This window comes from Molothrus aeneus, chromosome 3 (genome assembly GCF_037042795.1).
Source record: "Molothrus aeneus isolate 106 chromosome 3, BPBGC_Maene_1.0, whole genome shotgun sequence".
Taxonomy (NCBI): domain Eukaryota; kingdom Metazoa; phylum Chordata; class Aves; order Passeriformes; family Icteridae; genus Molothrus; species Molothrus aeneus.
The window spans coordinates 21,331,927-21,392,026 of record NC_089648.1 but is presented as its reverse complement, the minus strand read 5'-3'; the positions used below and the strand labels follow the sequence as shown (position 1 = coordinate 21,392,026).

Below are 60,100 nucleotides of genomic sequence, written 5' to 3'. Positions count from 1 at the left end.
CTGATCTTTTCAGACTGCAGGGACCTGTAACAAGCATCCCCGCTGGTGTCAGCTGAATGCTGCTGGAGGGAGGGAATCTCCCCTCTGTGCTTGTGCAGGGGGTCTTCTGATTTTCCTTGATTAACAGCACTCTGGGAGCATCTCGAGGCGCAGCAGGCTTTAACCAAACGTTTTCAACACTTCATATTTAAAAGGAAAAATGAAGAGCTCCTATTGTTGGCACTTCTTGAATTGCTTTGCCTATTGTTAGCTTGGCTGTGCCTTCCCGGTGCCAGCCAAGAACAACTTTCCTCATAACTTCCGTTTTATAAATACGGGATGGCTGAAAGGAGTGCAGTGATGTGCTAAAAATAGCTGGGTGTATTCAGGTCAGGCACATCTCCAGGCTGGCAGCAGAAACAGTTGTATTTTTAAACTCCCCTGCTGATTGCACACAGAGCATGCGGGTTTAGTGATGAGGGTAAAATTGGGGTGATCTGGAATGCCGTTGTGCATGAGCCTGGGCATGGCTGGTTTTTCACATCATCTTCTTTTCTCTGAGGACTGTGTTGTATTATTGCTTTAGAGCTAAGCATGAGGTTTGGTGGTGATGTGTTGCGCTCAGCCTAAAACAACCCATGACAACTTCCTTTGCTGTTAGCTTTGATTATTTTATTTCTGTTGTGCAGAGAAGTGTTTGCTGTGGTTGAGGACCTCTCTGTGTGAGCAGAAGGCTGAACTGCAGCCCTTGGCTGAAGGGAGTTCATAGATTCAAGTCAGGAGGGAGGGACCTGCCTGCGTGCAGGAGCAACAGGAGACAGTGGGACCCTCTGGATCACCTTGATAGTCAGAAGCTGGTTGTTCCCAGCTGCTTGGCAAAGGAGATCTTGGAGAAGAGATTTGAAGTAGAACAGCCTGCTAACATCTCTCAAAAAAAAAAAAATCTGACCTCCCAGCACACACTTGCTCAAATACATGACAAGGAGGCAGTGGAGCCTGTTATCATTGCTTGAACAGAGATGAAACCTTTATATCATTGAAGGTGATGCAGAAGCAAGTGGAGGGAGACCAGAACAGGCTTTGAAAGTGAAGAGATTTTGGTGCAGTGGGAAAGTGGAGGGATGGTGAGAAGTGATGTGGTTGTAGCTGTGGCTTAGAAAAATTATCCCTGTGGCAGCACACAGGGTGGATAAATGAGTAAAATATTACATTTCAAGAGAAAGAAGTGTTTGGAAATTAGTGTCTTCCTCATTCCTGGAAGTGTTTTTCCCATTCCTGGAAGTGTTCAGGGCCAGGCTGGATGGGGCTTTGAACAACCTGGTTTAGTGGAAGGTGTCCCTGGCCATGGCCAGGTGGTTGGAACAAGATGATCTTTAAGGTCCCCAAACCCTTGATTCGATGAAAACCAGAGGATGATGGTGATGGATGGCAGCTTTATTTGTGTTAGCAGACAAGAAATACTGTGTCACACAGAGATACGAAGCAGGAGAAGTTGGTGAGGTATTGTGAGGATCTAACACTTAAAGCCTGAGAGGGAGATGAAGGTTACAGAGCTGAGTGGAACAGGGTCTGGTTGTGCCAGGCTGGAACTGGGCTGTGCAGAAGGGCTGCAGGGCAAGCTTGGGGTCATCGTGCTGCCTCTGGGCTGGCCACCATCCACAGCCCAGACATCAGAGGAGAGGCTGAGAGTTCAGCCTGTGCAGGAAGATGGTCTGCAGCGATAGGGCACATCTGTGAGTACCTCCCAGGAAACTTTAGGGTTAGAAACTGAAGAGTTGTAAGCTGGTGAAAGATAAGATTCATAGTAACACCGTGAAGGAAGAAAGAAAAGCTTGTGGTGCTCACAGGGTACTTAATGGAGTTTTGAGAGGGTAAGGAATCACAACCAGGAGGGGGCAAGATTTTGAAGCTAGAAAGCTGCTCTTGTAGACTTGGACAAAAGGAATTCAGGTAAGTGCAGAGGGCAGAAACCAGACAGTTCTTTATTTAACCACACAGGCTCCCTAAGTGAAGAGCAATTCTTACACAGCTGTCAAAGCTGTGGGACAGGTCAGGAGCTCTTCATTCTGTGCCTCATATTGCTTGGGTCACTTTGCAAGATCCCTTCAGTGGGCAGGTGCACACTTGGAGGTGCTTCATCTCCTGGGGGTGCTTCATCTCCTTTATTTTCCCCACCTTTAAGTTACCCTATAGCCCTCTGTCTTCTTCAGCTCTTTTTCTGACCCTTTGATTTTGCATAAATAGACATAATTCATCATCAGGAATCATCTGGCTAGGGAGAGATATTCCTTTCTCTGGTTTTTCAGGGAGTCTGTGTGAGTTGTAGTTCTCTTGGTCTCCTGATCCTCAGGAGGCAGCTGCTGGGGGCTCAGGGATTCAGGTGGTTTCTGCTGTCTCGCAGACATTCTGTTCTTGGGAGCATTCCCTGCCCAGAGCAGCTCTTGGGAGCATTCCCTGCCCAGAGCAGTGTGGCAGCCTGAGGGTGCTGCTGCAGGACCCAGCCAGCCTGGGGTCACCTGGTCACACTGGCTGGGACACCTTACAGCCAGCGTGCCCTTGGGACTGCACCCCAGGGGGAGGATTTCAGAACCTCTTCTTTTGCTTTCTGGGGCTTTTCTGTCCAGGTTTCTCGGCAACAACTGTGAAGGGTTAATGACCACACTGTTAGTCATCAGTGCCTTATCAGTAGCAGTTTGGGCTGCAAGTGTGTGGTTGTTCCACTGTCTTCCTTCAGCCCAGGAAAGAAGTTCACCTCTTTACCCTGGTGTGTGGCTGGGCTCGGGAAAGTGAGGAAACTTGAGTCATGCTGTATTGTTAATAAAAATGTTGCAAAAATTTCCAGTTTCCCCTGCTCGATACTGCAACAAATACACAAGTGTGTGAGAAACTGTATGCACTTAAACCACAGTGATTTTGAGATGGGGTTGGCCAGAGTGCCCTGTAGTTAAGCATGTTTGTCTCTGGGAATGGGACTATAAAGCAAGTTTCTGTGTGTAATATACTGATGTTTGCATACAGGGATTCTGTATGCAAAGTATGTTGCTGTGAATTTACTTTGCAGACGGTTATATCAAAATACAAAAATTACTTACTATTATTATGCAAATCACCTAGTGATTAACCAAACCTCAAGGTTAGGAACCATCTGCAAAGGAGTTTTTCCCAAAGTAGATGCTGTGGGATATGAAATTATCTGACCTGTGCTAAGACCATATAGTTCACAATCTTGTCTGCTATATCCATGTGTTTGAAACTGGAATGTGGCCCTATGAAAGAAACAAAAAAATGCTGTGGCTGCCTGGCTGTGGCAGCACACTCAGGCAGAGCAGCACAGCTTTCCATTGCCCAATGCATTTGGAGAAGGGGCCATGGGAGAGCACTGCTCCTGGTTCTTACATCTGTACATCTCCAGCCTGTCCTCATGGCAAGGACTTTTTAAGAACACATCCTTTTTCCAGTTGATTTTTTTTTTTTCTTTTTAAGAAAAAAGAAAATTTTCCCATCAGCAAGTTCATGGGGTCCCTGAGAGCACTGTTTTTTTATATTAGCAGTTGCATTTTCAGTGACAGCTATGGCTAGAAAGATGTGTCTACATGTCATCAGACACATGTATGTGTTTAAAAAAATTTTTTGAGCTCATCCTACTAATTCAGATGAATAACCCTTGAGTTGATTCATAGATTTCTGTAGAGATGCTGGTAAAGTTCTCTATAAAAGACTGAGTCAAAGGGTCTGGGCGTGGCAAATTAAACCAAGGATCTCTTGTACCTTAAACAGATATTCATGGCCAAACCAACAGAGTGGTCAAATCAGCTGAAGTCCTGAATAGTGTGTCCCTATAGGGCAGAGAAAGAGATGTGAATTTGGAAGCCCCAAAGAGCTAGTTCTGCAAAATTTGTAATGGCCAATTATTTGTTAGGAAAAGTGATGACTCACTTTGCCTTCAGTACACTAAAAGATAAAAAAAATTAAAGCCTGTTAGTTGTCTTGCTTTCTGTCCCTTACTGGTTTTTTTTTCAGTAACTTTTTTAAATTTCATTTTTCTGTCTCTTCCTACATTCTTCTTTCCTAAATGCTGTTGCTGTCTGCCTTTTCACTTGAGTTCATCCCCTTGAATTTGTTTGACACTTGGTCAGGGTTTCAGCACTGTGCATGCTGCTGGAGGAGGTCAAGGGCTGCTCACGAGCAGTAACACTGCCCTGCTGCTCTCTACTCATCTGCAGAGTCAAACTGTTTAAAATTAAGATCCTGCTCCCACTCAACTTCTCCATTTGGGGTTTTCCCCAAAGCTTCCCAGAAGCAGATGGTGCTTCCTGGAGCTGTGCTTGCAGAGCACTACAATTTCTGCAGCACTGCCTCCTCCTGAGGAATCCAGCTGGATGTGCCCTTCCCTCAGAGCTGGCAGGCTCAAGGGCAGTCTGTGCACAAGCTGTTGTGCTGTTCTGGTGTCAGGTGCTGATGGCAGGGATGAAAGGACACCTTCTGGGTTAAAAAGCTTGACTGTAGAAGGGAGCTTAGGCTGTGCTGAGAAATGCAACTCAAATCAATTTAATTGATACCATAAAGAAGCAGAAAGTTTGCAAATTGGTGTCTTTCCCTTGGCCACTGACTTTATGATGCACTGATTTGTCTGTTCCAGAGCTTCATGGAAGGTTCAGGAAAACGTGCCGTAGGCTGAGATACCTCCTGGGAGGGGAGATGGAAATTGAAATAGTTTAGAAATGCTTTGGGAAAAGGTGAAAGAGACTATATGTTGCATTTAAGTACAAAAGAGAATAGACACTTTCTTTGGAAAATTAGTATTTTAAATAACAGGAGACTTAAAAATTACTGCTTTCAGAGAAAATATAATAGGTTACTTTAGGAAAGGAAGAAAAACAAAAAGAAAACAAGAGACCAGAAAGCAAAGGAAGAGGGCAGAGGAGGATAAAGAAAGAGTGGGGGTAGAGATAGAGCCTAAGGCACTGCCTCGAGGGCAGCACATTTTGGACTGGGGAGAGAGGCTGATGCAGAAAGAGGGAGACAAGGCTGCCAAGAATCCTGAGTGTACAATTAAGTTGAGACTACAAAACCATTAGGGTTTATGGCCACTTAAGTTATTACAAAACCAAATAAAATGTTTATTTTCTTAAAATGGATTTTATTTCTGTTTGGGAGTTCTGTTTGAGTGTCTCATGCCTGTGCAGCCTGTGGCATGAGCTGATGTGACCGAGCCAGTGCTGCTTCCTCTGTGAGCTGCCACTTCACTTCCTGCAATGGGTGGGTTCACACAGCTTTGTGAGGCTACTGCAAAGAGCTTCACAGGATTGGACCTGGCTGTTTCTTATGTCCTTGTGTGCTTCCTGCTGCCCTTGTGCTTTTTCTTTGATCACATCACTCACCAGTTTTGTGGAAGGTGAAATCTACTCTGTATCTTGGATTCCGACTGTGAGAAATGTCTTTGGTAACCTTGTGTTGCTCCAGATGGTAAATCTGCAGTCCCTACATCATTGCAGTAAGGCAAAATACTTTTCAGTGGCTTGCCTTGTATCCTAACACTTCTAAAACATTTTTATGCATGATCTTTTCAAAGCTACTCTGGGGGATTTCCACTCCCTTGCTGTTTTAAAATGCTTGTACTGCTATGCTAACCACAAAGCTCACGCTGGTAGACTGTCTCTCTGTCTCTGTCTCGCTCTCATTTTCTCCCCACTGAGGACCAGCTACAGCTTCCAGGTATGGCTTTACCAAAATGTGTCTTGTTAATGCTGGCAGGAGCTTAATTTTGCCAGAATTATTTCTCATTTCTGAAGGGCTATTCAGGGGCTTGGCACACAGGGGTTGGGGGAAGGCTGCAGATCCAGAAACATCTCAGGGAACAAGTTCACCCCCTGAACCGGCAAAGTGGTGTCATGATCTTGTAAGGGTGAGAGGCAGAACCTTCTTACAGAGATTTCTGTGGTGCTTGGGCAGGTGATAAAGCATTCAGGGATTGCCACAGGAGTGGTGGCAACAGGTTTATTTTCCAGCTGTGGATGAGGTTATTTTAAGGCATAACAATATTGTGTTGATTAGAAATAGATTTCTTGACAGTGCAAAATCAATTAATTAATTATTTTTAGAACATCCAGGGGAAAGAGGAGATGTAGGAGATAATAAGCTGGCTGTAAAGCAAAGCTACTTTAGCACCAGACACACTTCATTAATTGTAAAAGTGTATTTTTAAATTTTTTTTTAAATGCAGTGTTGTAACCGGTGTCTTAAAACCCTGATGCAGTCTAGTCTTATGGGAATTCATTGTAATGCTTGACTGTACCTCTGTGCAAAGGAAACCCTACTGTCTTACTCTGCTCAGTGAAAATTTGCCTATGGGCATGAGCAAACTGATGCTTGCTTAGTAAGGCTTTGCTGTGCCTTGAGGATGAGGTAATCTTACAGTCGGAACTTCAATAGCATAGTGGTGTCTGTATACAAAAGAAAATGTTTATTCTGCTGTCCTCTGCAGCAACATCCCCTGGGGGTGCTCAGGCACATATCCAATAGGAAATTGTTGCTGTCAGAAGTACTCTTTCCTGGGTACCAGCTGGTCACTACCCTGCAGCTTGTAAGTGACTGGGACAACAGCAGAGCAGTTCCTGAGGTTCCCTCGCTGCCAGGTGAAGTGGGAGTGAGCCCTGAGTGCTGGCAGTGGGTCTGTGTTGGTGAACAAGGGATCCTTTCCCTCCTCAGCCTCTGTGCTGCAGGGACACGCATGGTGCAGCCAGGGTCCTTCTCCCACATGGGGACCCTGCCAGTGTGTTCCGTTGTCAGCAGTCAAAATGTTCTAACTCTCCATGGGCTAGAAGGGACAAGGATGATCCCCCAGTGATGTCAGATGTCATCATCTCCTGTTTCCACATGGCTCCCTACAACTTGCTATATCTTAAATATGTATCTCAAACTAACTGTATAGATACTTTTAGTCATTCTTTAGGAAACTGTTAGCTCTTCCACTCTGTGTGTTGAGTTGGGGCATATATTTTTTGTCCCCAAAATAGTGGAGTTCTGGGGGACATTAAAGTAGTAAATCATACAACTTTGTTATTTTAATTCAAAAGTACTGGAGGCAGCTAATCTGTACATAAATTTAATAGTTTATAAGGCAGCTTGGAGAGGGTTGTTTTAATGCAAGATCCCTCCATTCTGTTTCTGTCTGTTACCTCCCAATGAAGTGACTTGATCTTAGACCTCCAAATTTGACAAAACTTTTCCCACTGTGTCTAAGACAGTTCTGACCTACCATAAAAGGTAGATAATTGTAGAGGGAGGGACAGGGCATCTTCTCAGCCTCGTCCCTACCAAGTGTCTTAGTGTAAAGCAACAGAGGTGGACTACAGCTACAGAAAGGTAGGTGCATAACCTTTTTTCTGTGCCCTGTTGTATGTATGACATGGAAGCTGGTAAGTGAGGAAGGTGCTTTTTACTGGGAATACCCCAGTCCTGGAGGGTGGCTGAGCCTCACCCTCCCCTCATGCAGTGAACCTGGCAGAAGCTGAGCTCTCAGCCCCATTTGCTGGGCAGCAGAGCCTGGGATCTTGTCTTCTTGTCCATGTGTAGTGATCAAGTCTGTGATAACAACCTGGATATTTTCCCTTCTCAGTCTGAGACATGGTGGCACCCAGTGCTTGTGCCTGGTTCTGCTGTCCTGGAAGTTTTGGCTGTAATGGTGCACTCACAGCTCATGGGGTAATGATTAGTTTCACATTGGAGAAAACAGGAAAAACATGTTCTCTTTTAAAAAAGCAACCACCTTGTAAAGAATGGTTTTTCATGTGTGCAGAAAGTATGTTTTTGTGGCTAGAAGAAGTTAATCTGTCCACAGTGGTTCAGTGTGATCAAGGTTCCACACAGCCTCTGTCATTCTGACTGCTGGTGCTGTAGAGAGAGAGCAGCCGTGCTGGAGGGGAGCTGTTTGAACATGGCTTTAAAATGTTGATGCAATTTTATATTCTAGTAAGTCATGCCCATGCTGATTTTTCTACTTATTATTATGTTCTGCTCAGTTTCTGAACAAGAAGCAATTTTAAGTGTGGAGCATTTTACTGGAAAATGTTTGGGCTCCATTTGGTGTGGTGGTATTAAAACAGGATAGCTCCCAATTTATAAAGTTTATTTTTGTTATGAAAATTCTCCCACTTGGATTATTTCCAGTGAGATTAAGGCATCTGCATGGAAAGAGTTGTTCCAGAAGCATTTTGCTTGTGCAGGCAGGGCTGGGATGCTGAGGTGATGGGAAGGTGCAGCTGGGAGCTCTTTGTACTGCACTGCCTTTGAGCTCCCACTCATTGGTAGCTGTTTATAGGACTTGGGCTTAGCTCCTAGTGATTCATACCACTTCTTTTTTATGTGTGGGCAGAATTAATTCTATTTATTTCAGTATAGGGAAATCCTTTTTTTTCATTTGTGTCAATTTTCAGTCTCCATACCCTCCATGGGGGTTTTGTGTGTGTGCTGTTGCAGTGCAGTTGCAGTGAAAATCCCTTTCCAGCATGCACTGTGTCTGCCTCAAGAGCATCATTATGCAGCACAAGCCTGCTGCTCTCTGCTATTTTAAACCAGCGTTAGAGTTCACACGTGTGCTGAAAAATTGCAGCATACACAAAGGCAGGACAGCTTCCCCTTGCTGGAAGCTGTGAGCAGACAGAAGTGAAAGCTCCCTCAGCCCCTACCTACGCTGGCCAGGCATCAGCGTAAGCAGGAAATTGATTCAGATAACCCTGGGCTGCTCTCACTGTCACCTACAGCACTTTTTCCCCTGACGGTTTCCCTTTGGTTTCAGTTCTGAGAGCCCGTGTGCTGGGAGCCAGGAGTGGGAGCAGTGCTGCTGCAAGTGCCCCGAGTCACTGGTGAGTGCTGCCATGGGAATTACACTGCCTGGGCTCCTTTGGATCACATCCACCAAGTGCTGGCTGGCAGAGGCTGCTGCTTCTCAGCTCCTCTGAGCCTCCCCAGCTGATTCACACGGGCACCTCTCCAGCTTGGGCAAAGCGCCGCCATCCACAGGCCCCCTCCTGGAGCAGCCCATTTCTTCCAGCAGAACAGCTGCAAGCCCTGCAGCAAAGCTCCTGCAAGGCTGGCAGCAGCGGTGAACTCCCTCATCTTCTGAGGCTTCCGCTCTGCCCTCTGAGCAGGCAGCCTCCCCTTTCACCTGGGGTGCTCTTTCCTGTGTCCTGAGGTGCCCTCAGCTGTGCAGTGCTATCCTGGGCCAGGCTGAGGTGGAGGAGGTGCTTCCATGGAGATGCCAAAAGTATCCATTTTTAGGAGTGGGATCTGGGTTGGGTGCATTATGAAGGTGTTTAAAGAGATACAGGCTCTCATTTCAGCAGGAGAGTTGGAAGGTGTTGTACCACAGCAGAGTGCTCCTTTCAGAAAGAAATGGGATTGATTTTGGTTGATTTAATGAGCAGTGAGAGCTCTGGAGGAGTTTCTTGATGGAATTTTGGGCTGCTGAGTGTTTCTTTTTAATGTGTCTCATAACATTTTTGCCTAAAATACGTCACCCCAGCTGGAGTTTCTGGAGTTAAGGAAGATCCCTAAAGGCAAAATGGGTAAAACATGGAATTGTTGTCGTTGTTGGTTTTATTTTAGTGTGTTTTTACACAGTGATGCATTAGCTTGCTAAACCATACCATCAGATAAGGTAAGTGCTGGAGCAGGATAGGACTGGGGCAATTGTATGCCAAGTAAACGGGAGAGAGAGCAGCAATAAGAGAGAGGAAGGAAACTTGTTTCAAGTTTGTCACCGACCCAGGGCAGAGTGAGTTCCTAGGCAGCTCGTCCTGTGGGTGGTCCATGCTCTGGAAGTTAATGGTGACAGCTCTCCATCTGCCTTAGAAGCAGCAGGAACACTCTGGGGCTGGCATCTGCTCCCGAGGCAGCGCAGACAGGAGACTGGTAATCCCTCAGGCTGCATTTTGTCATCTCTGGCTGGCGTGAGGAAAAGAGAATTGCTCCTTATTAGGTGTCAGGGAACTGGAAGTGCATTTTCAGAGGAGGAAAGATCGACTGTTTAAAAATGAAAGAAACAAATGGACAGCTCTGTCTGGTTTGAAGCAGGAGGCTCTTCTTTTGGAGGAACCAAACAGGGTAATTTGAAAACTCCTGTTGGAATAATAAGTCTTTAATGGCTGGAATATGATTACAGTTCATATTCCTGAGGGCTACCAATGTTAGATGCTCAGCTGTGCTGGAGTATGTCAGACATGCAGCCTGGTGAAAGGCAGGGAGACTCTCACAAGATGGGGAGGTGAATACTGTGTACAGCCCCTAACGAGGGTGCTGAGTTACAGGAGCACTTAAATGTTGGCCGTGGAATACATTTTAATTGGTTAAGTGCTTTGGTGTGTTTTTGAATCAGGCACATTATCTGTCTGCAGGATTTCCTCACCCAGTATGGATTGTTAAAGTGGAAAGGAAAATGGATGTTGCTCTCTGAAGCCCAAGGTGCTCTGTGGCAGCTCACTAATTGCTGCTTTTGTGGGCCAGGAGCCACTGCAGCAGGGAGGGAGGGCGGAGTGTCAGCACTGGGCGCACTGTTTCATGCCAGACACAAGGTTGTTAATGGTGATGTGCTGGCCCTGCTTCCCTCCAAAAGCAGCAAATGCCCTGGGTGACCTTACAGGAGATGAGTGAGAGCTCTCAGACGGGTGCTGATGCCAGTAAAAGTGACTCCAGTGACTGACAGGGTGGGTGGTGCACACGGAGAAAAGACAGCATCCTTTACAGCACAGCTGTAAGACTGAGACTTCCCTCAGGAAATCAGGATCTGGCAGCTCAGGTGTGTTGTGCTCTTGTACAGTCCTGTAAGGAAAATGTCTTCTGAGTGCAAAGCTGCAAGAAATGCCAACCAGAGTGGCTCTAGGGCTTGAGCTACTTGCAAAAAAATAAAAACTGCAAGGTTGGGGGACTGGTGCAAATCTCAAGATTTGTGGCTTAAGGCTTGGAACGAATGTTGATGGTTTTTCCTACTGGAAGATGATGAACGATGCATTCCTGTGCTGTGTATGAGTTATGGTAGGTTGAAAGAAAAACTTACGTCACACTTCTGATTGCAACCCTGCTTTTCTTTCTTTTCCCACCACTTCTTTCAGACAGAATTAATATAGCCAAAAACCTGCACATAATTCAGTAAAATAAGAGTTTACTGCTAGAAATGAATGATCAATGGGAAAAAGAAAGATGTCAAGTTAAGAGGCTCCAATTCCTGTAACACCTAAACTGAAGGTAAAATCCCCCTGCTGGCTTCTTTTTTGTATGCTCCTTGCTGTGAACCACAAAGCCATCTCCTGCTTGAACCAGTGCAATGAATTTGCAAATTCATGTGGGCGGGCTCTACTTTAAGCGGAGACTTTCCTGGTGAGCATTAAGGCCAAGACTTGGCCTCTGCTTTCCCCAGACTCTTGACGTTTTTTAAGACCTAAGAACTACTGCAAGAAAACAACAAAAAACCAAAACAAAACAAAAAACCAAAACAAACAAACAAACAAAAAAAGACAAAAAAACCCCGCCAACCAAACCATCAAAATCACAATTCTGTGGAATAATTTTCAGACTCTGAGGCTCTTTTCCAAAGAAGTGTGCTTTGATGCTTGGAGCGTGATCTTTGTTTTGTGGTTCTGTGAGCGTTTTATTGTTCTTCCATAGCTGGCACCACGTTTCCCTCTGAAACCTGTGTCCCCCCTGCAGATGAGAGCCCTCCTGCCAGCAGCAGCCTGCTGCAAGCGGTAGCCGAGGCGGAGTGGCTGCCGGGGAGTGTCTGAAGAGCTTCTCCCTGCCTCTGCTTCGCTTCCCAGCGCAGCTCCCATGGCCTGTGACGAACCCGCTGCTCCCTCGGGCACCTTCACGCGCCAGAACTCCTCCAGCGCCGGCTCCCTGGACTTCGAGCCCGACGCCGACTACAAGTTCGTGGAGAGCCTGGAGGAGCGGTACAAGTGCGCCCACTGCCACCTGGTGCTGCACAACCCCCACCAGACGGGCTGCGGGCACCGCTTCTGCCAGCAGTGCATCCTCGCTCTGAGGTGAGAGCACACTCCTCCCCTGTCCGCAGGCTCCCCTGCTCCCTTTCCTAAAAGAGCAGCCCACATCTCCTATAAATCAGCAGCGAGTGCCATACTAATATTGCCCACCCAGTGAGAGGCTGAAGGAGTCAATGGCAGGGCTCTGTTGAGCCCAGGGTGAAAAACGCCAATCACTTGTTTTTAAAATTTTAAAAGTTTAATAGTAATAACATGGTTATAAAAACAATAATATAATTAGAGTAATAATAATTTGGACAACTTGAATCAGGACAATACGAGACAACAGGAACAAAGAGTTACGGATGTCCAGGTACCTTTTTCTGGGCAGCACAAGCCCGAAAAAGGACACCACGTTAACAGAGGATTAACCCTTAAAAGCAATAGCCCATTGAATATTCATACATCTCATATATGATGCATAAATTCTATTCAAACAAAGGATTCTGTCTGGTCAGTGTCAACTTCTTCCTCTTAACCCTAAACGGCATCTTCATGGCTGAGCGAGGCAGGAAGGAGTTTGTTTCTCCTGATAATGGGGCGATAAATTCTCTTTCTCTGAAAGATTTAGGTGTCCTGTGTCTGCTATCTGGTGCGAGTACCTCATTCCTTTCTTTAAAAAAATATCCCACATACATAGATCCTATTTTAACTACAAAAGTTACATTTTAACCACAAAACTACATTTACCATACTATTGAAATGTTAATACAGCACTACTAATCAATACAACAAAATACATATAGTAAATATCTGCATAGAGCCATATAATATGCACTTTTCACACCAGTGACTGCATGCTCAGTGTTTTAAAGGTGTCTCTAAAGGCCTTACCCCGTCTGCAGGAAAGTCAGCATAAAGAAACTGTTGATGTAAGCTGATAGTGCTGTGTGAGATGCTGCTGTGGTCTGTCTGTCTGCCATGGTGCTCTACAGAGGAATTTGCTGCATTGATGTCTCACGGTGTTGGTGCTGGTGGTTAGACTAGGCTGTGTTCATTTGCTTCTGTATAATCCCTCTGAATTCAGCAGAATTGTAAGCTGATGTTAATATTACCTGATGCTGCAGATAGATCACAGGGCTGCTAGCATCCCTCTTGCTTGGTACAAATGAGTTCACCCTCCAGACCTGTCTGGGAATACATTATGGACTCTTTGGTGTACCTGAGGGCAGGATTTCACCTGGAAAGGTTGCAGAGGAGCCTCTTTATGTGGATGGATATCACTAATTACCTTTTGTGAACTTTAGATGCTTCATGTTTGCTGCTTTATCTCTGGGTTAACTCCTTTTGCACTGCCTCTATGACTATTTTCCTGGATTTTACATGATTCCTATGCCTTTTAAGAAAGAAGCCATTAGATCTCCTTTTAGTGGCATAGCAAGGAGGGCACCACTCTAGTAGACAAAGGCTGGGTTTAAAGCACACAATGAGATTTTTTGAGATATGACATTTGTGATCTGCAGATGGTCAGACAGTGATGATGTTCCCTTAATTAAAAAACATCTTGTGGTTTTTACCATTGAACACTCTTAGGACAGACTCTGCTTTCTGTTATGTATTCATGGTTACTGCCTTATGTCCTCTTTGGGCTGTGGGCAGAATTTGGCTGTGCAGTTGCCAGATGAAAGTGTTTTTAAAGGACTTTTTCTTGTTGTTTCTACTGCTGACTGCTGTCAGAGTCAGATTATAGCATAGCCCAATTTAATAAAATAAATTGAATTTCCTGTGGGTTAACACGACTCTTCTTTTGATCTAGAGAGTTAAATGCAGTACCCACCTGTCCTGTCGACAAAGAAACAATAAAAATGCATGAGGTAAGTGGCTATAGCTTTATTTCAGCCGTCAGCATTTACATGGGAAAGGCAAAACAGCTGAGAACAAGGTGGCTTTCAGTCCTCAGGGCAGAGCAGTTTTTTGTCTCTGAAATAATGCTTAAGGAAGCAGTCTACTCAGTGATGCTCTCCCAGAAAGGGATTATAGCTTAAGCTTCATTTTATACCTCATGTTCTAAAGTTATTTAATTTTAGTCCTCTGTATTTCCAGTAAAGTGTTGAAGAATTTCACAAAGCTTTGAATCCTCCCAAGTCACCAGATGTCTAGTTTTTTAATGGAGATTTTACTGACTTGGTTTTTAAATGCCCTATCTTGCTGGGGTATCTTGTTTATCTGATTGTCTTCGTTTTAACTTGGCTATAATTTGATTTCTTGATTATCTCCATTAGATCTCATTAACCCTGAAGACCTAATTTACTTTTGGGTAACTTTTAGAGGAAAAGAGAGATAATCCTTTTTATTTTGCAAGCTGTTGTTGCTTTTGGTTGCTTTGTTTTATAATGGATTAATTTGTCCTTATTTATATTCCAAAGCTTAAAAGTATACTATATACTGATCCTGCCAGAAATTTTCCAGGGAAATAAAATGTCTCCTTCTTCTCTCTCCTAATCCTGATAGGAAATTATAATCAGACTATCTACAGGATTTTTGTTTTTCATTTTTCATCTTCTACTTCTTGCAAATTTTGATGACAACAATACAGGAAGATCTCCAAATAAGGCAGAGAGTTTGCTCCGGGGGCTTCATTTGCTTCTGCATACACATCTGAGAATGGTGCTGCTTCTCAGAGGTGACAGAAAGGATATCTCAGCATCACCTCCTTCCCAAAGGCACTGCTTGAACAGAGTGGAGCATGCATAGAGCTGGTTTGGCTTTCAGAGCCTGGTAGCTCCAGCTGCTTTCTTCTAGATACAGGCATGCTCTGGCAGTGCTTATACAGCTCCTGTGCTACTAGTCCTGCTGGCTGTGGGATGGATCAGCATCTCTGGAATAACTACGTGGGGGAAAAAACCCCTATGCTTACGAGAAATGTCATAAAAGGTTGAATTTATATTTTCAATACAAATTTTCAATATGAATTATCAAGAGCCATACTCACAATTATGGTGTCTATGCTTGAACACCTAGAAGATCTGTAGCAATGTTTTGTTCTTTTATATTATTTATAACATCCCATGTGACTGCATATTAAGGCTGGTTTGCTTCCTTTACAGGTATTCAAAGACAACTGCTGTAAAAGAGAAGTTCTCAACTTGCATGTGTTCTGCAAAAACTTTCCTGACTGCAATTCAAAAGTAATTCTGGGGCGATATCAGGTTGGTTTGCTTGATCAAATTTTGAAGCCTTTGATTTTCATGACAGCTCTGTGTATTTATGATCAGCTAAATTCCCGTGATTGTCTTCAGAGTTATCGTAGCAACGTGGTTCAAGTACAAAGATTATGTCAGCTATACACTGTAAGTAGCATGTATTACAGCTTTTAGCTTGTTCCAGCTTTGCCTTAGGGTGTTTTTTTTAATAAGAGCCATTTGCTATATGTAGCCTTTGTAAATCGCAGCGTTCATTCATATTCTGAACACTTAGGTGATTGCTGATTTGAGGAAACCACACTGGCCATTTGGCATTTAACCTGCTGCTGTGTGTTGCAGGAGCATCTGCAGCAGTGTTTGTTTGAAAGCATGCAGTGCACTAATGATGGCTGTCAGGATCGAATTCTTCGCAAAGACCTGAAGGAGCACTTGAGCCAGCACTGTAAATTCCGGGAAGAGAGGTGCCAGTACTGTAATACATATGTGGTGTTAATTAACATAAAGGTAAGATTATGAAGCATTCCTGGGAATCCATCACCTGTTTCCCCTTGATATTGCTGAGTGAAAAGTTTCCAGCATTGCAATGGCACTTAACTCCTGAAACAAAATTTGACTGAGTAGCTGAAGGAGAAAGTATAATAAATGTAATTTAAATCATACCAATTATTGATGCTCTCTTATGAACAACAAAGTGATATGTGACTTGCATTTGTATGTTTGGGATTACTTTTTGCACAGCTTCCTCTGTATATACTACTTTACAAAAATGAAAGCCATTGCCTTGTTCTGTTTTCTTCTTCTTCAGAATCATGAGAAAAATGACTGTCCTGATTATCCTGTGCCTTGTCTCCAAAACTGTTCACAAATAATTCTGAAAAAAGAGGTACTATTATTTTTTTCTGATACTGCAATTCAGCATATCACATAAATTTATGAAAACTGAAAGCTGCAGACCACATTGGCCCATGCCAATGAAATTTCATTGCTCTAAGAGTTTCCTTTGTTTGATCCTAAAAGGATATATCTCCCATCTTCTAAGTGGATTATTCTGTCACTGCAAGCCATGGGTGTTTTGCAGCATGGAAAAATACCTGGCTTGCTTATTGATTCTGAATACTTGTTTTCCTGGTAAAGTGATTGGTGGTGTCATGACAATGGCCTTTATTCGCCCTTTTTGCAGGCATTTAGATTTTATTAGTGCTTTGAATTACTAAGTGTTTATTTAATCACAAACTGCTTCATTAATACATGCAGATTGAAAAGCACCACGCTGTGTGTCCCGAGGCAGAAGTGGACTGTCCATACAAGCAGTACGGCTGTCATGTAAAGGTACTGTTTTACACATCTTTGTCTGTTCCAGGACTGGGCTTTGTCTCCCAAACCGTCAGAATAATTAAAATAACCAATTTATGTCCTTTCACAACCATTTCTGCGGGCTAAGATGAAATACTAGAGAATCAGGACTGCCCTTCCCTCCCTTTCAAGGCATAAAGGGGACATTTTGAATGTTTGCATCAATAATTTTTTTACCAGCAACTTACAAAATCTGCTTATCTTACTATTTTATTCTTTCACTTCCCCCCTCTGCCTCACTAAGGTTAAAAGAGGGAAACTTGCTGAACATGAAAACAGTGCCCTGAGGGAACACATGCTGCAGATTTTAGACAGGAACTCCCGGCTGGAAGAGCAGGTAAGTCATATTTAATGAGCACTCTTCAGCAGTTCTTGACTGGTTAGAGGACGATACAAGATTCTACATTTGTTGCCTGCTTTAGATCAGGTACATTTTAAAAGACTGTTTTTATGGTTTTTCACACCTCAGAAGACAGAATAAGCTCTTCTAGTGAAGCCAGTCAATTACTGGGAAACCTCTGTGTGCTCAGGCACATATATTCTCCACCAGGCACAGTGGGAGGCTCCTTGCTATTGCTCACCTCATTTGCTTTCAGTCTCTGCTTTACACTGGATATAAGGTTTAGAGATAAAGTATTTTTAAGTTTAATTGACTAAGCAGGTTGCTCCAAAAAGCAGCCTTTAGCTGCCCAGGTCACCTGCTCTGTGTGGAGGCAGCACAGAGGACAGCAGAGCCAGTTGCAAGCACCTCTCTGCTCAAGATCATTTCTTTGGCTCCCAGCAGGAGACACTGGGTGTAGGCCCAGTCCTGTTAACTGAGTTGATGGGGGACTTACTCTTTGCTTGTTTATGCAAGAAATAAGAGTCCCAAACTGCTAAAACTTGGTTTTGAAGTGTGTATCTCTCACTGACTCATCTCTTCTGCCAGTTAGACTTCAGCAGAGGAAAAAAATGCATATACATACACATGCACCTGTGCATGTAAGTGTATATTATCCCACTATAGAGCTGAATGGATCATCACGATGGAAATGAGAGATAGGAGCCTCTTTGCACCTGGAGCCACACAGATCTGCTCAAAAGTCTGATTACCTTATGTGCAGTTCTTGCTAGTGCTTATTCACAAATAGTGAATGAAGGAGTGCTCTATCTAGCTCACTTACAGGATTTGCATTGTAAACTTTACCACTGTCTCTTATATAGTCAGATACATTATAATTTCTGCATCCTATGTTTTGGTGTTCCTTAGCATTTATACTCTGATTTTTCCATCTGTAGATATCTGACCTGTATAAGAGCCTGGAATGTAAAGAGATTAAAATCCAGCAGCTAGCAGATGCCATTAAGAAGTGTGAGAAAGAATTCAGACAGTATACACAACTGTTTGGTAATAATAGCAACTTGATGGTAAGCACTCAGGTGAGACATCGATTTTACTTTTTTTACCAATTGCTTTTTTGCATCCTGAAATATGTTTCTCCAGTAATAGTTGTTATTAATAGCACAGCAGTAACAAATCTCCCCAAGACCTTCTCATTTTTTTACAATATGGTATTGTCTTTTCATTTTAATCAATACAGAAGTTTGGATACATGATCTGGGCAAAAAGCACAGTACAAATCCTCATGGTCAGATGCCCAGGGCAAATGTGCAGGTGTAAATTTGAATAATGAGTTGAATGAAGTGGTGCAGTATGAATGGGTTCTGAATGAGGAATGGCTTCTCAGTCTGTTAATGTGCTGAATTAATCATGAAGGAGCACTGGGATAAGTTCCTAAGCCAGCAGAGCACTTTGAATGCATCATATTGTTGCTACTGCTGACATACTAAAGACTTCACTATCCTAATTCAAAGCAACTATCTGGTTTTATGGATATCTCTTGTCTGTATTTCCCACCCTCTTCCAATGGCATGAACTGGGAAGGCTCTGGCCAGTCACCTGGATAAGTCTGCACGCCTGGAATCACAAGTGAAACAGCTAATACAGATGGCAAACCAGCAGCAAAGTAAACTAGACCTGCAGCCCCTGTTTGACACAATTGAGACCATGAAGCAGAAGATTGCCCTGATGGAGACCTACGACCAGCGCTTGGGTATGTTGGTACCTCCCTGCACATGTGGGGGGGTTGCTGATTTACTGCTGGCAAAGTAGAGCCTCTGGTGCTACTAGAAAGGGCTTTTCTTCTTGCATTCTGAGACCAAACTGTGATGATGTGTGTGGTGTTCTCCAGCCTTTCCCTACTGCACAGTGTCTCCTGAACTCCAGCGTCACTGCAGGGCCACAGAGCTGGCCTTGGTTTGGCTCCTGCACTGTGATGGAGGTCATGGTGCTATTCAGGCATTCACGATTTATAGTTGACAGCTTTTCTTATTCAACTACCAGCTGCTGCAATTACAGTTTTAAAAAGTTAACAGCTGTAGTTCATACCTGTACTCAGGCTTGGGTAGATCAGTTTTGCCACCTTGAGTCTGGGTGCTTGTTTTATCCAGGGCTCTGACAGTTATATTTTACCAAATGTCTCACTCTTTTTTTTCTATTTCTTTTTATTTCCCTCTTCTCTCAGTTGTTTTGGAAGATCAGTCCAGCAAACATGATCGCCAGATCAATAATCACAAAGCACAGCTCAATAAAAACGAAGAACGATTTAAGCTTTTGGAAGGCACGTGCTACAATGGGAAATTAATCTGGAAAATCACGGATTACAAGAAGAAGAAAAGAGAGGCAGTGGAGGGCCGTGTGCTGTCCATAGCCAGCCAGCCCTTCTACACCAGCCGCTGTGGGTACAGGCTGTGTGCCAGAGCCTACCTGAACGGGGACGGCTCGGGAAAGGGAACGCACATCTCCCTCTACTTCGTGGTCATGAGGGGCGAGTTTGACTCGCTGCTGCTGTGGCCTTTCAAGCAGAAGGTTACACTTATGCTTTTGGACCAAAGTGGGAAAAAAAATCACATTGTGGAAGTCTTTAGGGCTGACCCCAACAGCAGCAGTTTCAAAAGGCCGGATGGAGAAATGAATATCGCCTCCGGCTGTCCGCGCTTCGTGCCGCACACCGTCCTGGAGAGCACAAAGAACACCTACATCAGAGATGACACTCTCTTCTTGAAAGTGGTCGTGGATCTAACTGACCTGGAGGAATTGTGAAAAGCGTGCCCGGTCAATGTGACTGCTGTAAGCATGAGGAACTGCTTTTGTGGTGAGCACCAGCCATGCAATAGCAAATTGCCACCAGTCAAGCTACTGAGAATGTTTCATGGCTTTGAACTACAGGACAGATAATGAATTGCCAAAGCATCAGCCTTTCCTTTTCTACCCTTTTTTTCAAGACTGCATTTTTAAGGCAGCTAGAAGTCCAGGTTGGCGCAAACATGCATTCAATCCAGATTGGTTCAGTCCAGGCTGGGGAGAATGCTTGCCTCCCATCCCCAGACTGGCATTTGGAGATGAACCTCCTCCCGTGAATTCCCAGGAGCCCAGGCAGGCCTGTGGGCTCCTCTCCCTCACACAGAAGTGAAGCCATGCCCAAACATGCAAGTGCATTTCATCTGTCTGTAATGGAAACATTTCAACATTAGCAAATTTGAATCAATGTGTCTTGATCCCTCCATCTCCTGGATTTTTGAAGCAGGGAGAATGGCTTCAGTTAGGCAGGGTAAACATTTGCCAAGTATCTTGCATCTTTTTTATTTGTTTTAATTGTGTTTTTCCAGAAAGTCCAGAAGAAGGAGCCAATGCCTCTTACGTTTTTAGCTTGTTTTTTCAGCTGTACAGAGTACCCCAGCTCACAACAGCTTTCTTGTGTCCTTTCCACTCCTGCCTAGTGCCTTGGGACTGGTTTCCATTGGTGGTAAACATCCACAGTCCCCATCTGAAGCCAAAAGCTGCAGGTGCTTCTCACCTCTCAGGACATGGCCAGAGGCAGGGCACTCAGCCAGCCTGCCAGCTCCTGGCTGCACTGCTGGAGGAGGGGCAAAACTCCTGATCTTTTGCTTCCACATCTGTGCAAAAGAGATGTTTTTTGGCCTTACCAGCTCTACAAAAGGCAGGAAGAGCTTGGGGAATAGCTCACTTATGTAACATGCACTTTTCCTCTCTCCTAGAAGTTTGAGGAAGAAGGGGGAAAATAGATTAGGGAGTGAGGTTGCTGTAAGAACCCAATTTTGACAATCAGTGCAGTTTTAGTGTTTGTTAAAGGATGACACAGCTGCTGACTGTGATGTCTGAAGATCTTAATTTTTATTCCAAGTTCCTTCCATATTGCAAAGGAATGTGTCCATTGTACAGGGTTTATTGGAGACACACTAAAGCCACCAAGGTCAGGCACTGAGGAACACGTGACACGGAACACATGTGCCTTTTTAAAGCCCTTTGGGTGCCTGTAAGAGGGATGTAATTCGGCATGCTCAGTGATTTTGTTATTACAAGTGGCAGAATTTTGCATCTCTCATCTCTTACAGGTCAGGTAGGGAAACACCACAGCATTATCCATTGCTCCAAAGCTTATCAAGAGACAGCAAGAAACTAAGCTGGTTTTAGAGTAAGAATAAACTAGGCAGGATAAAAATCAAAACAGGGCACAGACTGAAAGGAGTAAAATAGAAAATTCAGGAGGGCAAATGTGGTAAAATGAAAAATACCCTTCCCATGAGGGATGTTGATAAGAATCTAAATAATTCAAGGATTAATACCAAGATGAAGGCAAAATACTTTATTTTGTATCTGCAGTCTTATTGCTAGACATTCACTTTCCCACATGGTTTTCAGGGCATAATTCAGACACATGTATTTTCTAACTCAGAGGTGGAGGGGAAGAGACCTTAGTAATCTGTACCTCATGGTGGGTTAGCACATGTGAAATCTTTGTTTTTATCTAGAAGTCCTTTTGTTTTATAATGTCAAGATGTACTGAGCCACCATAGGGGCTTTCCATGTTCCTGAGGACAGATTGTGAGGAACAAATTTATTCTTGTGTTCCATCACCACTGACCTCAGGTGTCATTTCAGCTTGTAAAACAGAATGAATTAGGCATAACACTTGTTACAGAAAGAGCAGGCTTGTTTTGACAGTGGTGTGCCATTCTGTGATATCAACCCTGAGCCTGGATTTCATGTCGCTCTTTACTTTAATATTTGTCATGTAACCTTCAAAGTGACACAACTTCCATAAAAACCACTAACAACTGATGGGAATGTACCAGCCCTGTGTCCTGGGGCTCTCCAGGACACTGAGTGTCCAATACAGAAAGTGATAAAGGACAAGCAAGGGAGGCAAGATGGAAAGGATGGGTGTGGTCTGTATCCTGGCAAATTCCCAGCCCTCTCTGCCTCCACCACCTCAAATGTAAAATGGGAATAATAATACTTACAGAAGAGCTAGGGCTATTTAAATGTTTGTGAAGAAATTTGAGCATGAAAAGAGCTAAGTATTATTAAAACTCCATTTCTAATTGTTAGAATAGGTGATGGCATAGTGATGTGGATAAGTGTTTAGTGTTTTCCTAGGCAGATTTTGGAAGCATGTTTGGTTTTATGCAGTTCCTACTGCAGTCTCTCCTCTACCTACTGGTTGGGTTTAGGTTTTTGCCATGAATATTCCTTTTAAAATTCTGAAGCACAAATTCATCCTGGGTGATGGAAACATCCCTTTTGAAATACTGCCTGTTTTATAAAGAATTAGTTGAAAAGATTAATTTTTTTAAAGACAACCTTCTTTAAATTTGTTCTTTTTAGTACAGAAATTAAGAGATTTATGTTAAAATTTCAGTGATTTTTTTTACTGCTTGTAAACAGGGTTTAAAATTTCATCCCATTCCTAATAAAGAAAAAAATGTTGTATAGCATGAACTGTCAGGAAGAATTTTGATGTTGCATGAAGAATACCAAAAAACTTTTCAATAATGTTGTACTGGGTAAGAAACCAAAAGAGCATAGGGTATTTCTACATCAGCATACCATATGTTTCTAATGTATTTATTCATAGTTTGTAGTTGTTTGAATATCTCTTACTACAATAGAGGCATTTTTCTAGCCGAATGTCTTTACTGTGTACATAAACTAATGTAAGAATAAATAATTTTATCATCCTTCTGGAGGGACTGTGGCCTATATTCCTTTTGGCTGGACTGAAGCAGACTTTTAAGGATGTGGAGTACTGGTCATTTGTTTTACACTAATTAAAAAACAACAAAAACAAACCAACACTGCTTAAGATAAGGAATCAATGTGCTTCACGGGTATTTTGGTTCGCACTTGGATATCGCAGAGCAAGTTCAGTAAATCCTAAACTAGATCAAATGAATATGCTCGAGGTCTGAGGCTGCCCTGCGGTGACAATTTGTGGTTGGGCTGGCTTTGGGCTCAGCAGGGGTTGGATTTGTTTCGGTTCAGAGCAGGAACAGGAACTGTTCCAGTATCCCACGACTACGGCGTGCTTGGGAGCACGGTGCTGAGCAGCGGGAAGGGGACGCTGGGCAGGGCAGAGCCCAGGCGGGCGGAGCGGGGGCCGTGTTCGGTCCCCGTGCCCACGGCTGCCGTGAGGGAGGGAGGGAGGGAAGGCAGGAAGCGGCGGAGCGGGGCCGTGTTCAGTCCCCGTGCCCACGGCTGCCGTGAGGGAGGGAAGGCAGGAAGCGGCGGAGCGGGGCCGTGATCACTCCTTGTGCCCGCGGCTGCCGTGAGGAGGGAGGGCAGGAAGCGGCGGAGCGAAGCCGTGTTCAGTCCCTGCGCCCGAGGCTGCCGTGAGGGAGGGAGGGAGGGAGGGAGGGCAGGAAGCGGCGGCGGGCGGCCCCAGCCCTTCCGGGGCGCGGGCGGCGCCGGCCCAGGGGCGGCGGAGCCGGGGCGGCCGCGGCCGCAGCCGCAGCGCGGGTGGGTCGGGGCCCCGGGGCGGCCGGGGAAGGGTGGGGGAGGCCGGGCCGGGTCGGGGTGCGGGGCCCTCCGGCCGGTGAGGGCCATGGGCGGGATCCGTGATGCAGCGACAGCCCGATACGTCTGCGTGGGTAAAACCCCCCTGGCGTCTGCGGCAGCGGCACCCGAGCAGAGTCTGGCCTCTGGTTCCTGGTGCAAGGGCATGAACGTGCTTTCCCCCGCAGTGTGGTGCAGTGTCATGGAGGGGGATGTGGTCCTGTGCCGTGTGCCTGGGATGACCCTGCTGGAGCGGGGAGGTTGGACCAGGGACCCTCCGTGGTCCCTTCCAGCCTGTCCCACCCTGTGCTTCCATGGCGCTGCCCTCAGGCGTACTGGCTCGATTCCTCGGTTTCTGAATTTACCCCCCACCGCCAAATACTTTTGGAAATGATATTATTGAATGTCCTTTTGCCTCTGACTAGATATGGATAACAGGAAGGATGAGAAAAGCAGGACGCTGTGTGCAACCTCAGAAGAAGGGCTGAAGGCCCGAGGTAGGTGCTGTGATCTGGTGCTGTTCTCTGGTGTTGGTTTGTGTGTCACCCTCTGTGTCACTTACTGGGTTTGCTGGCTTGCTGATGCCAGTAGACCATGGCACACTGGAAGAGCAGGGAAAAACACAACCGACCCCTCAAAACAGGGGTTTATTGTGTTTAAATTCTACTGAGAGTCATTTCTGTAGGCCACAGTTACTAGCAGGCTTGTCACTGTTGCCTTGTGTTGCCCTAAGGAAAAGAAAAAAGGAAAAGAAAGCGCAGCAGAAGCAGATCCTCATCTGTTTCATCCACATCATCTTCTAGCAGTACATCCACTTCTTCCTCCTCATCACGCTCTTCATCAAGGTCATCTTCTTCCAGCAGTAGTAGAGGTAAGCTACCTCCACATGCACATGGTGTTTTCCAGTTTTGATAGCACTCCTGAGAGCATTTAAAGCTTGTTTTAGAAGTGGTGAGACCACCACAGAGTGACAGTGCAGAATACCAGTGCTGCTTGTTCAGGGTTGTTCTCTCATAACCCTTTCCTGTTGTATGTAAAGGTGCCACTTCATACACAGTTTGCAATGTTCTTATGTTAATTTGGATTCCTTCTAAAGACAAACTGCCATTCAAATAAATGTTACTTGGTAACAATATGCTGTATATATTTAAGCCCCTCCGTTTGTTGCATTTTCAAAACACAGATCTTTTTTTACTTCACCAGTCTATTTAGACCAGAGTTGTGGGTTTGACTTAGTCCTCCTTTGGTCTTAACGTTTCAAGCATTTAACTTTGAGGACTCAGGTGAAGGCACATCTGCAGAATCAGTAAATGAGGTATTTTCAGCTTCCATGTTAGCCCAGTAAGTGGCAGTAAGTGTGTTCTCTTTCTAAGGGTTAGTTCAACCTGTGTCCATACAAATAGCTGAACTAAAGCACTTTCTTCATATGTTTCACATTTCTCTGTCTTATCTGTAAATCAAATGTCTTTTTCAGAATGCTAAACTGAGTGTTTGATTTTGTTGTTTATTTTTCTTTAATTTTAGATTCTCCTAAGTCTAAGTCAAAGAAGAAGAAAAAAGAAAAACACAACAAAAAGGTAAAAGTTCACAAAGAGAAATAAGTAGTTAACAAACAAAACAGTTTTTTATATTTCAATAACCTTAAATGTCATGTAAGATAATGCTTTTGTCTGTGGCTGTGTAAATCTAAATCATGCTTTTAGGGTTCTGGTAGCTGAACTGATAAATGGGCACTTGACTTTAGACAAAAAGAGAAATAATTTAAAAGTTACTATTGCCGATCATTGGTGGTCCCGCTGAAGTTTAGAGTAGTCTCTGAAAAAAAGAGAAGTGGGGAATCTTGATAACATTATAGAATTTCCCAGAAGAAATTATTTATAGTCGGTGAGTGGTAAATTCTTGCTGTTGTTATTTTCCTATTCCGTTTTCAGTGATTTTATATATTGGGGTTACTTTAAAAGAGAGAGAACAGGGAATCAGACCTTTTCTGACTCTTGCTCAGAGTCCCAAGGGTTGCTAACTCTGGTGCATTACTTTCTACTGCTTGTCCAGCAGTGGTAAGGGCAAGCAGCAATGGCTGTCTTGAGTGCCTTGAGAGATCCTGGTGGGTTTAGGGGGTTTTGCCCTCGTTAGTCCGTAAGCATAAGAACATGTCTTCTTCTTGTAGAAAAGGAAAAAAGAGAACAAAATGAAGAAAAAGAAAGAAAAGAAGAAAAGGAAAGAGAAAACAGGACCTGTCCAGCTTTCCAAGGTATGCTGGTCCGAGTGTGAAGCCCTGTTTTATTTCTCACCTACATATTTCATCCATCCTGTCATAAAAATGTTCATAGGATCACCAGTTTGGTCATCAACCAGTAGAAACCTCTCTCTGTTGTTGTGGACAGTAAGGAAGTATAAAAGATTATTGTCTGCAATTTTACATGAGATTTGTACAGAACAAAGCTTATGTCTTTTCAACATGTGATCTCATTTCAGTTCTTCAAAAACAAAAAGAAGAATGAAAACTACAGCATGATAACTGGAAAGAAAATTAAGATGAAAATAAAGAAGACTAAGGAAGATATAGAGGTAAGAGTTAATTAGTCTAAATGTCCCTAAGAAAAAAATGCTGTATCTTTTAATATTTTTTCTAGTAGTAGTTTTTGTAGAAGAGTGGGTCTTGCAGTTAAGAGTTGTAAACTGAGTGTAGCTTTTAGTGTGGCTGTGATGCCCTCTGAGAAATTTTAATTCACTCTTTTGGCAGGTTTTATGTTCTGAAGGGGCTTGGAATTCTCAGTCATGAGCAGATAAACCAAAGGATGTTTGTGCAGGTTCTTAGAATTTCAGCCTCTAATCATTGGGCAATTTGTAGCTTTCTGTTACACTGGTGCTAATTGTACTTATCTTCTTTCAGTCTCTTGTGATCAGTTGTGGTAATTGCTACTTCACTGTGTTTTTCTAACACATGCAAGACTAGCCTTTATTTAGAGAGGAATTTTTAAAATCCCAGTTGTATTACTGCACATCCTCCTGCATTTTCTTAGAGCAGTCAAATGTTTTTACTGAGATACCCAGGGAAATAAATACCATGAATTGGGTTGTGTGCTATTGCTGTGGATGTGTGGACTCAGCAGTTAAATAAGACCTTCACTCTTCAACACCTTAGGGTGACCTGCAGAGGGCTCTGGTACTGGTCAGGAAGTGTTACTTCTCGAGGTATCCAGCTTGGCAGATTCAGGTTCAGCCCTAGTAGTTCATTCTAGAACTGTCAAAGCAGTCCTGGGCATTCTGAGTTAAATTTGACTGAAAACACATTATCTTCTCTCTGTGACACCAAAGGGTGTGTTAAATTATGCTGACTGTTTGCTAGTTTTGCTCCAGTAGCCTGCTTGTTACAATATTTGATGTCAAATATTTTTTGTTGGTCCTTTTTTTGATTGGGGCCTGTGGTCTTGCTGAATTGAACAACATCCATTCTTTACAATATTTAAAGATTCAATAATTTTTTATAAAATGCTCTGGAATTGACTGGTTGGGCCATTTCTTTTTGTGAAGAGAGAACCCAAATTCAGGGTTCTGTTATGCTGCATAAGCTGCTGTTTATGCACAGGGATAAAAAGATACTTCCCAAAGCTGAGGACTTGCTGGGAGTACAGTGGAAGTTGCCTCAGCCACCAGAGAGGAGCATCTGTTGTGCTTGGGAGTTCCCTCCTGGGCAGGCTGGGAGCTGCACCGTGACAGCCAGTGGAGCCTCCTTAGGGAGCCACTTAGGAAGTGTCTCATGGAATAGTGACAGCTTGTGTCCCCAGAAGCCATTGGCTGGCACTTCCCCTGGGCACCCATGCCTCACTGGTAGCTGGTTGGACCCAGCTGTGTCAATGGCACTCGCTTTGGGATGTGGAAGCCCCACAGAAAACAGGGATCTGTGGCCTTGCTCCTGAGTACAGCTCTGTCCAACCAGTGCCTCTGCTTGTCTGCTCGACAGAGAGACCGGAACCGTGCCCAGCTCCTGGAATTCCTGAACTCTGCCTTGTAACCGGAGGAGTCCTCACCAAGGACTGGCAGATGTACCCAGCCAGCCATCATCCTAGCAGGACACTAAAGAGAAACTCAGGGAAAAGGACACCAAGTTGGACAAGACCAGACCCTCCTACTGAGAAGAAAATTGGGATGTCCTTTCTTAATGGCAAAACACAGAGTAGCTGATAACTTGTTCATGGAGATCCATGTCCTCCTTTTGAGATCCTAAGGTAATAGCCAGGCTGTGGTGTTTTAGAAGAGCCCAAGTGTCTGTTGTTCACAGTGATAGGAAATGACACACTGAAGTCCAGCAATGTAATTTCTATCTTAACTGCATGCAGAATGCACTCTTAATTTCAAATGTCTTAATTTTTCTAGTAGTTTAAGCAGAGTATTTGTAAATGTTTATTTGAAAGATGAGGTGTTTCTTTTATGTATATTTTTTCTGGTAGTGGTTATGCATATCATAAAGAGCAAACTGACCTTTGTAAATAGAACATCCTTTTACATAAATGATTTTTTTTTGAAAGTTCATTCACTAATATGTTATTTTCTTTCAGAATTCGAGATGTGGTGTTTCTCTGGACAGTTTATTCCTCTCTCTCTCATTAGAAAGTGTAACAGCAAAATACTCTAGAGCAATAATGGTAGCAAATTATTTTTATCCTAAAGTAGAAGCAGGAAAGGTCTCTGGTTTTGTTTGTTCACCTGAATCAGTTTTGTTCAGTTCATAATAGATAGTTTACCCCCCCCAAATCTGGAGTTGCAGTTCCTAGGCTGAAAGCTCTGGAGTTGTGGCCTGCTGTTCTGATCCTGTGAGCCTGTATCAAATCTTCCTCTCTTTGCAGTGCAGCAAGGCACGTGCCATCGGCATGCCTTGGTCTGATGGAGAAAGAGCTGTGGCATGGTGTTGAGGCAGGCAAGGACAGTGACTTCACAGGTCTGCTGAGAGTCCACTGGGAGATGAGACAGGTCTGGACAGCCAGCAGGAGCCCAGCACAGCTTGTGGGTGTGCCAGCTGTGGTAAATTGCTCAGTGCCTGCCCTCTTCCTTCCACACCTTGACTCTAGGTTACCCAGCGGGTCCCTCTGTACATAACCCTGCTCTGGGAGTTCACTGGAATCACTGTGAAGCACGTGCTCCCCAGGAGCTGTGGTTTAGGAATGCCTGAAGGAAGGACTCAAGGGGAGTTGAGCTTGACAAAAACATTAAGTGTACAGCAGTCAGAGCGGGGGGAGATCGTTAAAGAGCAAATGGAAAACTGTGTCTCTGTCTGCTACAGTGTTTTGAAGTGAACCTGAAGATTTGTACCATTGCTCAAGGGATAATTTATAACTGTTTTGATGTGTGAAGCCTTCTGAAGATGCTAGAATCCTCTCCTTTCCCTAGTTTTCTTTTGTTGTGAAGCATTTTGTAGTTGTCGCAGAGAAGTAACTCTTTAGAAACTAAAGCCCTGATCCAGCAGAGAAACTCCATACATCCTTATGAACATAAAACTTGCAAAAACATAGGTAAGAAATGGAGTTTCCTTGACTTTTAATCCAACAATCAAAAAACAATCAAAAGGGTTTTTTTGAAAGCACTGTTCTGAAATGTCACTGCGGGGGGGAAAAACCAACCAAATAAAAAAACCCCTTTTATTTATCATGGGGATTATGCTTTGATTTATGCTACTTTGGTATTTTCTAGCTAGTGATGTCAAAGCATCTTGCCCAGATAAGCAGCTTTTGTCTCTGGACTTTGCATAACAAGGTTAATCCCAAACACACTCTTAGAAGACAGCATCCTTCCCATTCCCTAGGTTATATTTTATGTAAAGATAGTGTAATTTTGGAAAACTTGGTGCGGGGTAAGGAGTAGAAATTTGGAAAATGGAAAGAAAATAGCAATGGGAAATGCAGAGGTCACAGTTGTAAAGAACTGCATTGGTTTGAATGTTCATACTTAGTTTAAATAATTTGCTTTTTGTTGCCTTGGTCAAGATCATAAAAACTCCTGCCCTGTTCTGCATTAGTAGGGAAAAGGCAACGGGCCTTTAGTAATATGATGTGGACTCTTCTTCCTTTAAGGTTTTGGTAGTTGTCTCTCATGGTACAAAAATGAGTCAAACTAATTCTTCTTACAAAACAAACCTTTTTTTGGTCTGTGTTCAGGACAGAGAAATTTTCTGTTTATTTTTCTTTACATTCTGGGTATGCTTTGGTGATGCTTTAAAATATTTCTGTACCAGCATTTACTTCTGAGCTATCATTTCTTCTACAAAGCCAAGCTGCTTAAATACTGTGTCAGTGATTCTGCTTTATTTTCTCCTGCCCAGTCAGTTACAAGTGCTCTCTGAAACTTCCAGCAGTTGCTGTTTTTGTAAGCCTCCTTTTCTGTTCTACCCATCTCCATGTAGATTCTCAGGTTTCTAAAGAGGCTTGAGTCATGTTGCATCCTTCCCTTCTCCATCTTTCCCCACAAGCAGTGAGACCCTGTGCATCTTCATGGCACTGAGTATCTGCTGTTGGGAAAAGGCCAACAGATTCCAGCCCTCCATAGTGAGCACAGCCAAAATAATTTTCCACACCTTGCACCCTCAGGTCATTTCACTGACCCTTTCACTAGAGCTTGGTTTCTTAATACTGCTGCAATCCCTGTTGTGGCAGGTGCACCACCAGGTGAGAAGCTTACAACAGGAAGAATGTGCTGAAAATCAAGTTGAGAAATTTGCATGAGGGAAATGTGAGGCAGTTTACCATGGGATGTTAACCTGGTAACACACATGGCTGATAGAGAGACTTGCTGCCAGGTCTACCAAGAAGTGCATGTTGTGGGCAGGGCTGAAGGCTGGAACAGGAGAGCAGTGGAACAGGTAAGGCAGGGCTGGAGGGAGATGGCTGCTGTCAGAAGTTGTGGAGTGGGCAGAGGTCAGGTGATGAGGCAGGGGCTGCAGAAGCTTACCTGGCTGAGCAAGCTGAGGTTCTTCCTAAAATGCCAAGTAACAGAAGTCTTTTAGATGTGAAACCTGCCTTTTGTGTGAGTATATGTGTGTGAGTGTATGTGTGTGTGTGACAGTCTTCCCTATCACTCACCTTCTGTGTTCTACACCATTTTCCATTCTGAGAATTGAGCAGAACTCAACTGAATTTTTTTAGCAGCAGAATTTTCAGAAGCAGAAGTCACTGTCGGGAAGGAGATGAAGGATACATTCTCTGAGCTGCTGCTGCCATGCCCATCCTCCTTGGCACTGTTTGTTCTATCCCAGCCAGTTCATGTGGGCAGTGCAATCCTTTGTTACTCATTTCCTTTAGGGTTGGCTTGAACTTCACTCTTTTGCCCACACAAAAACGTAGCAGAGATGAAAAGCTGAGGCAATATTGATAAATGCCACGTTGACTTGGAAGTGCCTGGCTCCATGGAGCTAAACTGTCTCATCCTGCACAGCTGAGCAGGGCCTGCCATTTTGGAAACAGTTCAATATTCAGTATGGTTAAACTTGGGCAGGTTGTGCTGTTTGGATGTACTTGGGGTTTCATGCTGCAGGAATTACCATTCCCAGTCATCCTCTGCAGCAGGAAAAACAGTGAGCTCTACATGCAGGGGAAGAGCAGAGGTCAGAGAGGCTGAAGTGACTTGCCCTGGGGTCACCTGCTGAGCCTTTCCTCGTGTGGGCAAGGGCCTTGGTGGCTGGTGGAGCTCTGATGTCCTTTCTTGTGTTGAACACCCTCCTTATGGTCTTTGCTGTGTGTATTTAGAAACAAGTTTCCAAAGTTCTGGTTCAACACTCAAGGCTGGGACCTCCACTGTCATTTGAGGACTCTGTGGAATGGCTGGATTTTATGTCATAGTGGGTTTTCCTGAAGGAATGAGGTCCTGGGCACACTTGAGAAACTGAAAATAACCAGTTTGCACTTGGTTATATTTCAAGCTGTAGGGTGAGTTTTTGAGGACCTGCTTCTTAAAATTATTGGCAAGCACCCATCTACCTAGTTCCATCTCTGGACAAAATTAATGTCCAGTGCAGAGATTGAGATTTATTTGCTTGTTGGCAACAGGTATTTTTTCTCCCTGCCTGTTCAACTTCAGTGTTAAATTGTGCTTCAGGGGTGTGACTGATGTAGTGCTGTCTGAGGGACGAGCAGGACACGGTCCTGAGGGGTCTGAGGAAGCCCTTGAGAGCCGTTTGGGGCAGCCTGAGGAACACCATCCCCACCCAGCCTGAGAGGCCCCATGTCCATGGTGGCAGCTGGTGCCATCTTCCTCTCAGGCACTGAGCACCAGGGCTAACATCTCCTGTGTTAACTTTGCTCCCCACTCGTGAGCTGCTCTAGGGGTGACAGAACAGTGGTGTGGGAGTGAGGAATTTGTCCCGAGCTGCTGCCCGTTCCTGGTTGGTCGGTGCTGGAATATCTGCCGGTAGGTGGCAATGCTGGCCAGCTGCAATGTCACAGAAACCTTTTTTTTTTTTTTTACCTTTGGACATTGGCTTTGCACTTTCTTATTCTGAAACCCTATAATTAGCTCGCAAATTCCTAATTATGGTTGTTTATGGGGAACATGTGTTACTGCTGTCCTATGAATTTAATCCAGTCTTTGTTCCCTTCTTGCCCTTGGCTGTGCTGAGGACAGACAATAGTCTCTTCTGCTGGTGCCTGTGTGCCAAACGCAGAAGGAAGCCTTTAACTTCTCAGTAGCTGAATTCAACAGGAGCAGGTTGCTGAGAGCCAGCAGGGGCCTGGAAGGTGCCTCACCCTACCTGGGGCTGCTGAGTTCTCCAGAAGCTGCACTCTGCTCTTCTCCATCTCCTAAATACCAGTGCCAGAATATAGAAAGAAAACTCTCCAATGTAAGAGGTATTTCAGTGTCACTGCTGATTAACACATCTGGTTATTTAAATAGTCTTCAGGCCAAATTAAGTGCAATCTGTTGCTTTAAGCCACTTGATACTGGAAAAAATTAGGTTGAAAAAGTACTGCAGATGGACTGTGACCTGATAGAGGCCTCTGAGGATACAGCATTGTGAACACTAACCAGATGTAATAGTAATTGCATTCTGAGAGCAGATAATCTGATGTCAAAAACACAGAAGCTCTTTTCCTCACTTTGGTGTCTCTGCTCCTGGGTTACATTACATTTATTTGGTAAAGGCAACATGTGTCTCTGGCTAAAATACAGAGGTAAGATGTTATATGGGATAATCCTAGCCAGGACCCTAAAAATTTATAATATTATGAAGTGTCCAGTGACAGTGTATACAGTATATTCTTGTAGGTCTCTTTCTCACCTTTCTGTTGTGTTTTTTAAGATCTCATCTGTAAGGATTTTCCCTTTGTCTGAGAATATCTTTGTGCAGGAAATGCACAGAAAATACCTGGTAGTCATTGGGAGACCTGGCCCCAAGACCCAGCACTCAGGGCCAGCAGAGCATCTGTCTGATGTAAGCCAGCTTGAGACATGACTTGTCTGACCATGCAAAGGGAACAAGAGGTCCCTTGTGCCAGCAGCCCTCACACAGACAGCAGTACCAGGGCAAGGCAGGCACTGAAATTATGATGTCTCTGCCTGGCACAGGTGGGTGGAACTGAGGGAGGCCTAAGAGCCCTTCCTGTATTGCAGGGCACACCAAGAAGGCTGTGACTGATGCAGTCCAGTTCTTGTAAGAATGCTTTTTGGGCAAAACTGAAGTGCCATATCCTTTAGCAAGGAGGTGCAGCAGGAGACAGGAATATCAGAGTGGTCATTCAGTCAAACTGTAGTTTTCCTTCTAGGAGAGACCTATAGCATTGTCTGGGGGAAGTGGTGTAAGCAACAACACAGATTTGCTTGTCCACAGCTTCAGGCAGGGAGTAACTCTGTGCTATAGGCTGTGTCTAGGGCGCTGTGGTTTACTAACCCCCTGTACTCACACAGTCCCCTTTTGGAACCACTCATCTGTCTCATGTGCAGGATGTGCTAAGCAATGCAATTCATGCTTCACTAATACCTCGTGGGGGAAAAATGGTTCCCTTTTGTTAAAAACACATGCATGCTTTGTATATACGTTGCTTAGCACAGGGAGCTCTGAGCCATCTGGGGCCATCTGCTGATACTGAAGTGTTGCAGTACACAGGATCAGGTATGGAATCAACAGAGTGACTCAAAAGTATCAGGAGACAAAACACCCATTTTGTCTCTCCTGTCATCTCCTTTTGTGGTGATACTGGCTCATGTAAGACGTGCTCAGAAGCACGTTCATGTTGATGAAGATTTCGATTCAAGGTTGTATCTGCAGACTGTGTAGCTTCAGAGAACTTCAGACCTCTGCAATTGCTTAATCCTGGTTATTTATCACTATATCTTGAGATCTGATTGTAGAGGTGGCAAGATAGAAGGTGGGCAGTTGCATGTGTACCTGAAGAGAGAGGATGGAGGTTTTTTTGTTTAGATCAAGTGCCTTTAGCATTTGTGCCTTCCTGCTTTGATACGTACACAGTAGGGCAGTGGAACAGCTGTTGTGTTTGGCTAGATATAGACAGATTATATTTCAGGAGACCTTTAATTAAAGACAACAAGTACAAATAAATTGGTTTCTATTCCACAGCTTTGCTTTAATTCTCCAAGGTTCTGTGTTGAAATGTATAAACAGTGCAGTGTCAGCAGACAGGTATTTCCCTCAGAGCTTACTCCAATTCCTCATGGCATGACAGCTGCCTGAACTCTGTGCTGCTGTGGGTGAGGAACCTCAGCTCCTGCCTGCACATCCTTTCTGGCTGGCACGGCCTGTGGCCAGGCTCATCTCTAGAAGCCAGGGGCAGGGCTGCACAGCCTCCCTCAGGAGAGCAGTGGCTCTAAGGAGTGCCAGCCCCTGGAAGCTGGGCAGTGTGGCTGAGCTGCTGCCATTACTTTTTAGCAGGTATAGCAAGTCTAGGACTGCTTCTTCCTGGGTGTGACAGTGTCCTTTGGACAGCACAACACTGTCAGCAATGGGGCAACAGCGATGCTCTGAGCTGATACCAAAAGCCTTCCGAAAGAAAGTTTGAGGATTTAGGATAATTTTTGTTCAGTTCCCTTCTGCTTGTTAATAGTTATATAGCTGATAGTTAATGTTGCATTCTCCTTAAAGAATTAAGACACAGGACAAGCTCTTGGGAGGTGCTAAAAACAGATCAGATGGTTTCATCAAGATTTTTTTGTTTGTTTGTTTTTCTACACTAGCAAGTAGTGCAGCCCAGGAGGAACGGAGCTGTGGAGTCAGACAGTTACCAATGAGGACCTGATCTTCACACTACACAAGTTTCATGAGAGTTTGTTTCAGACCACCATTAGTGCAGATTTATGGTTTGTGAGGCACCTGCAATGGATCATTTGGGTTGGCTTTAGCCAGAAACAATCTGGTTAGCCTGCTGTGTGTGCCCAGTGCCATGGACCATAGCACAGTAGGTGGGGACAGTCAGGCATTTCATGCTCCTCATTTGAACTGACACTAATTTAGCCATGCCAAATGTGGAATTAGGACAAGGCAAACATGAGTGCATAGTTGTTGCTGCATGCTGAGATCGAAGGATCATTTAAGGTTCAGTGTACAGCATTTCTAAGAAAAATGAGCACCACAAGCAGTGCAGCAGTCATGCACCCTGATCACCTCCCAGCTCTGCTTCAGTCCCTGCTGCTGCACACACAATGCAGGAGCTCACAGTCAGTCTCCAAGCAGCTGGCTGCAGGCAAACATGGTACTACTTCTATCTCTGTAAGAGTACTAGAGAGCATGGAGTAAGAATAGATCTCTCCTAGCTTGGTGTCTGAATATCCCTCTACCATCAGATCCTACTGTGAGCCCAGTGTAACTTCCAGAAGTGGTACAGGAGAATGATACTACTGTTCAAGAGTTTGGATTACATTTTATTGTGGAATTATAAATGATTGATAAGTTGATGCAAAACAGCTGTCACAAGCAGTGCCCCAGCCTGGCCTCCATAACATGCAGGGCTTTGACCAAAGGTCAGCTCTGTCTCCTTGGCTGCACCAGAATGGTGTCTGCCAGCTGGAAGCTGTTAATGAAGGACACAGCACAATCACAGGCCACTGTGATAGTGTGAACACCCATCAGGGATTTCCTTGGCTTAGAACATTGCTGCAGGGCAGGTACTTACTGCTGATTCTCCTTAAGAAAGAGTGAGCGTGCTACTGACACTGCTGAAACAAAGAGCTGTGTGGCAGTGTGGCAGAAGGTCCCGTGTCTCCCAGCAGCCCATCAAACATCACATTGATGCAGTCAATACTGAAGGTGCCAAACAGAACATAAGTGCAAATAAAATGAAAACAGAGCTTTAGCATGAAATTCTTGAACTCATCTCAGTCTTCAGTACCATACAGTGGCTTGCAAATATATAAAAAAAATATATGGTTGACTCTTTTCCAAACAATAATTGTTTCTGCAAATTGTGGTGACCCCTTGCTAGAGATCCTACATCTTCTAGACAGCTAAGGTTATGCTAAGTATGTCTAGCCTTGGTTTTTACTTCATGTACACAATCACATTACTTCACAAGGACATATGGCTGAAAAAGACTAAGCTGATTGTCAGAAGGCTTTAAACTCTCCCTCATTGACCTAAACATGGAATAGCTTGTCCCAAACTGGATGCTGTATTTGGAAGCCCTGACTTTTTGATTAAAAGTGAGCTGCTTTCTGTCCCTAGGAGGGTTGCTGGCAGCAATGTTTACCAAGGGATAGAAACTGCAGCCTGCTGCTGCTAAGAAAGCTTTGTCTTCAATCTTACATAGCCCAGAGGGGAGAGGAAGAGCCAGAATCCCAGTCTCAGAGAGCTCTTAGGGGGTTGATCTTGATCTTTGTTTTATGCTGCCTTCCTCCATCTCTGGAAGAAGCTGCACATTTCTAGTCTAGGATAGATTTCATGCACTGGAATTCTTCCCAGAGTTGGCACAGCTTCAGAGGGTTTTAATCTTGGCTGTAGAACCCACATGCTGTTGCAAAGATCCCCAGGGAAAAATAGCTGGAAACGGACAAAAGAACAACAAAGCTACAGGGTTCTCCAGGAGGCTGTACCCCACTGAGATGATTCCCCAGAAGCCAGTCATCCAAGCAAGTCCCTCTCTTCATTCCCCATCTCCCCTTGGTCACCACAAAGCATCCTAGCCCTTGGGTTCTCTACAGGACACTTGACTTTCACAGTGTGCCCTGCTGTTTCCTTTGCTGGTGAGAGCTCTCCCTGCCAATGCTGAGTTAGGGCCTTAGCAGCTTTTTCTTAGTGGCATTTTCCTGTCTCTTCAAGGTCTCAGAAGAACCTTCATCTGCCAGAGCACTTCAGTCACTCACGGCAGCAAATGTTCACATGATCTCAACTGCTGCCACTGTACAGAGACCCCTGGAGATGAATGCTGAGTCCCTTCACCCTTCCCTTTACATGGATATTCTACTTCAGCCCTCTTTCAGGCTTGGCCATAAACATTAATTTCTGGGGTGTAGGGTGATTTCTGATTTATTTCTGGGGTGTAGGGTGGAGCACTGAGGCCCCAGAACAGCACTTGACACAGCACTGAGGTATCCACCTGTGTATCTACACAGCAGGGTGATAAATTTCTATCTGTTCTGCAGGTGCAAAGTTCTGGGGGTTCTGCCTGCATGAAAGAGAAAGTACCCAAGAAACTTGAACATGCATAAACTGATGGTTGTGGAACATGATTGGTCTTTAATCTCAAAAAGCTTGGGTCTGTTTCTACTCAGGTTGGATTGTGAACTGTCAGCAAAAAAGCAGATCAAGAGCAGTGCTGAGGTTACCTGTGAAGTTTGTTGTAGCACTGAGGAAGGCTATTAGTTGGAAAAGGAAGTTCAGTTCCAAATCAGATACTAGCTTTAGCTCACAAGCCTGATCCTGCAAGCCTCACTCATTTAAGTGGCTCTCTTGCTTTCAGCAAGATTGGTGCAGCCAGCAGCTCTCAGTAGCTTGAGCCAAAAGTTTTTATAGATAACTACATCCAGGCTGGAAGGGAAAGGGAGAAGACAGACATAGCAAAACTAATTCATTTTCCACAAGAAAGCAGTAATAAAAAAGAGATAGTAAATGGGCCTTAAGGTCCTTAAGGTTACTGAACAGCTACTGAATTACAGGAAAGGCTACCATGTTTGGTAATAAATGGTGTCACAGGCTGCAGGCATCAGCAGCATCATCAGCAGTTACTACAGACACAGCTTCCAAGACAGAGACAGGCAGGAAAAGAGAGATGGAAAAAAGAAGAAACAGTAGAGTTAAAAAAGGGTTAACTGAGCTTTCGAAATATCAGTGTCTAAAAACCTTATTCAGTATAGAGTCAGAAGTCCTTGGTGTTCCGAAATTCTGGCATGCTCCAAACCCTCCTGTTGGGCTGGGTGCCCCGTTCCACATCCTCAGAGATGGTCTTGATGTCACTGATGAATGGGGAGATCCTGGACCGAGATTTAAATGTTGTTAAGGAGAGGCTGGTTCTGTTCTTTGTGTTCCATTGCCTTGCAAGCTTCTTGGCCTCTTCCTCCTCTTTGATCTTCTCAGCAGCTTCCTGCAGGACGGAGCGGAAGAGCCGGGATACTTCCTGCGCCTCTGGTTCGTACTCCGCAACCACTTGCCTGAACCTGGAAGCACAGTCGAGGCACAGCTTTGATTAAAAACATCAAATTCCAGATTGCTGCCAAATCGCTGTGCTAGGCTTGGAACCTGCACTTTCCTGCTAAATGGGACTCCCTGCACAGAAGGGAACAACAAGGAGGGGCCATGAAGATGTGCCCAAGGTCTCTAAAATCACAAGCAAGCCAGGGAATGTAAGGAAGAGGTGAATCACTGTTTCTTATAAGCATAAGAAATAATAGGGAGAACCAAACAAAGCTAGAAGGCAAGTTTGAAACAGAAGGAAGTGCTCTTTTCACACAACAACCTATTAAACCAGAACTCAATGCTATTAATAGCTTAAGAAACAAAATTATTGGATGAGTTTGTGGAAAATGTCCCCAGCACTGCTGATGAAATGTGATTGTCCAAATGTACATCATTGCTCGAGGTAGTCCCTGAACTGCAGCTTACCAGAAGCTCAAGGTAGACCAGGGAAAGCCCCACATGACTTCCCCTGTTTTCCATTCTTGTTCCCAACAGCACTACCCAATGGCCTCTAGACAAAGGAAAATCCAGTCACTTTCTTTGGTAGTCTTTCAATATTTAACTTTCTGTGGTGTTTCATCTTCCTATGAATTTCTGTGACATAATGGACTGGCTCAGCTGAATACATCTTGGTTGGCAGCACAATCCTGTATCTAATTAGATAGCTCTGAATTATTTCAGTACCTTCTCAGCAAAGAGCTCAAAATGGAGTTTTTTAAAATTTTATTAACCTAGCTTAATACCAAGGAAGTGAAGAATCACCACTGTTTATTTTGCAGGTGAGGAAGATAAGAAGCAGGGCAGAGTAGTTTTCTTGAAGCCACTGAATGGGCCACAGGCTGAGCAATGAAGAGATCATGCCATTCCTGACACCTAGATGGGTGATTTGTCCCAGCCTGGAAAGTGTGGGAGCCATTCCCAAGGCTCACCCTCTGGTCACGTAGATATTCTGATTGTTCTGTAATAGTACACATTTGTGACAGGTGGTAATGTGGCTGCTCTTCTAATAAAGAATCAGTTCTTAAGGTAAAATTATACCTGCAAGCAGACACAGACCTAAACTAGTACTTCACTAAAATCCAGGTGTTTGTACTGCAGGGAAGCTAAAGTGTATAAGGTAAGCATTTTGATATTTTCCTCCAGCAGAACTGGACAAGGATGGAAAACAGTAGGACTGTATTTAAATGAGCCCAGCAGCAGAAGCTGATAGAATAAGATATTGCCTCTTGGGTTTTTGAAAAGCCCCAGGAATGTAAGAAGGAGTTTAGCACATATGGAATTGCATTGCTTAATGGTGTGCCAAAGGATACCCAAGATAATAGGGACAGAAAGCAAGCCAAAGAGAAACCAGAAAGACTTTTTGTATGCTTATGTATTTTGACTTTAAATGTGGAGGCCTGAAATTGGCCACACATCTCGACACCCTGCTGTATCCCAGATATTTCTCTCCCAGCAAGTACTGGCAGCTACAGGTACAGTTGTGGGGACACCGGTGTTGCTCACTGAGGGAGCTCAGTGTCAGCAGGAGCACCAGTCCCTTCCAGTGTCAAACCAGAGCAGTTTGACACAAAACCTTCCAAAGTCACCGAAATGTTCCTTAACTCTTTCAGTCACTTTGGATGGATTCTTAATCTCCCTCCTCTGCCCCTCACCAAAAACCTCAAAATTTGAATGTTTGGGTGCAAAAAGCCTCTGAGGTGCTGCAGTTCATGCTGGTATTTAAGCACTGGCACAATGATGCCAAACTGAACTGTGCAGAGCCTGGAAGGGAAAGTGATGATCTCTTGCTGAGGGTTAGCAGACAACAGCAGGAACTGGGATTTGTTGGACATTGCAAACTTCCTTTTTGCTTTTTGAGGAGGCACTTCAGTTGCATTATCAAAGAGCCCAAAATACAGTTTTCACAATAAATACATTTTTCCCTTTATCCTATTTGAAGCATAGACTCTAGGTGAGTCCATAGAAACTCAAGTCACCACAACATTATTATTATTATACCAGGGAAAGCAGCTTCAAAGGATTGCTATTGCAGAGATGAACTAAAAAGTGACATTCCATTATTTTATCTCAATGTCTGTTTAAAAGAGAGGTGCTATCATATTTTATATATATATAATCACATCCTCCTCTTTTGTATTGGCAATTGTGCCCCCAAAAGGCCTCCTCACTGCCTCTACTTTCAGAGGCTGTGTGTCCTACTGCTGGATTGTAGCTCCAGAGCAGGGAGCAGGTTGTATCAGGCTATTACTGGGCCAGTGCCTGGCTCTGGGTACCAGAGGGGAAATGAATGATATGACAGCAAATATTCCCCCTGAGCAGAGAGCTCTAATGCTAATGCCCTGGGTTGCTGAAAACACCCCAACCAATCAAGCTGAAATAGTTTTCTGAAATCAGGGTAGCTTTCCACCTGTCTGCTGTCTTGCACTCTTCTTAGCTTAGTTTTGTCACCTCTGCTGTTAAGATTTACCTCTAACTTTTCAGGACCAACACCAAAACTACTTTGTAAGGATTTGAGCAGGTCCAAGAAACAAAGAGAAAGCAATCCAAAAGACTGTCTGCCAGTCACACAATGGAAAGCCACCCTGATTCTGATGGAGAAGGGAAAGGGGATCCTTTTCTCTCCCCTAACAGGATGAACTAACTTCACCCCTTTATTAATGCCCACCTAACTTCAGTACCAGCATGTTTGTGTAAGGGACAAGCTCATGTAGGAAGTCCTAAAGGAGTGCATACCACAAATATTTCTCAACAGAAAAGATGGACAGGTTATCAGGGCTGAGCTCCAGCTAAACCAGTCTGTGTATCAGAAAGAAAATACGGTTTTGCTGCAGGCACCTACAAATAACCAAAGCCATCTTCCCCAGGTATCAGTGAACAGCAGCTGATGTGCTGGATGCTCCAGCAGTCTGCTCTCTGCACAGAACAGCCAGCATATAAAACCAGAAAACCACTGGAATCAGGGAGTATGGCCTTGTATCTTGGGAAACAAACTCCACACAAAGCTGCTCAGTGGGGTTAGGAACACAAAATTGCACAAGGCTCATCTGTCTTCTACCCCAGGTTAACACCCTGATGCTTCTGCATGGGATAGTTTCAAACTAGGCAACCTCACAACCATGTCCAGAAACACCTCAGCAGGGTTCCCTTACTCATCACAAAAGCAGACCTCTGTATCTTACTTGTGGCTCAAGCTGTGGAAGTGCTGGCAGCTCTCCTGGAATACATCATGCACATCACACAGTGACTGAGACCTGACAAAAACTCACCTTGAACCAGCACAGACCTGGGGAGGATGAATGGGCATGCACAGGGATGAGCACATTCCCCGGTCCAGGCAGTGTTGGAATCACAGTTCAAACAAATTTGTCCTTTAAGTTGTGACCCTTTCATTGCATTATAGGCCTGTCACATTTCAAGAATCCTGCCGTGCTTGGCTCATCCTGGCACTGCTTTTTAAAGCACTGTCACCTGCCTGTGTTATTCTATAGGTCCCCTGTACAGGGGGTTCCCTAAGTACAGCCTGAACTTTAAAGACCTGTTAAATCCAATGTAAGTCCATGGATTTATTAAACAATGTGCTTATAGTTCAGGGTATTCATGAGTGCCTGTCTGAATGGGGACCTCTAAGTAGATTCAGTCATTCAAAGAAAATGTGGGGTTGCCTAGTGCTAATAATTAGCTGCTGACTCCTGAATCTATATTTTGAGCAGTAATTCTGGTTCTAGGGTAACACTCAAACAGCTTTGCTAGAAAAGGCTCCTTAACTCCCAAAGAATTACAGCATTCACACTAATTGCAGCACTCATGTCACGTCACCTCAAACTTAAGCTTGTAATTGTAAATAAATCCATTTCTGATTTTAGTCATTTGTCTTACATTAAGTCTTAATAGGAAGGCCACTTCAGCTATACACAGTCCTTATAAAATTACAGTCCTTAGCATGTAATATTGATAACAACTCAGATCACCAAAATGCAAGTTCACATTTCCATACTAGGGAGTTTTTTGTTTCTCTCTGGACACAGGGGGACAGAAACCAACAGTTTCACTACTGCTGAAACTGAAAGAAACTAAACAGACTTTAACTAGCTCTGACTAGGGTTAAAGCTCTGGGTAAGGATGGGGAAAATCCAGCATTTTTTATTGGCAACATACTATTCTACTTGTTCAGTTTAACCAGGGCAGTTAGGTACTACAGGCCTCACAAAACTCACTGTCATTTCCTTCAGCTGGCTCCAGGATTTAATTTTAAATAAACAGAGATCTCTAACCCAGTAACCTAAAGCTAAGTTACTCCTGAATGCAATGGCTTTATTTGCATGAGGTGAATGAGAGTCTCCAGATATCTGATGCTATTTGCAGTGTATTTGAATCCTTCCAGAATTCCAAGAGCCTCAAAGAGAAGTTCCTATTGACCCAAAATACAAAATAGGCAATCTGGATCTGAAAAAACCCTGCTCATTTGTGAAGTGCTCCTTTCCAGCCTCCTCCACATCTAAAGAAACAAATTTGGAGAAATTTTGCCTCTCAGTAAATGAGCCCATACCCACAGAAAAGGACAATTTGGATAATCATTTAGACCTTTAGAGAACAAAGTGACATCTCGACAACTCATATAAAAATGTTTTGTTCTGGCTTTGACTCTGAACTCAGAATCTCACAAAGCAGGAGACCTTGCATGACAAACAAAACAAACTCTGCAGTCTTGCAAGGTGCCTGCTCCTTGTGTTATTTAAGAATTACGTGCTTGTCGAGTGCAAAAAGGACTTCAAAAAGGACCTCAACTCTTCAAATATCTAAAGTGGAAGGGAAAGGATCAAACTTACTATTTCAGTCAGAACCAAGGGCTTTGGTAGGGTACATGCTCTGCATTTGAATTTCCCAATGCAACACTCACAAATTTTTATGGTGGAAGATTTTTCTAAAAGCTGCTACATATTAAGAAGTCACAGAGAGACAACATCAGCAGTGCAATGATCTTGTTAATAAAGTACTTCACTGGGAATGTGGAGGTTTCATTGCATTCCTATTAAACTCATCTTGTGGAATTTTGGGGAAGTTACTAAAATCTCCATCTTATCTCACTTTCTGGAAAGACAATTTATCCAATTTTGGCTTTCTTTTAAATTGTGGGTTATTTCTTTTTCTTTCTTTCTCCTGTATATTTTCACCTCCTAACATGGCAAGCCCCTTTCTTTTTCTTAGTTTCCTCACCAACAATGAAAATTCAATGGAATAACAGAGCTCTCAGTTAGAAGGTAGAAAAGAAGAGGGGTCAACTCTTAACATTTCCAACATAAGATGAAAGGATTATTGAATAAAACTAGGACACATTATCTTAAGACAAGCAAAACACAGTTTTTGTAACAGAGTTGTAGTTCAGGAGTGGAGCTCTGCCACAGGGTGCTAAAATGTTATAAATTTACACGTGTTCAAAAAGAGAAAAGCTCCCACAACCTAAACAACTGAAAGAAAAAGCCACATCAGCCAGTTATGGATAGAAGGTCCACTTGTGGCTCCAAAAGTCTCCCAGTTACAAGGCACAGTAAGCTGGATGCTATACATGAGGTGTAATTGTCCCTGCTGCTGGATTTGCTTCCTTGTCCTTTGCTCTTTTCCTTACACTGATGCCACTGGTCAATGCAGACTGCTCATCAGATCAGCCAGACCTTTGACACAATCCAGTTCCACCATTTCTGTGGCTCTGATAGCCCCTTCTCAGTCCCAGAATTGAACCAACAAAGGTTATGAAATCCTCAGGGTTTTTTTTTAGTGTGGCTCTGCTAACCATGCAGGCTCTGTAAAACATGCCACTTCTCAAATCACAGTGTAATACAATTTATGACAGCACCCTATTTGTAAGAGGAGTTTCAAGAGGATGGTTTTAGCCTTCTTCAATCACCCACACAGAGTCCACCAACGTTGTTGAGTACATTTATCTACTGCCTTTATCTACTTACTTACATTTATCAGTATGCTGAATCCTGAACAACAGTGAACAACCATTACAAGCTGCACTGAAATCAGACATCTTGCATGATCTGTATCAATTAAACAAAAAATAAATAGCAGAGCAGCAAGTTGTATATGGCTCAGCTTAATACTTTCCTGAAGAGGATGAACCTTGGGGCCTCCCTGCTCCAGCAACCAAAGCCTGCTGCCATGGAAATAACCTGTTAGCCTGTTAGACAGGCCCTGGAGATGGTAAAGATAGCTCTGAATCCCAAGGGTTTGAAGTGGCTTGTTTACAGCACAGCTTGGAGTTATACAACCACAAGGCAGGTGCTGTTCCCAGCAAATTTTCACTGGAGAGGTCTTGGTCACTGAATGATCCCAAATTCTGCCATCATGGCAACCTTTGCAAGAGCCAAGGCTCTGTGTGTCAGGTTGATTCCAAGGTTCAGCCCCAGGGAAGATGAGGGCTAGAGAGGTAATTTTGGCATTTTTTCCTGGCTACATCCACTGTAAGACAGAGGAGCAGCTATTTCCAGCACTTTTGCAGCTGCAATTCAGAGGCCATAGATCCATTTGTTCAAGGGGAAACAGGAACCAGCATATGCAGTGAGGGACTGCAGGGTGCTGAGAGCCTCTTGTATATGTTCTGTAAAGACTGTGCTCGCTCTAATCCCAGCTGAAGAACATGTTGGAGCAGGAGAAGTTGATCATAAAGGCCCATTGCACAATTTTGCTTTGGCTAAGGTGCACTGCAGAGTCACTGTTCCTCTTTGCCAAGTTTGCCTTCACTGTGCCAAGTGCAAGAGTTTATCTTAGAACAGCCACCCCAAAAGGAAAAGAGCCACACCCTTCCCTTCCAGTCTGCATGCTAGAGCAGGCTTAGATCAGTTTCTAAAGGCATTTTCACAGGAGGTCGCTCAGCTGGCAGGCAGCAACCCCAAGGGTAGCACTTGAAAGGCTCCACAGCAAGAGAGGCTTTGTGCACATCTACACTGCAGAAGTCAGAAGCACCACTTGGCTGTTCAAACCAACTCATCCCCACCTGCATCCCATGACTCCATGTCTAGGGAAAGAGGGAGGGTAGGGAAGAGAGACATTCTCAGGGAATACCTGGCTCAGAGGCTGAAAAAAATAATTGCATCTTTAGGCTGGTTTGGACACTGGGGACAAGTGCCTCAATAGACCTGCTGGACAGCTTAAATCCAGGAATGAAGGCTCCAGTGAGAGGGGGGAAACACCAAAGGAGGCTGTTCAGAGGCTGGGGAACCTCTGCCTCAGAGATATTCAACAGTAGACAGGACAAGGCCCTAAGCAACCTGATCTAACTTTGAAGGTGGCCCTACTCCAAGTAGGAGGTGGAAGTACATCCCTCTACAGATCCCTTTAAACCTCAGTTTCTCTACAATTCCAAAATCTGAAGCAAAAAAAAGCCATCACAATACTGAGATGGTACCTGTTCATCAGGCAAGGTAATGCTGCTCTGGCTACTCAGGAGCATGAAGCACTCAACCAATGTCAGAGGGAAATAGCATTTTGTAACTTCTTCGGGAAATGATGTTTAACTGACTTAAAACATTAGATTTCCCTTCTTTCACAAAGACACAAACCCAGCACAACTCATGATACAGAATGCCAAATTTCCGTTCTGCTGGTCCTAGCAACTCTCACTCTGTCCTCACACATCCTAAAGAGGAAAGGGGGAAAGGCAAGCTCTTCATGATGCCATCTTTGACAGTACCTGAGTATGACAGGCCCACAGTAGGAAGGGTGTATTTTGGTGCACATGTCCTCCAGCTGCAGCCTTTCCCCGGGGCTGATGTCGTAGCTGTGCTTGGGGTAGCTGACCAGCCAGCCGTAGTCCACGCCGCTCTTCATGCGCCGGTACTCGTTCTCGCGCTCGCGCTGCTGCTTCTCGGCCTGCTTCATCTGCCAGCTCAGCTCCATCATCAGCGTCTCCACCACCATCTCCGTGGGGCTCCTCTGGGAAATGCGGTTTGGGGGCTCGTTCCACCTGAACCAGGATGCCAGTGACATAGTGCTCCGTGTGTCTCTGCTGGGAGTGGGGTGAGTGTGGAGAGGGAGAGAAAAAGAATAGTGCCATCCTCAACACACCTCAGCTGAGAACACTTCCCCCCACAGCCCCCCGTCTGCTGTTAAAATTGCTGCTGGATAACCACTTGGAAATAATTGGTGCTGGACACCTTGATGTGGGAACCCAGGAAATTCCTCTGGCTGCCCTGGAGTGTAGCAGGCACAGGGCCTGCAAGGGCCCCGTGGAGAGCAGAGGCCTAAAGATAGGAAATGCCAAGTGATGGTGTGCCGGGATCTCTCGCTGGTCACAGTGACCCCGAGAAGAGTTCGAAAGTCTCTTTTCCCAGCCCGGCGCTTGAAGAAGGAGTCAGGGCTCTTCATTTCTTGGTCTCAAGGTTGTTTATTTTATCTTATCTATAAAAAATTTTCTCCTGCTCTGCCGAGGTGTGCTCAGCAAGACAGTCCAGGCACTCTGCCTGCCCTGGGGCAGTGTTATGTCTTTATACTAAAAACCACGTGTACAATGTTTACAATTACTTCTCAATACCTATCATCTATGTTAGACAGTGAGCTTCTACTCTAAACCAATCTAAAAGTGCCAACATCACAGCAGAAGATGGAGGCCAAGAAGAAGAAGGAGAAAGGCTGGACACGCCCAGATCCCTCCATCTTGCCTCCTGAACCCCCATGCCAAAAACCCTAAAATCTACTTTTCCACCCCGTGATAACTTCACTAATATTCTACTTAAACTGTTGTGGCTTGCTGATCTTCGTACAAGGTTGGTAATTTGCTCCATGGGTCATAATCCAAACCACAGGCATTTTGGGCTCTGTGCCAGGGTCTCTGAGCTCCCTGGCAGGGGTCTTGGCTGCTCAGGACAGACAGAGGGATGTCCTGGGTCTTGACAATGGTGAATAGCTAGAAGCCCCTCTCTTCTGCCCTCAGACCCCGGCTTATCTCTCTGTAACTCCATAGGTCACTCTCCTTTAACCCCTGCTACTGGACAATTTCTGATCCCCCTGTATCCTATATAATGGGCTGTTTTAGCCCATTCTGGTTTGAAGAGCAGTCATTGGAACCTTCACAGAACACCCAATAAAGACATTGCTGTGGAACGCCAGAACGGCCTTCTCCTCTCTCACCCTGCATCTGCCTTCCTTCGGCTTTTAGCAAGCTAAGGGCTGGAATCACAAAGAGCTGATAATCACTAAAGAGCTGATCCCTTAAGCTTGCTACAGTTCTCAGACGCTGAGAACTGCTTGGGAATTTGGGCAGTCTGTCCTGTAAGAGGACTGAGCTATCCAGACCCGTGCAGCCTGCTTGGCAGCAAACCTGAACCCAGCAGGAGACCGAATTACTGGGGGGCTTGAGCCCCTGCCCAGGGGGCTCAGAGACCAAGACCCCTGTGCCTTTGATCTTGACCCATAGGAAAAATTACCAGCCTTTATATGAAGATTTACAAGTCAAGAGAGTTTAAGTAGAATAATAGTTAGTTTGTCACAGGGTGAAAAATAGATTTTTGAGGTTTTCAGAATGGGGGCTCGGGGTCCCAAGACGGAGGAATTTGGGCGTACCTTGTCCTTTTTCCTTCTTCTTCCTAGCCTCCATCTTCTGGGTGATGGTGGCACTTTTAGATTGGTTTAAGGTAGAAACTCACTGTCTAACATAGGTGATAGGTATTGAAAAGTTATGGTAAATAATGTACACGTAGTTTTTAGCATAAAAAAGATAACACTACCCCAAAAACGGGCAGTGTGCCTCAACTCTACCTGCTAGACAGAACTGTGGTGGGGCGGAGAAAGAAATTTATAGATAAGAAACAATAAACAACCTTGAGAACGAGAATAGAAGAGCTCTGACTCCTTCTTCAATGGCCGGGCTGGGAAAAGAGACTTTCTAATGCATCTCGGGGTCACTGTGACCAGCAGAAATCCCGAGACCTTGAGAAATCTCACCTGCAGCAGCCATCCCGCTCAGAGGGTGAGACAGAGTGTGAAGAGGCAGCCTCTCTTCCTCTCAGCATGTCATTAAAATGAGTCACAGCCCTGCCACCTGAGCTCAGGTTACAAGGATGCCTTGCTTCCTGCAGGCTGGGCTGGGGAAGCGTTCTCCTGCCCACACACCGGGCTTGGGCTCGCCTGGCTGAGCCCTCACGGGAGGGCACGACCTTGCAGCGACCTCACCTGTAAAAACTCAGTGCATGGAGTCAAAGGATTGCTGGGAGCTACATTCTAGCCAGGAGATCCTTGGAGATCTCCTCTGTGACCTGCTGTGGTGGGCTGAAGCTGATGCCCACCAAGTGCCCACCAAAGATGCTCAATTACTCCCTTCCCAGCTGGACAGGAGAGAGAAAATGTATTAAATGTATCTCATGGTTTGAGATAAGGACAGAGACATCACTCAGCAATTCCTGTCAGGCACAAAACAGACTCAACGTGGGTATATAAGTTTATTACTCATCAAATCACAGTTAGATAATGAGAAATAAAACCAAATCTTAAAACACTTTCCCCCACACTTTTCTTCTTCCTAGGCTCTGTTTTACTCCCAAATTCTCTACCTCCTCCCACCCAGCAGTACAGAGGGATGGGGAATGGGGGTTGTGGTCAGTTCACTACACATTGTTTCTGCAACTTCTTCCTCCTCAAGGGGAGGACTCCTCACCTCCTTCCTTTGCTCCAGTGTGGGGTCCCTCCCACGGGGGACAGTCCTCCATGAACTTTTCCAGTGTCGGTCCTTCCCATGGGCTGCAGTTCCTCCTGAACTGCTCCAGCCTGGGTCTCTCACAGGGAGTGCAGTCCTTGAGGAACAGGCTGCCAGTGTCGGTTCCCGTGGTGTCACCAGTCCTGCCAGCAAACCTGCTCCACCTTGGGCTCCTCTCTCCAGGAGGTCCTGCCAGGAGCCTCTTCCATTGTGGTCTTCCCGTGGGGTCATAACCTCTTTTGGACATGGGCTGGAGGTGGATCTCTGCATCCCCTTGAACCTCCATGGGCTGCAGGGGCACAGCTACCTCACCGTGGGCTGCAGGGGGATCTCTGCTCCACTGTCTGAGGCACCTCCTGCCTTTCCTTCCCCACTGACCTTGTGGTATTTAGAGCTGTTGCCCTCCCATAGCCTCCCTTCTGTCTCCCAGCAGCTATCGCTCTTTTGTTGTTTCCCCTTCCCTGTTACCCCAGAGGTGCTGCCATCTGGACTGAAGGGCTGAGCCTAGGCCAGCAGTGGATCCTTGCTGGAGCCATCTGGCATTTGCTTTGTCAGGCACGGGGGAAGTTTCTGGCAGTGTCCCACAGGAGCCACTGCTGTAGCCCCCATCACCACCAAAACTTTGTCACACAAACTAAACACACATGGGTAGGTTTGCTGCTCCTGTAACATCAGCAGCAGAGCTCGCCCTGCCTGGGCAGCACGCACAGGAGCTTGAGCTACAAGGCCAGACAGAGCTTTAACCATTATTTAGCAAATGTGTGGCTGCATGCAGCAGAGGCTACACTACCTTCTACAAGCTGAAGTCCAATTATTTGTTTTGCTGCAGGAGCACTCCTTCAGCAGCACCTCCAGTGCCAAGGGAACTGAGGCTGCTCTGAGAGGGAAGCAGAAGCATACCAAGGTTTAAACTGTTATTACTTCTAAGTGAGAGGTTTCTGCTGCTAGGGAGTTACCCAGCACTTAGCAGACAGAACAAACTGCATCAATCAGCTCAGAAAAAGATGGAATTAACTCCCCACCCAGCCAATCCCTTCATGTTGTCCCTTCAGGAGGACAATGCATGGAACAAAGTTATTACCTATTGTACTTGTATTTAAACACAATAGACTCCAAAACAGGCACTGGGGAGCTGAAAAGGAGAAAAACAGCATCTGTTTCTTCACACAGAGCACTTACGTGCCTCGTTGCTCCCTCCCATTAGCCCCTGGGGAGCAGGGGTGGCACAAATAAGGATTGCAGCTGGGATTACAGAAAGGCTCCTCTGGCAGCAGCCCAAGCAGGACATGGCGTCAAAAGTTAACACGAGGGCAAGGGATTAAAGAGTCTGTTTCTGCAGGCCTGAGCAAATCCTCACTACTGGGACACAGACAGACATGAAGTGGTGAGGAAAAATATGCTTTTCATTTAAGCTTCCACCTTTAGTGACAATAAAAATCACCAAAAGCCCATAACTACACGGTACTCCCACTAGAGCTGAGAGCCACGAGCTCCCAGACTCCCTGGATGAGAAGTGATCCACAGCATTCTGCCAGGACTGCAAGGAAAAGATGCTTCCATGCATCATTCACTCATCCTACAGTAGCCTGTTCACTTTCCAAAGTGTTCATACTATGTAAATAAATCATACCATTAAAGGAAAATGCTCCAAAAGCCTAGATAGTCTGCACAGCATCCCACATCTGAGATTATTCCAGGCTCTAATGTTTAGACTTTTCTAGAATCAGGAAGTTTTCCAAACTGCATCAAAGGACTACTTTCTCTAGTCCTATACCCTACCTCTCCCAGCAAGCAATGCCAGTTTCTTCAGAAGGCAGACATGAAAGGGCTGAAAGCTTCCACAGGTCACAGCTGCAGCTAGCTCAGAGTGTGAGGCACAGATCTGCCATCCCTGCAAACAGGAGCACCAGGGTGTGGGGACAGAATGTAAGAAAATAAAAAATTACCAGAGGTTAGGAACAGGCCTGCCCTTAACAGGCCTTACTGTAACCAGTAAGGAGTAGCTGGGTGAGGAGAGATGGAGTGTGTTGGCTGAGCTGTGAAGAAGAAGGAGTCAGTGCTGTGAGGAGCTGCCCATGAGAAATGACCAAGGAGGAATGGGAGCTTTGCAATAAGATGGCACCACCTGGGCTGGTTAGCAGTGCCTGTACAGGAGAGATGGCTGCAGTGAGTGCCCTGCAGCATCAGCTGTGGTTATCCTGGTGACAGCAGTCACAGCCAGCAGCTGCTGCAGGTACTGCTGCCCCTGCCTCATGCCTGTGCTCTGGAGGATGAGGAGCAGCCAGTGCTTCCCCTTGTGTCCATGGCCAGGGTGAGTGACTCCAGCCAGCAGCTCCCACAGCAGCAGGCAGAGCTCTGGTCTCAGCTCAGACACAGGAACGGGCTCAGGCTGGAACCCAGGCACTGGCAGCTTCAAATCAGTGACCCTGCCACTTGGTACCTGGATCTTGCCCCATGGTGCCTCCACTCACCATCACACAGCATTAAGGATGAAGAGCTTTCCCTTGGTTTGATCACCCCTTGTGTATCCCAAGCAAAAGTGAGGGGTAAAACAGGCCACAAGCTGTTGTAAATAATTTAAAGACTCCTGTTTCTTTTCAGCTTCTGTGATGACAGTAGTTTTTGTAAGCTGCTCCAGGTACCATTATTATTTCTATTTGTGCCTTTATCTGATGAAGGTGAACATGCCCTTCTGTATTTTAATTCTGGCTATGACCTGGTTTCACATTGGTTTAACTCTGCTGACTTCAGTGGCATTAGGGGTAAATCAGTATAAAGCATTACAACTGAGGAATGCCCTTCCAGCTACTCCTAGCTCACCAGCTGTTTCATTAGAAGAGGAGCAAGAGGGGAATTTAGTGCTCAGACTGGGAAAGAGAGCAAGGAGACTTGGATTTTGCATGATCCTGGGCTGTTCTTACTGCATTTATGGTTTTTAGTTCCACAGGTCTCCCTCAAAGCAAGGCATCCTGCATGAGAACCAATTTACCTGGCACTAGTATTACAGAGAATAAACAGAAAAATATTTTGGATACCTAGTCTGTGGATACCAAGGTCTGTTGAACCTGAGCTTTGCCCAGTCCCAGAGCTTTCAGAAAGCTCTGGTAAAAGGCAGAATTGCTTTTGGTGTGGGAACATGGATAGCTCTGACCCCAAATGGGGCTTTCACTTGACTGCCATAAAAATCTGCTTCCAGATGAGAAGACTATAAAGGAAGGAGAGCACCTGACCTGCAGCTGAAATGGCCTGTTTTCAAATGAAGGAAAATCCCATGCAAGCTTTTCATGCACACTGGCAGCTTGTGCTGGCTGCTCCTAAGGGAGTCCTGTTTGTATGAGATTGTTTCCTTCCCTTCTCTCATCCATCATCTCCTCTTTCTGAGAGCTGGCAAGTGGCCATCTCTATTTAGCAGGCTCAACAAGCCACCACTCTTCCCACTACTGCTCTTAGCAGCCTGCAAAAGATACTGTGGGCTCCATTAATTGTGGCTGCTGGTTTTAATTTAAAGTTCACAGGCAGGCTAATCATTAACTGACTCCAAATGGCTTTCCCATGTGGAAAAACTCAAAGCGCTGTTGGCAAGATGTGGACAACTAAAGAAAGGCAAAAGTTACAGCCTGACCTTCTTACTGGGGAAAAGGACAAATTTACACTTTGCAAGCATTCACATTAAAATTATTTTTAAAAAGACATTGCCCCAGCTGAATACAGATCTTTCTGTTGCCCAATTAGTCCATTTTCCAATTCCTTCTAAGAGGCTATCCTGGGAGCTGACACAATCCAGTTGATGAACACCTCTGGTGTTATTAAACCAAAATTTCTGAGGGTTTATGTAAGTTCCACTCCAGAAACAGAGCTGGGGTTTGAGACTTTGGTGTCATTGACCCCAGACCTTTGTCTAGAAGTCACTGCTGATTGCAAGTCTGACCAACCACCTCACAAAATCTCGAACACCTGGCTTTCTCCCCCTCTCTCTCTCCCTCACAGTCTCTGAGGGGTTGCTTCAAATTTTAGTAATTTTTAGTAAGTCTTGCTGAAAGTTTTTCATGTAAATGTTTCCTGTTAGTTTTGCCTTTCTTCAAAACTCCTACACTGTTCTCTACACTGTCAGCAATTCCTGCATTTTTCTCCTCATGTACTTTGCAGCTTTCTCCTTCTTTTCTCAGGGCATGTTCTGAACAATTTCACCTCATCTTCCATTTTTTCACCTTCTCACATGTTTCCCCATGTGATTTCCTCTTCTTGTTCCGAAGAACTCCCCATCAGAAATATCAACATTCACATGCCTTATCTGTTTTTTCACCTTCTTTACACAGGGTTTCAGCCCTTCCTAGCCCTTTCACCAGCAAAGGGAGGGTTTCCTTGGCCTGCTGGTCTTTGGCCAACTGGAGGCTGTCCATCCAACCTGACAGACACAGGCTCCTCCAGGCTCTTGCAGGCTGCATCACCACTTGCTAAGACTTGGTACAGTCTTAAACCATGAGTCAAGCAGCAGGGCCAGTTTAGTGTATAGAAAATCAACTTCTGAGAATAAAATATTCATTTCCATTGATCCTTCTCCTAGCTGCCAGCTTGTAATGCCCTTCAGGATAGGAGAGGAGTATGCAGAGGGTGAGAAATGTGCATTTTGAAAAAAAATGAGAGTAGAATAGGACTCTGTGTCCTCTGTTGGACAAGTCTCCTGTGGTTTTCCTTTGCCTTCACAGTCCAGGAGTGCTGCTGACAATCCTGTGTGACTCTCAAGAGCCTTGGGGGTGTGGTGATTGTGTAGGAGCAGAAGGAGAAGCCTCAAAGAGGTTACGTGAGAGAAGCCTAATCCATAATCCAATGATGTCAATAGAAAGGCTGTCACTCAGCTGTAGACAGATTTCCAAGAAATCCATCATCATCCAGTCAAAGCATGCCAACAAACTGGGCTGAGGAGCTGGGAAATGCCTTCCCTCCCTTTTTGTGGGTGGTGGTTCCTTATAGCTACAGTCAGAGAGCAGAATTTGCTCATGCAAGATACCCACTTAGCCTTTTTCCACACATGCCAGATCACAGGGTAACAAACAAGGAAATTTACTTCCAAAGGGGGTCCAATCTCCAAATTGTCCCCATAATTGTACTTTTTAGAAGACACACAGGGGAAAAAGAGATAATGTCAAAATGCAGAGCACATTAAAATTTGTTTTAAATTATTTACCCCTTCAGTAAGATTTGGATTGCATGGTCCAGGAAAGTCCAGTGTCCTTCAGATACCAAAAGGTATCGAGTACCTGCCTGGACTGCAACTCACAGGTAGATTGAAATTGGTTTGGCTACCCCCACCTCTGAATTCTGTGCTAACTGATGCAATGTTTAACAGCTGCTAAGGCAGAAATTGTGGTCATGGCTTTGCTGCTGGCTCTATCTGCATAGAGTAGCATTAAGTAGCAACAGCATCAAAGATGAACCTCAAAATCTATTTCTCTTGTCATGAAGATATTTTAATTTTTATTCCAAAGAATCTTAGCAACTTCTAACTAAGAAACTGCTGCCAACACCTTCTCAATTTTATTTATATAGTCCACCATAGCTTTGTTAAAGAATCCCTGTTCTCTGTTCTCCACCACTTTCTGGTTTGTTCAGCCTGGAGAAGAGGAAACTGAGGGAGACCTCACTGCAGTCTACACCTTTCTCACAAGGAGAAGCAGAGGGGCAGGCACTGACCTCTCCTCTGTGAAGCCCAGTGACAGACCCAAGGGAATGGCCTGAAGTTGTCAGGGCAGGTTTAGGTTGAATATCAGGAAAAGGTTTTTCACCCAGAGGGTGTTTGGGCACTGGCACAGGCTCCCCAGGGAAATGGTCACAGCACCAAGCCTGACAGAGCTGAAGAACCATTTGGAGCACTCTCTTGGGCACATGGTGTGACACTTCAGGATGTCCTGTGCAGGTACAGGAGCTAAACTTCAATGATCCTTGGATCCTTGTCCATCCTTTCCAACTCAGGATATTCTGTGGGTTTTGTTGGTTTTTGGGTTTTTTTTTTTAAGTTACTTGCCTTTATTCTCTCCATACTGAGAATTTTACCTTACCAGGACCCAAAAAACTCTACTTCCTCTGTGTGTGGAATCTCCTTTCTTGTTCAGTGACATGGAAGGTTAAGGTGTTTACAGCTACCTGCCACGTGATTGTAATTTCAGTGGAAATTATTATAACCTCAGCCTGAGATGTTATGAGGCAATTAATGCTGAAAAAGCAGTAGGTAGAGCTTGTCAATCAAGAAATTTAAAAGCTGTGCAAATATCATTATATTATCATAGCAGCATTCCTCATTCTGACCTGCAGAATAAAGAGAGAGAACTGTGGAGGACATTCAGGGGCCTGCTTATAGACCACAGCAGAAAACCTGTGTTTTGCTTCGTAAGCACACTGATTCCCCTGTTGTGATGGACACAAGCTATTTCTGGACGAAAAAAAATGAAATTCACAGTGGTTAACACGTTTCCAGGTACATGACGCTGTTACAAGTAGCAAGGAGCTTTGAATAACAGGAGCGCAGGGGATGAAGCAAATGCTTTAAATGCAACCTTATTCCGTGGTGGCAGGAGTTTGGGGACAGCCTCACAGCAGTGTCCAGGAGCAAAGCCAGCTGTGACAGGGCACTGTGACACCCAGCAGGCCCTTGCACATGCCAGGCAATGTCTGTCTGTCTGTCTGTCTGTCTGTCTCAGCACGGCTGTGCTCAGGGTCCGACCTGCCTGCCCCGGGCTGACAGCGCCTGCTGCTGCCAGCTCTGCTCCCAAAGCAGCGCGACAGCCGCTCCCAAAGCAGCGCGACAGCCGCTCCCAAAGCAGCGTGACCCCCACTCCCAAAGCAGTGTGACCCCCACTCCCAAAGCAGCGCGACCGCCACTCCCAAAGCAGCGCGACAGCCGCTCCCAAAGCAGTGTGACCGCCACTCCCAAAGCAGCGCGACAGCCGCTCCCAAAGCAGCGTGACCGCCGTGCTGCTGCTTGGCGCGCAGCCCCTGCTCTGCATTCCCCTTTCTCCAGCAGGCTGGCACCGCCAGCACTCCAGAAGGGGACTGGCTCTTTGGCTGCTGTCCTTGCCACAGAGAGTCACAAGTCACTCAAGCCTTTAGTGAAGGTGCGTGACTGACAATCACCGCTAGGTAAACGTGACAGGAGGGACTCAGAGTGAGTCCCTTATCCATCAGAGGTGCTGCAGGACAGAAAAGAAACAAAAGTGGTACTATTTCTATCAAAGGAAAGGTTGAGTAGTACTCTTTCTATCAAATGAAAGGTTGAGTGGCCTTCTGGAAATACCAAAACGGTGATGAAATACATGAATATGTCACGTTTTCTACACCTGGTAGCCCTCACAAGGTTTTGGGGTTCTTTTAATGAAAGCCTTTAAAATTGAGAACATGCTAAAAGTACTGTTCTTATCTCCCCCGGTATTTGTGCAGTTTGTAATACATTCTTAAAGTTTCAATCTTCTAGAAAACAAGTGTATCTGATGCATTTTACATCTGCATTTTGATTGCAAGAGGAGTAAAGAAATGAGAATTCAGTGCAAACTGGGCCCCAAGTTCAGGTGAGAATAAGGAAGATGATTTTCAGTCACGAACCAGAACAACATGAGAAAAGGTAGCTGATCTAACAGGTACAGCTTCGTGATCTGCAGCAAAGCTGCACAAATGTAAATCAGATTTGTCTCGTTGAAATAAATGAGAGTTCTGTTGATTAACTCCAGAGGAAAATCCAGTTTTAAAGAAAGAATGAAGGAAGGGCCCAATAGCTTGGAGCTCTCCTAATGCCTGGCGCTCTACAGAAGATAATCTTTGTGTTATCTGCAAAAGCAAAAGGGTGGGTTCTGCTCAAATCTGTTCATGAAGCAGAGCAGTATTTTGCAGTTCGTCTACTTATCAAAGCAAATGAGTTCCCTTTATTGAAAAACAGAACTATTTTTATGCCAATATCTCACTCATGCTCGAAACAATGTTTCCACTAGCAACCATAAAAGCACTCTGTCATACAGCTTACACCAAACTGTTACCTAAACCTACAGGAGACAGGAAGTTAAAGCACAATGAATTGCTCCGTTTGACTGACTTGTTATTAAAACTCCTATATATTGCTCAGATCTTGCCACGGTGGATCAAACACACCTTCAATTCTATACCTTGCTTTGATCTCTGCAGACTACAAAGCCAGGTTTCCAGTCAGGACAGAGGGATGTAAAGTATTCTTCACCATTCATTCAGCTGTGTAAATGAGAATTCAGAAGGTAGCACAGACCCAGAGCTTTTCTGTTATTAAAATCATCCAAACCACCAGAAAAAAGTATTCTGCAATAAAACAGTAATAGCATCTGATGGAAGGCTCCAATACAAAAGGCTTTCAGAATTAAAACTCTGAGAGATCCCCAGCTCATCTTGTTCTGTTCTACTACTAACCACACAATGTTATTAAAGGGGCAGTAATGTCACAGATTGGAGTTTCTAATGCTGTCATCCACTGCAGATATTCATACACAGAGTTATATAAAGAGATTGAAACTCTGACCCAAAGGCATATTCCACCTGGCTTCATGTCCTCTGAAGTATTTTTATTCATATATGGTAGCGAAGTCCAGACTGAGTGCTGTGAAAATGGGCAGGTGGGATGTGCATTCTCCATCCAGACTGAGGATTGATTCTTCTGGGAAAGCAGGAGTAACTCATTGCATCACAGGTGAGAATGCAGTGTAACAGACACCTGTACATTTCTGTTCAGGACTGAACCTTAGTTATGGTATCTACCAGAAAGAATATTGACCAAAGGTCCCCAAAGTCCCACCCTGACTGCAGAGTTTTCTCTGTACTGCAGAGTACTAGGACCAGTGTTTAAGTTTGATCATTGTGACAGGAGCTACTTAAAAATGTACATTGTTCTAAAATTAGCAATCAAAAGAAGAATGCTAAATTTACAGCTTGAAAACTTAAGCCTGTCTTTATCGAGATCACCCACAGCACTGGCAGAACCCTGGGAAAGCTCATGCTTTCCACTCTGGAATAGCTGCATGTCCCACCTGTGGGCACAGAGAGCCTCTGTGAGCATGAACAGCACTGTCCTCACATGGGTTTCAATTGATGTATCAGCACTAGGAGGTGTGCAGTGTGCTCTCGCCTCAGTAACACTGCCATAACTCAGAAGTTGTCTGACCAACCTTCGTGGCACCTCCCTGGGGTTGAACAAACACTGAACTTCCACCTGCAGACACTTAGCAGGGCAGGAGTCTGATGAGAGAGATTTTAAATATGGCATAAACATTAGGCAGCATGAACCATGCTTTCCTCCTCGATCGCCTGTCCTTACATAACCAGTTACCCGGCGCTTATCCATCATCCAGGCAGCCGTGCCCGAGCCCAGCCTGGGAGAGCTGCCGGGGGGCCCCGGCCCCTGCCCTTCCCTGCCCACCCATCCCGCCTCACCTTTGGCACCAGCGCTCCCGCTGCTCCCGCGGACAGACGGACTCAGGGCGAGCGGAGAGGGTACCAGGAGGAGGACGTGGCTGGAAGTCAAGCCCTCTAAACTGGCACAGCAGGCTTAAACCCACACTGGGCTATGGATTAGCCCTGGTGACGAGATACAGCAGCTGTGCTTACGGCAGTGCTTTGGAGCGATTAGGGCTCGGTCCGCTACCTCCACACACTCAGCCTCCCGCCGAGAGCCGGCACCAGTTTAAAAGTCCCTCCAAACCACGAAAACTTTGTAGCGTTTTCTACCCCGCAGCTGAGGCGGCCCTTGGAAGAAATGCAGGTGCTTGAGGGCACCGGGACTTCCCGCAGGCTGCAGGCGGGGTTCGCTCCCGCCGCCCCCGGCCGTGACTCCGGCTCGGCGCCCCGGGGCTGTCCCGGCGGAGGCGGCCGCACCCCGCGCCCTGCGGGAGCCGCTCGGGCAGGGCGGTGACCGCGCCCCGGCACAGGGACCGGGGACGCCCCAGCCCGGGCTCTTCGCCGCCAACACAGCGGTGCCCTCCGCCGGGCACCGCCTCCGCCCCGCCGGGCACCCCTGCTGGCCGTGTCCCCAGCTCCTCCTCCTCCTCCCGCTCCTCTTCCTCACCGCGGTGCCCGCTCGGTCCCGCCGCCGGCGCCCAGCCGGGGCAGCGCCTCTCGCCGCCTCTCGCCGCTGCCGAAGTTGAGCGGAGCCGCCGCTCCGCAGCCGCCGCCGTCCCCGCGCCCCGCCCGCCCCGTTCCCATAGCGACCGCGGGATGCCCGCTCGGTCCGGACCGTGAGCTCCGCCCGGGCATCCCGGCGGCACCGGCACCGGCAGCGGCACCGGCACGGCGTCGGACCCCGCGGGGACTCACTGCCGTAGGTGGAATTTGCACCGACAAATAACGGCGCGGAAACTGGAAGTATTCATTCATTTCTCACCAAGTCCTTTGGGAACAGAACAAAACAGAACAGAACAGAACAGTCTTCAGCCACAGAAGCCACAAGGGTTGCACTGGGTTTGGAGGGCATGGAGGAGAAGAGGAGGAGGAAGGTTTTTACAAGGGTGGTGAAACTGGCCCAGGTTGCCCAGTGTGGAGGTGGATGTCCCATCCCTGGAAACATTCAAGGGCAGGTTGGACAGTGCTCTGAGCAGCCTGACCTACCTGAAGATGTCCCTGCTCATTGCAGGGGGCTGGACTAGAGGGTCCCAGTCACACACACGGCCACAGTGTCCTCTGTGAGCCCACAGTTCCTCACCCAGCCTCTTCCCACAGTGCAAAAATGTGCAAAACCATCCCCAGTATCATTGGCCAAACCCCCACCAAATCCCAGGAGAGCCAGGCTGTGTCAGAGGGCTGCAGAGCTACAGCCTTGGGTAGGGACAGCACAGGGACAGGTGACAGCACTCAATGACACCTGCAACCTGAGCATGCGTGTGAAATCATGCATGCCCCCACTGAAAAGCTTTCATAAATTATGGCCCAAGTTGTTGGTGTTCATGCAGCACTTGCACAGGCAGAGGACAGAGGTGTTCCAGACCATGTATGTGTGTCAGCACACACACAAACCAAAACAGATCAGCTGAAAATATTACAGATTACAGGATTCCCAGTGCAGTCTAAATTAAAATGTATGAGGATGGGGGGTTTTAAAGTTTAGTTTATTATTAGATCAAAAAATACAACTGGACTAACAAAGAGATGGGAAGCATTTTTCTGTGCTAATTATCTCTGGAGGATTACTTGTCTGTCCTGAGCCTCAATGCCAGCCCAGTTTGTGGAGGTTTATAACATCCTGGGTATGCTCTGCTCTAAATGGATTGTTGAGTTTAAGTGAAAAGTCATCTTACACGAATAAAGACCATTATATTTTCATACCTTAAAACCTATTTCAAAACTCATCAACTCTGATTAATGCAGAAGAAAACCCCCTTGAAAATGCTTCATTTTCAGGTATAT

General features: G+C 45.2%; 3 protein-coding genes across 9 annotated transcripts; 2 read left to right on the top strand and 1 right to left on the bottom strand.

Annotated features, from left to right (window-relative positions):
* The first annotated feature begins 11,799 nt into the window (after positions 1–11,799).
* Positions 11,800–22,592, top strand: TRAF5 (TNF receptor associated factor 5). The gene is made up of 10 exons (XM_066547851.1): positions 11,800–12,014; positions 13,768–13,825; positions 15,059–15,160; positions 15,494–15,658; positions 15,960–16,037; positions 16,409–16,483; positions 16,752–16,844; positions 17,786–17,926; positions 18,432–18,600; positions 19,072–22,592. The coding sequence occupies exons 1-10, from the start codon at positions 11,800–11,802 to the stop codon at positions 19,647–19,649; spliced, it is 1,674 nt and encodes a 557-aa protein (XP_066403948.1). The 3' UTR covers positions 19,650–22,592.
* A 701-nt stretch (positions 22,593–23,293) lies between these two features.
* On the top strand, positions 23,294–27,933 carry LOC136555243 (RNA-binding protein with serine-rich domain 1-like). Its single transcript, XM_066547850.1, has 7 exons — positions 23,294–23,366; positions 23,828–23,899; positions 24,136–24,273; positions 24,927–24,979; positions 25,570–25,653; positions 25,878–25,970; positions 27,367–27,933. The coding sequence occupies exons 2-7, from the start codon at positions 23,830–23,832 to the stop codon at positions 27,415–27,417; spliced, it is 489 nt and encodes a 162-aa protein (XP_066403947.1). The 5' UTR covers positions 23,294–23,366; positions 23,828–23,829; the 3' UTR covers positions 27,418–27,933.
* Positions 27,934–35,240: 7,307 nt separating this feature from the next.
* Positions 35,241–59,382, bottom strand: RD3 (RD3 regulator of GUCY2D). 7 transcript variants are annotated; one of them, XM_066546456.1, is made up of 3 exons: positions 59,306–59,382; positions 45,701–46,015; positions 35,241–37,988 (listed from the first exon to the last, which is right to left on the bottom strand). In XM_066546456.1, exons 1-3 carry the CDS (start codon positions 59,323–59,325, stop codon positions 37,691–37,693), a joined length of 633 nt encoding a protein of 210 aa, XP_066402553.1. In that variant the 5' UTR covers positions 59,326–59,382; the 3' UTR covers positions 35,241–37,690. The 7 variants fall into 7 exon arrangements, with proteins under 7 accessions (XP_066402553.1, XP_066402555.1, XP_066402558.1 ...); XM_066546458.1 differs by lacking the exon at positions 59,306–59,382 and adding an exon at positions 58,767–58,845; XM_066546461.1 differs by lacking the exon at positions 59,306–59,382 and adding an exon at positions 58,767–58,823 and having other exon boundaries at positions 45,701–46,012.
* Positions 59,383–60,100: the final 718 nt, after the last annotated feature.

Coding starts and splice junctions, on each gene's coding strand:
- LOC136555243 (XM_066547850.1), top strand. CDS start 23,830: ATGGATAACAGGAAGGATGAGAAAAGCAGGACGCTGTGTGCAACCTCA. Junction 23,900..24,135: donor AGAAGGGCTGAAGGCCCGAG/GTAGGTGCTGTG, acceptor TGTTGCCCTAAG/GAAAAGAAAAAAGGAAAAGA. Junction 25,971..27,366: donor AGACTAAGGAAGATATAGAG/GTAAGAGTTAAT, acceptor TCTGCTCGACAG/AGAGACCGGAACCGTGCCCA.
- TRAF5 (XM_066547851.1), top strand. CDS start 11,800: ATGGCCTGTGACGAACCCGCTGCTCCCTCGGGCACCTTCACGCGCCAG. Junction 13,826..15,058: donor AAACAATAAAAATGCATGAG/GTAAGTGGCTAT, acceptor CTTCCTTTACAG/GTATTCAAAGACAACTGCTG. Junction 15,161..15,493: donor TAATTCTGGGGCGATATCAG/GTTGGTTTGCTT, acceptor TGTGTGTTGCAG/GAGCATCTGCAGCAGTGTTT.
- RD3 (XM_066546454.1), bottom strand. CDS start 48,738: ATGGGAAGGACCGACACTGGAAAAGTTCATGGAGGACTGTCCCCCGTG. Junction 46,016..48,658: donor CACTGGAGCAAAGGAAGGAG/GTGAGGAGTCCT, acceptor CCCCACTCCCAG/CAGAGACACACGGAGCACTA. Junction 37,989..45,700: donor TGTGGGCCTGTCATACTCAG/GTACTGTCAAAG, acceptor CTGTGCTTCCAG/GTTCAGGCAAGTGGTTGCGG.